Raw genomic sequence first — 72,089 nt, 5'->3', positions numbered from 1 at the left:
GAATAGAGTAAAATTAATTTACATCAAATAAATATAACCATATCATTTTAAAATTTTATCTCATTTTATTGTGTATTGATGACAATCTCCTCAGGATGTAACATTTGGCAAGTTAGAAGCTGGTTACTAGTAGGCTAGAGTATGTGCAGGTTAATATAACTGTGGAATCCTGATATTTGATTGCTAAGCAGGACCGAGTGGCTGGTAGCTAGCTGAAGGACTCTAGCTCTGGCAGTGATGCAGTAGAAACCTCTGAAAACAGTACCTGGATTATGGAGTTGTGATCCAAGAGTACCCCGGATGGCAACTGCTGTGGAAAACAGGTGTTTACCTACAGAAGAAGTGACTTGGGAACCTGGAAGCCATACTAAGTGCACAAAGGGCTTTCATGCTCAGTAATCCTTGTTTGTGCTAGAAGGCAGGACAACGTCTATTTATGGAAGTACTCACTGACCCTCTTCAGATTAGTACACACAAAAACTCCTGGGGAGGACTGGATTCTTTTATGGTGCCTTAGATCAAGCACAGGGCTCCTGTGTGCTGAGTAGGCTTTCTAGAATGGAACTGTATTCCAGCCCCAAGTCAATTTCTTTAACTTTTAAAAAATTATGGTGTGTGTATGGGTGTCTTGCCCACATGTATGCCTACATACTATGTGTGTGTGTTTTTTCTGTGGTGACCAGAAGAGCACATTGAATATCTTGGAACTGGAGATAGATAGACAGCAGTAAGCCACCATGGAGGTTCTGGAGTAAGAATCTGGATCCTCTAGAAGAGCAGCTAGTACTCATAACAACTTGGGCACCTCCTCAGACTTCACACTAATCTTTTTACTCATTTGTATTTATATATGAGTACATGTATTTATATGCATGGTATGTTTCACAACTTTTTCTAAAAACTTTTTTTAATCAAGTGAACAATCTTCAGGAGGAAACAACAACAAAACAAAACAAACAAACAAACAAACAAAAAACCTCTCCCAGTGCCATCTCCATTTAGGCTGTCCATCTTATCAAGCTTGACTAGACCATGTGTCCGAACAAACAGACAGCTAAATGAAACATTAGCATCTCTTGCAACATGTATCCTTTCTTTCTTTGCCTGTTCTCTAATTTTTTTTTATGTGTACTAGGCTCTTAATTTTGGTAAGTTTCCATGACTCTGATATTATACAGAAAAGAGTTTTATTTTGCTCTTGAAAATGTGTAAAACTGTGAAGGATGGTAACAATAAGGCCTCTGTAGATTGATAACCATTACAGTCATAACAGGCAACTTCTTAAGAATTCAGGGTCCCTAGACAAAGATATTTTCATATTATAAATATATACCATTGACACATATGCCACTTTTAACCAATGCTTGAGTTTATAAAACTGTCAAATGAGCAAAAGTGTATGCTTTAAAACAAACATATTAATAAAAAGTTAAATCTATATACATATACAAATAGACATATGCACACACTCAGACGTTATTCTCGGAACTTTCAAATTATAAAGAGGAGTCCTATGCCCAATATAAAAATGTACCCATAAGATTTGTTGTTTCTCTCCTTTCCCCCTTTTCATCATTTCTTGACATAGTTTACAATATTGTGGTTATAAAGTGTAGGCATTTTATTTTATCTGAGATTTTTGTTTTCAATGTTAAGAACACTAGCAGTGTGTGCTCTGTGTTAGACAGTTTATTGTCTCTGTGATTTACTCCTAACGGAAATCTCTCATGGGAGGAAAGATTGATTTGGGTCCTGATTTCAGTCCATCCTGAAAATGAGGTTGTGGCAGAGTAGCTCATTTCATTGTAGGCAGGCAGCAGTAAACAGAAGGGGCCAGAGCAAGACAGAGCCATCAAGCACGCACTTCTGTGGTCCAGCCAGGCACCACCTTCCAGAATTCTGCTACCTCTAAACAGTTTATTCAGACTCAGAATTTGTTGATGCATCAACATGTTTATTATGTTACAGCCCTCATCATCTGATTCTCTATAGAATGCTCTCACTGACACAATCAGAGATATGCTTAACTAACTTGTTAGTGGTTTCTAATCTAATCAAGTTTACAGTAAAGACTCATATATGTCCTAACATACATCTTATAGTATACTATACGCTTTGTGTTAAAAAAAATGCTTGGTTATTTTGGGATATTTTGTATAGCGGACATTCTGCATACTGTGTTGGAAGCATTCCCTTTAATAATTCCTCTATTTCCTGAGAACTATTATCTGTGAAACAGAGACTTTGTGGGTCAAATGCAGAAAGTTCTTATCACTTTCCAAATACGTGGAAGGTAGAGGGAGTGATAGGAATCTTATGTATGGTCTCTTTTCTTCCTGATTTACTGACTCTTTCTGGGTTGCAATCCCACAGCTGGAAAAAGCCATCACTTATGAGAAACTGAAGGAGTGGACAAGTGCAAACATGATGGACACATACGAAGTAGAGCTGTACCTCCCCAAGTTCAAGATGCAGGAGAGTTATGACCTCAAGTCAGCCCTGCACAGTATGGGGATGACTGATGCTTTCAGCCAGAGCAAAGCTGATTTCTCAAACATGTCTTCTGGGAGAAACCTATTTTTGTCCAATGTTTTCCACAAGACTTTCTTGGAAATAAATGAAGAAGGCACAGAGGCTACCACTGGCACTGGAAGTGAAGTCACGCATCGAATTAAGGCACCTTCCATTGAATTCAATGCAGATCACCCATTCCTGTTTTTCATCAGGCACAACAAAACCAGTATCATCCTCTTTTATGGAAGATTCTGCTCCCCCTAAACTCTTCTCTCATTTAATGTAAACACACTATCCTACAAAACAAACAAACAAATAAAACCCATACAGTGAGATGGAAAACCATTCATCACAAAATCAGCCAGTAGTCTATACACATTTCATTCTTGCATATTAATAAATAAACCTTGAGAGAATGTGTTCTGGTGATCCTGTCATGTCTATATACAGAGAATAGCATTAATTTGTTTTTACCATATACACAATATTTTGTCTTAGTGATACTTTTACTTATGTTTCACAAATGTTGTTTATAAGTGCTAGGGTCTCCTGGTATGGTAGATGCGAATAAAAACCAGGCTGGGTTGAAGGGGTTTCAGCAAGACTGAGGCTGAAACAAGTCATTGAAAACCATCAGACTTTTTCTACCCTTATCAGAAATGGAATAATGGTGGTTACCAGGAAGAATACAGTTATAATTGTCAGGATACAATGACATTTGTAAGCTATACAGGGCACACAAGACTAATGTCTAAAACTAATTGTTCTGACAAACTTCTATGCGATTCACTGACTTTTAGGGAGTGCAGAGATACACAAGAGGCCAGAGTGTTCCATTGTCTAAAGGAGTGCCTCAATTTCTCAGGACCTGTGGACTCTAAGCTGAGAAACTTAGGGCACATGCCTCACATGGTAGCTAGATGATGCCAACTCCATGACTTTCTGCAGCTCTCCCTGTTTTGCTTTTTAATTTCAGGGCATGGAAGTCATTCTTCAAAGTAGAGGTGGAGCAGCAAATCGATAGAAGGCTATAATGCTTCCCAGTATAACCAATAACAAAATTCCCAGAAACAGTCCTATGGTCCACAGTTTAGAAGTCCAATTAGAGACAAAGTAATGAGAAAAAAAGCTTTGCTAGGTTTTTCACAGAATTAGAGAAGGGTAATTCATCTTACTTTGAATGCATATGTATAATTTTATCTATATTTATAAAAGTTTATTTATATTTTTATATTTATATTTTATCATGCAAGACCTGAACACCAATATTCAAATTCTCATTTGACCATCTTTGCCCTGGGAATAATATGTTCAGCAGTGAGGACATCCAAGATCTGAGAATTATTAACATAGGAGGAATGTTATTCTTCGCAGTTAACAGATGCATTCACCTGAGAAAATGTAGTGAGAAACAGCAGTTCTACAGTCACAGATTTCCCTTGAGATTTTCCCAACTTTTTTTTTTTTTTTTTTTTTTTAAATCTCAATCACTAGTTTCTTCGTCTGAATCATTCTCAGTAGGCAGACTCTATTCTTGGCTTTATGACTCTGTCTCACCATTCTCTTCCTTTTCTTCAGGTGAAGACTCCAAGACTCTTTGAAACCTCCTTGTCCATCTTCCCCAGCTTGGGTCAGTTTTTCAGGTATCCACAACAATTTTTATCAGCACCCTGAGGATAAAACACAAACACACCTTGGCTCCAGTGAATTACTAGATCCTGTCCAGGCATAACATCCTTCCAAAGAACCATGACCTTGAATTATTTTGGAGGGGCCCAAAGATATCTCAAGGCAGTAAGGCCATTCTTACCCAAGTTTAAAAAAAAATTAAAGTATATAAAATAGAAGATAAAATATTATGAGGAGCAGCCATATTGCCTTTCTCCCCCTCCTTTATTTTTAAATACCATTTAGGTTGCCCATTAAATCTTTCCACAAAAGATTGACCCTGAGGGTTATAGGGAATGCCTGCCATGTGGGTTACAACATATTGTTGGCAAAGTTCCTGAAAAGACTTGGCAAGAAGAATATTTTTAATATTTTAATATTCTACAAGGCCCTATAATAGCAAAAGCTCTGAGTAAAAAGGTGAGAACATCTTTCCTGTTTCTACTGATAGGGAAATAGTGAAAATGAGTAATGAATAGGTGTCCACAATGACATGATTATATTTAAAAGTCCCAAACTGGGGACATGAATATCATCCATATCCTGAATATGATTTAGAAATCCGCGGAGTTACAGCATAAGAAGAAAAAGGCAGGATATTAATTTTATGGGTGAATGGCATTCTTTAACTATCAAAGAAGCATGCTTGTTAGTGTGTTTCAATGTAAAGCGTTTTGAAGAAAGTATGTGTTAGATTTTCAGTTCTCTTTTATGTTGTTAATTTGTAGGAAAAGAGACAATGTTAAAAAGGAATTTGTTTTTGCATTTCCCCCAGATAAAGTTTGGAATGTGACATAATATAAATAAAATAAACTGGATTTTTCCAGTCTCTGTAATTTTTGTTAAATTAATGGAAATACATAATGAATAGAGATGCCTCATGAAATGACCCCAACAGTATCTAGAGGGTGCACTGTAAAGACTGTGCACTGTGAGTCAGAATATAAGTTTTGAGGTTGAGGGTAATGTTATAAAGCAATGTAAATCATGTATAATCCCATCTGTTGTACAGAATCACTTGGGTAAGTAAATGTCTGCGGAGCATCTCTTGAAAACAGGGCACCTGACCATCTTCTGTCGTATCTATAAATACTACATGTGGAGAGGGTATTGGCTGAAGCCTGGTGTGCTTTCAGGAAATAAAATAGCATGTTTTGACACAAAATCGATGTTTATTGGATGCAAATTTATTATTAATTTGAAAGGGATGCATAGGAAAAAAAAAGTGTTAAGTTATCAGAAGCTGTCAACAAAAATTCCCACTGTTTTTTATCATACAGAATACAAATTTTTACTGGCTCTTATTTGAATAATTGCTTTGTGTGATAACTTCTTAGAATTACTGATTCAGCAACCATAAGCCAATGTGGAGTGATAACCCCCTTTTGGACTGACAGAGAGATATAGTCATTCTCCTTGCCCCAGGATTAGAGTGCAATCTTGTGGAGATGTTGGAAAAATGGATAATTAACAGTGTAGGAACAGCACAGAGACTTGAAATCCACAAAAGCTGAATGTTTCTAAGTGGATAGTCCACCTGCTGGAGCGCAATGCCTGCAGGCTCAGTCCGTTCTCCAAGAGATGAGACATCGCCATACAACTGGAACACATCAACTAAAGGTTGCAATTGGGGTATAGAAATTTTTAACATAAGTCTAATCTAATCTATGCCCCTTAGCAGTTTTTTAAAAATCAGAGTTTTTAAAGTGTTCTTCCTAATTTCCACTGCTTGAGAAATGATTGTAAAGGACTTAATCAAGTTTTCTAAATATCAGATTGGAATGATATGTTGAATTTTCTCAGGGGCTGTAATAAATCCAGAATGGGTCAATCTAATTTTTACTTCAGCAAAGAGATCTTCCAGCATTCTCTTATCTTCAGCAGAAAGCAGAATATAATCCATATAATATACAATAAAAGCAAGAGGAAACCGGTCTCTAGCCTTCCCTAACACGCTAGCACCAACTTTTTTACGTAGCTGAGGTGCTCCTTGCCCTTAGAGGGCCACATCCAGAGGATGTCCCTCAATAAATGAAGGCCCTTTATTAGGACAGAAGGGGCAGATATAATCATTAATAGCTCATTTCTTTTGAAAGGGATGGATGACCCTTTGGTATACAACATTAGTATTCTCATATGCCAGCTGTTTGACAATAGGCAATTACTGCTTCTCCATGAACCACAGGTGACTGACTGCCTGCAAAAGACCTGATGCTGATATGGTCCATCGGGCCCCTGTCTGCAGACTTAAATTTTTCAAACACCTACTTTATTTGATGTTCTTAAATGTCTCTACCTCCCTTCCACACCCTGACGTTAGGTAGGAGATGGTAGGGAAAGGGGCTATAGACCTCTCTTAGCTGCTTACTGAGGATTCAGGTCATTGGGTTCTTTGGGGCTGTACTGCTCTCAGTCTTCAGGATACCAGCAGTCCAGTCAAAGAGCAAAGCAACAAAGCACAGCAGCAGCAGCAGCAGCAGCAGCAGCAAGCAAGAGCAACAGAGGGTACCACTCAGCAAAAACAACAAGACTCTTCCCAAGAGGACAAGTAGGCAGAAGTGGAAAAACTCCACCAAAGCAGCACGAAAAGTTCTCTGGGGCATTTCTTTCTGTGAAAAATGAGCTAAGCAATTTGAACTGTATCAAAGCATAGAGATGCAAAAAGTGCTGTCTCACTGTCTGTGGGCTTCTATTTATGCCTTCTCAGAGTTCACACAAGGATGTTTTCCAGCTGGGGAAAACCACACTCATTGAACAAGGTAATTTCTAGCTGACAAACATGATCCACCTTTTCACAGGGGTGGTTTTCCTCTGGGGAAAAACATTCCCACATCCTACACTTGGAACCAAAACAAACAAACAAACATGTTCACATAACACAACTTGAGTTAAACAAACAAAACAAAAAACCCAGAAACTTCCACTTCACCTGTCTAATTTTAGAAAGTTCGTCTCTTCTTTCCAGAATCTTGTCTCTATGTTATTAGGACCTGCACTGGAAGAACAGGGGTTAGAAATGTAGGAATTTGGACCAGGGTGTGGAGTGCAAAATCATCACAAAGAGGAGAAAGACAGTCAACTTCATCACAGAGAGAGAGATACTGGATAATACATCTTTAGGTTCTAATTATTCTTCTATTTCCAGTGTGAGTTCTGCTTTTTACTGATTGCTTTTATTTTTACTTTAAATTATCTAACTTTTTATCAATTTACTGTTTTTATTTCTTTACAAAGCAGAAAAGAATAACTAGGAATTTTCTCTATCCTGTTGCATCTAATTCTCCCTGAGTTGTTCTTTCTAACATGGACCAAGTTATGTCAGAGATCTCTCTTCAGGGAAAGAAGAAAGTATCATAATAATCCTGGTCAATCCTGGTCAATACCATGTTCTTCAATGACAGCAGATATGAGAGGCAACATGTAAATTTTACTATCCTTTTTTTTTCCCCCAAAGCTGAAGATTTTTTTGGAACGATTGGATCTTTTCAGACAAATCAAGGCATCTTGCTGTGATAAATTTAACTCATTTAAGATGGCAAAGATGCCAACCATGCAAACTATTTTCTGCAATTCACTTTTATCACTGAAAACTGTTTCGAATGACGGTTTTGCTTTCTGATTAAAGACCTTTTTGAGTTTATCGTGAAGCTCAAAAACACATTTAAAACTTCTCTCGATGATAACCATCTTGTGAAATAGCAGAGCTTTGTTCAGCACAAACTTGTTCTACAGTTTCAAAAGGAGTTGGGTGTTTAACGTGCTTGCCATTACAACACTGACAGAACTTATAACGCTTTGTAACTCCTGTGGCAGTGGCTTCATCGCTAATATTTGCTGATGAATCAGTTAGTGAGTTCCAGTGATGTTTGGTGACTCATTCAGCACCAAACAGTTAAATCCAGATTGATATCTGAGCATAGCTATAGCACCATCTGTTCAAACATAACAAATGCTTTCCTTAGGAGATCTTAGGAGCTTTCAGAAATGAACCAACTGTGTCAAATACATCATGTGCAGTAGTAGTTGTTTCAAGAGGTTTGCAAAAAAGAAACCTATCTTTAAAGTCACCGTCATTAGGGCATCTCACATAAACCAGTAACTGTGAGCAGCTTGCAGCTTCTGTGGATTCATCAAGCTGAATACTAAATATTGGAATTCAAGCAGATTTAATTTTCTGTGTTACCTGATCAAGAATATCAGCAGACATTCCATCTTCTGTAGACAGTGTCCTTAGATAAGAAAATTGCACTTAGTTGCATAACAAATTTGTCACTGATCACAACTCAAACAAGGTCTTTGGCCACTGTCAACAGTAAATCTTCAGCAATGGTGTGAGATTTCATAGCTCTGACGATTCTGAGTGCCACCAAATATGAAGCTTCAATAGCTGCTACGCTTTGTAGTACCTGCCAACCAGTGTCAAGTCTGGCTTTCTTGAGTGCATGAGATTTGGATCTAAAGTAGTTGGTATCCTTGCCAGCAAAGCTCAGATGCTACTATCAAAATGAAGTTTGAGTTTGTTTGGCTTCATAGATTCGGCTGATAGAACTTCACCACTAAAAATACCTTGCAGTTCGGTTTCTCAATTTCTGCTGTAATTATTGAGGTAAAACCATACAGTAAAAGATCGTCACTTTATTTCCATTTCTAAGCTTTCTTTTCTACATGATCATCTCCATGAATGGTTTTCTAATGGAAATAATATATAACAATAGCTTTAATAATACAAAACCTTACACATGGCATAATTTGGTCAATATAGTTATTAAATTTTCCTATGATTTAGCATTCTGTTTTTTTTTTTTAATCATTCCTGTTACTATCACAAGAGGGCAGTATTCACATCAACCACAGTGGAATTAAAACAAACAAACAAACAAACAAACAAACCAATCAGAACCCAGATTAAGTTCTCTTGGTCTATATCTATCTATCTATCTATCTATCTATCTATCTATCTATCTATCTATCTATCTCACATATATACATATATATGTATGCACATAAATATAGTAGTTGATTTTACATTTACTCAGTAATCAGTAGTAGTAATTCACAAAGTGTTTTACTTCCAGTATTGAGGCTTTCAACACAGTAGCTGTTTTTTACACGCGTGTTACTGGTCCACCCAAGTACATTATTACACCAACCCTGTCACATAAACCTGTATTTTTTTTCTGGGTGTATGTGATGGTGTTGGTGTGATGCTATCTTCATGCCCTCTACTCCTGTGTTGGCATATCTGCATGACGGTGGATGGTCTGGAGACAAATACCGGAGTGACAACATCAGAAATATGTGTTTCTAATGGTCTTAGGAGATCCCTGTGAAAGGGTCGATCAACCCCAAAAGGGGGTTGAGAAACACTGAGATCTTTTTGTGCTTGTTGTTTTGTTATTGTTGTAAATTTTTTATTTATTCATCTCTCATATAATACATCCCAACTACAGTTTCTCCTCCCTCCATTCTTCTAAGTCCACCCCACAATTCCTCTCTCCCTCCAGATCCACTTCACAACTGCTTCGCTGTCTCGCCTCGACCCCCAGGAAAGAGCAGGGCACCCAAAGACATCAGCCGAACACAGCACAAAAAGATGCAGTGACACTAGGTACACACAAGGCTGGGGGAGTCAACAGAGTAGGAGGAAAAGGGTCCCAAGAACAGGCAAAAGGATCACAAACAACCCATACCCATCGCCAGGATTCCCCCAAAACACCGAGCCAACAACCGTAACATCCATGCAGAGGACTTAGTACAGACCCATGAAGGCTTCGCGATTGCTGCACTAGTCTTGAGGAGAGGAACTACACAAAGACCAAATATATCTGGGCACAGGGGTCTTTTCTGAGACTGACACTCCACCAAGGACCATGCATGGATATAACCTAGAACCTCTGCTCAGATGTAACCTGTGGTAGTTCAGTAACCAATTGGTTTCCCATAGTAAGGGGAAAAGGGACTATTTCTGACAGGAACTCAATGGCTAGCTCTTTGACCTCCCCACCCCCCAAGGGAGGAGCAGCCCTGCTAGGCCACAGAGGAGGGCTTTGCAGCCAGTCCTGAAGATACCTGATAAAACAGGGTCAGATGAAAGTGGAGGAGGTCCCCCCCTATCAGTGGACTTGGAAAGGGGCAGGGAGGAGTTGAGGGAAGAAGGGTGGGATTGGGAGAGAATGAAGGAGCAGGATACAGCTGGGTTACAGAGTTAATAAAATGTAACTAATAATAAAAATTAAAAATAAATAAAAATAAAAAAATTTCAAACAAAACAAAAACAAAAACAAAACCTAGGGTTTGGATGCCATCTGGTGGCATAAGGAAGCACTGACTCTGAGTTAAGAATTCATTATTTAAAAAACAAACAAACAAACATAAAGAAGCTAGAAGGCAATGACTTGGGTAACTATCAAACTGTTCAGTACAAAAGCACAGACAGAACACTCAGGAATTAAGAGCAAATAGAGAACAGTGTAATCATCAGATGGAACAAAGATGTCGGTGACTGGTGCAATGTGGCAGGAATTTCAGATGCAATACTCTAAACAGCTGTCATGAAGAAACTGAGTCAACTCTAAGATAATGCCAACACACAACTCAGAAATTTATCAGAGAAATTTAACAGGTTAAAATGACATCTACAAATCTCAAACAGAACTTATAGAGGAGGAAACCAGGAATGAGCATTTGGAGATCCATAACTCAAAGTAAAAGAACTGATCGCACTCAACATGACAGAAGCCACACTTGGTACTGGAAACCTAGCCAACAACACAGAGGAGTATGGTGATTTGAAAGATAATAGCCCCATGGACTCAAAGGGAGTGGCAAATGGGGAGGTCTGGCCTCGTTGGAGTTGGTGTGGCATTGTTGGAGGAAGTGTATGTCGATTCACATCCTGCTGCCTGCCAGTCTGGATGTACAGCTCTCAGCTCCTCCAGCACTATGTCTGACTGCATGCCACCATGTTTCCCACCATGATGATAAAGGACAAAACCTATGAAACTGTGAACCAACTTCAAGTTAATATTTGCCTTTTAAGAGTTTCTGTGTTTTTAATAGCTGAGTAGTATTCCATTATGTAAATTACCATAATTCCTGTATACATTCTTTGGTTGAAGGACATCTATGTTGTTTCCAGATTCTGGCTGTTATGAATACAGCTACTATGAATGTAGTTGAGCAAATGTTCTTCTTGTATGGTGGAGTATGCCCAGGAGTGGCATAGCTAGGTCTTGAGGTAGCACAATTCCTAATTGTCTGAGAAAGTGCCAGATTGATTTCCAAAGTGATTGTACAAGTTTACATTCCCACCAGCAATGGAGAAGGGTTCCCCTTTCTCCACATCCTCTCCAGCATCTGCTCTCACTTGAGTATTCTGATCTTAGCCATTCTGATGGGTATAAGATTGAGTCTCAGAGTTGTTTTTATTTGCATTTCTCTTATAACTAAGGATTTTGAACATTTCTTTAAATGTTTCTCTACCATTCAATATTCCTGTGTTGAGAATTCTCTGTTTATTTCTGTACCCCATTTTTATTTGTATTATTTTGTTTGTTGGAGTTTAATTTATTAAGTTTTTTATACATTTTGCATATTAGCCCTGTGTCAGATATAGGGTTGATGAAGATCTTTGCTCAGTCTGTAGACTGTCATTTTGTTCTGTTGAAAGTGTCCTTTTTTTTTTTTTTTTTACAGAAGCTTTTCAGTTTCAGGAAGTCCAATTTATTATTTGTTGATCTTAAAGCCTGGGCTCTTGGTGTTCTGCTCAGGAAGTTGTCTCCTGTGCCAATGAGTTCAAGGTTCTTTCCCAACTTTTTCTGTTTTGTAGATTTAGCGTGTGTGTTTTTATGTTGAGGTCTTTGATCCACTTGGACTTAAGTTTAGTGCAGGATGATAAATAAGGATCTATTTGAATTTTTCTACATTTAGAAATCCAATAGATCAGCACTATTTGTTGAAGATGCTATCTTTTTTCTACTGTTTGATTTTGGCTCCTTTGTCAAAAATCAAGTGTCTGCAGTTGTGTGGATTTATTTCTGGGTCTTTGATTTAATTCTATTGATCTACCAGTCTGTTTCTACACCAAGGAGTCATGAAATTTGCAGGCAAATGGATGGAACTAGAAAAGGTTGTCCCGAGTAAGGTAATCTAGACCCAGAAAGACACACATGGTCTATATTCACTTATAAGCAGATACCGACCATATAATACTGAATAACCATACAACAATTCACAAACCTAAAGAAGCTAAATCGCAAGGAGGACCCTAGGGAAGAGGCTTAACCCTCATTCAGAAGGGCAAATAGAATAGACACCAAAAGCAGTTGAGGAGAGGGAACAGGATGGGAACCTACCATAGATGTTCTCTGAAAGACTCCATTTAGCAGGGGATCAAGGCATATGCTAAGACTCACAGCCAAACTTTGGGCAGAGAACAGGGAGTCTTGGAAGAGTGGGAGAATAGAAGGACCTGAAGGGACAGGAACTCCATAAGAAGACCAACAGAGCCAACAAATATGGGCTCAGGGGGCCCTGTAGAGACTGATGCATCAAGCAAAGACCATACGTGGAGAGGACCTTGATACCATACTCAGATATAGCCCATAGGTATCTCAGTCTTCATATGGGTTCCTTATTGAGGGAAGCAGGAGCTGTATTTGACATGGACTCTGTTGCCAGCTCTTTGATCACTTCCCCCTGGTGCGGGCCCCTTGCCAGGCCACAGAGGAAGAGAATGCAGGTACTGATAATGAGACTTGATAGGCTGGGGTCAGATGGTAGGGAGCAGAGCTCCCTCTTTCTGAGGATTAAGGGAGGAAAATAGGGGAAATAAAAAGGGAGGGTGGGACTGGAATGAGACAAAGGAGGGGACTCCAATTGGTTTGTAACATGAATAAATTATAAAAATATAATTTAAATTAAAAAAGACTAGTTCCACATCCCCCTTAATACTAAAAAAAGTATGTCCATTGGGAGGAAAAAGAGAGAGAGAGAGAGAGAGAGAGAGAGAGAGAGAGAGAGAGAGTTGCTGTGCCCATGGTGTATCTTCACAGCAATAAAACCCTAAGACACATGGCTAGTGAGGTCATTTATCTTGGAGCAGAACTACAGCTACCACTTTACCAAAGCCATATAATTCCTAACTACATTGTACATATATGTCCTTCTACTGATAACTGTAGTCCTCACTTCTCATTGAGAAAACGTCTCCATGTAACAGCCACAGACCATTCCAGAAAGCCAAACTCAACAAAAATCCAGAATTGTGGAACCCAGTCCCAAAGCAACTCCTGTATTCTGGGAACATTTCAGAAAAAGGGGTGGAAATATGAGGTAGAGATTCACAGAGTTTGATGTGAGTCTGTTCTCCAAATAATGTCAGAAGCTATACCCATAAATTTTCATCAAAGTTGGGGGTTAGTCTGGCGCTATGTATTTATTAATTACTGCCCCCCAAGATCTAGTTACACCCCAGATGAGTACATTTTCACATATACCAAGCGATGTTATGTAATTGTTCCCCAACTATCCCTGATTGGTTAAGAAAGTTGCTAATAAACTGGCTGGGCAAAAGTAGGAGGAGTTTAGGTTCAAGGGCTTGGGGTCAGAGAAGGACCATAAGGCTGGAGAAGAAGGATAGAAGGAAAGAAAAAGATGGAGAAAAAGGATATGGCCTGATGGAGCAGATCTAGCCCAGACATGACAACTTATTAACAAGTAACTCAGAGTGTGCAGTTGGAATAGCTTAATAACTTAGAAGTTTGATAGCTACTGTTAGTATTTATTTAAAAATGATGTCACACAGACAACAGAGTTGACAGCCCTGCCCAGCAGCAAATAGGGACTGAGGAATGCTAGGAGAACCTGGAGTAGTTGGTTCTGAGCTTGAAGCACATCATCTAGTACTTTAAAGCTTATAAAATAAATTATAGTCTTTCTGTGTCAATTATTTTGGGAGTTAAAAAGGTTAAAGGAAAACTGTTGTTTTATTAATTATACGTTACACACCAATATTACTGTCTAAACATGAGCTGAACAAACAATGATAGACATGCCAAAGTAAAAGAGAGAAAGATCACGAAACCTTCATCCTAAGCAAAGAAGTATAAGCAACTAAGGAATGCTTAGGTTGGTCTTCTCCAGGAATGAGTACACCAAATAATTATCCAATTACCAAATAACATAATTATCCAATAGGGTCAGCACTGAAAACTTACAAAGTATTAATAGTACACACATTGGAAGGTTATACATAGGAGTATGTATGCATGCATGTGTGTGTGTGTATATATATATATATATATATATATACATATATATACAATTAATACATATTGATAACAATTAATGAAAAAAGAGTCACGAATTCAAAAGAAAAAAAAAGAAGGGGTGAAAGTAAAGGGAGAAATTATGTAATCATACTTTAATCTCAAAATTTAAAAAGAGAAAATCTGTGGCTTGATAAAAACAAGTTATTTAGAAATATAGTTAAAAGAGAAAAAATAAAAAGAAATGAGAACATAATGTGAATATTTGAAGCAACAGCAAATAATTTACGAAACGACTATAACACAAGCAACAAAATTATAGTAGTAAGTCCTCACTCATGACTGCTAGTCTTGAATATTAAAAAGATTAAATTCCCTAATTAAAATACAAGATCCAATTATATGCTGCCCTCAAGAAACAAATTACATCATATGTATACATTACAAATGAAAAGGTGGAAAAATATATTCTATGCAGTAGAAACTAAAACAAGAGCAGGAATAGTTACAGTTTCATTTGACAAAATAGGCTTTATATTAAAAATCCATTGCTCTGGTTTGAATGAGAATGGCCCCTATACATTCATATATTTTATTGCTTGGTCCCCAGTTAGTGGAACTGTTTGGGAAGCTTGAGGAGGTGTGGCTTTGTTAGAGGAGATATGTCACTAAGGTTGTGCTTTTAGGTTTTACAAGCCCCAAACCAGGCCCAGTCTGACTCTTTCTGCCATATGCTTGTGTGTCAGATGCGATCTCTCAGCTACTGCTCCATAGCCAAGCCTGCCTGCTGCCATCTCCCTGCCATAGTGATTGTGGAATAACCCTCTGAAAATGGAAGCAAGGACCCAAATAGATGCTTTTTTTTCATCAACTGTCATGGTCATAGTGTCTTCACAACAATATAACAGTAACCAAGAAACCATAATGAAGCACATCATATAATGAAGAGGGCTAACAGCTGTGTGATATGCGCCTAACACTGGAATATCTAAACTTACAAGGTAAATATAAAATGAAAGGGAAAATGGATGAATGCTGCATGTGTTCTCTATGTGGATCTTAGCTTTTAAGCTTCAGGAATGCGTGTTCCATTTGGATGACCCACATAGATGAGGTAACTAGCACAGTTCCATGGGGCAGAAAGAATCTTTCAAGGAGGAACATGTGGAATACAGTGTTATAAAGGGATAAAAGGGGAAAATGGATCAGGAAGAATTAATTGGGGTTGGGAATGGGAGGCCTTTTGGAAAAGCCATATAAAAAGCCATATATATATATATATATATATATATATATATATATATATATATAACTAGAAAGCTTCTACAGTAGTTGATTAAAACAAAAACATTTATTTATTTATTTATAATTAATATATGTTTACACACTCACATATATATATACAAAAATACACACACATATATCTATTCTATATATATATATTCCATAATATTATATTCTATAATATATATATTCTATAATGGAGGGAAATATCCCAGCTGGACACCAAACACTTTGAAATAAACCCCAATACCATGAATGGTTTACCGTTGTTGAAATTTTGGCCCACAGACGAAAAATTTAGTTCCCACAGATCCTTCCAAACATTACAGTGATTTTCAATATTCTTGGTTACCCTCCAGACTTGTCAATAAGACCCTACTGCTGAAGATAATACATATGTGAGTCAAAGAACCTGGAGACATCTACTTGGTACTCAACTGCAAACTTCATCCATACTGGCTAGTATGCATAGTGCTGGAGAGTGCACTACCAGAATAGAGGATTAAGCATAGTGATGTGTCAGCATACATAAGACCTACACAGGCTAAAGCCAGACAAAACACCAGCATGGATAAGGAAAGGTAGATACAAAACTCCACCAGGAACAAAGAAGCTTTTAGAATTTGATATCTGGGGAAGGAAAAATCAGTTTTCTCCAATGCTGAGATATGTGGTACATTGACCACATTTCAGAACAGACCCCATGCCCAAGAGTGTTGACCAACATTAAGTGTACTTGATGAATAGGGAGAGAAAGATGCAGTGGGTGGGGGTTGGATGGGTATGGAGGTAGAAGAGGATCTGGGAGGAGTTGGAGAAGAAAGATGAATGTAATACATAGATGGCATCCCTGCCCCCAGTGGCTTTTGGATGGAGAGCTGAGGGTTTTCCCAGTCTGCCCTAGTCTCCTGAATTTGACATTTAACTCCACTTTTGAGATCTTCCAGTTGGAAAAGGTAATTCCAAAATCGTATGACCATCCTGCTATTCGCAAAATCACAGCAAACAATTTCAAGACTTGCTACACATGGGCTTGGAGAAGGTGGTGACATTTCGGGAATATCTGGATTGGGTTATTAGATAAATTGGCATTAGGCTCATGTCTTCTCTCTACGCATTAAAACGCAGTTTTCTAAAACAAAACTTGTGAGAAATCGGTATTTTGATACTTGAAAGCTGAGTCAAGTGTTTGTATTGTTGTTACTGAGACTGGGCTGTGTCTGCAGACAAAAGTGTGGCTCAGAAGCATCTGCCCCGATGCTAACCAAGGCAAGGAGTTCAGCATAAATTAATATGTGAGGGCTACTGTTGCTATGCAGCCAGTGCTCAGGTTCTTTCCCAGAGGACCCACTCACCCATCTCCAAGGCCTGCTCTGCTTTCTCTGTTCATGGGTTTTTGAGCTAACAGGCTTGTACTTTTTCACTGTTCACTCACTGAGATTATTCCATGACTTTCCTTCCAGAGTAGCCAGGAGAAGAGGGATCGTTGGTGAGTTTGGACATTTTACTTCAAAGGTCAAAGGTTCTCAATAAATAGAGTTAGAAATTTAGGACAGTTATCTCCCAAATTGCTCTCTCTCTCTCTCTCTCTCTTTCTTTCTCTCTCTCTCTCTTTCTTTGTGTATGTGTGTGTGATTGTGTGTGTCCTTGTGTACATCATTTATGTGGATGCCAAGAGACCAACCTCAGACATCTTTTGCCTTTGGCTCGAAGCAGGGTCTCTCACTGGCTGGCTAGAATGTTCACCAAGTAAGTCAGTTATCTGCCTGGATCTACCTCTCATGCACTCACTTGCCACTGTATCTGTTTGTTTGGTTGTTTGTTTGTTTTTAATCAGCTCTGGGATCAGAACTTAGTTTTTATGGCTGTAAGGCAAACACTTCACCAGCTAAACCGGCTCCTCAGCCTATGGCAGTCATTTGTAAAAACATGCTCCCTCCTCAGTGTCTTCATTCCTACTGGCATCAAGACACCACCATCTCTTTCCATCCCGGGGGGTTTAGTTGTATTATTTACCTAGATTCTGCTTGGGCAACCAGGTTTACTGTCAAATGGCCATCATGGCAGGGTCTGTTGAGACACGTGAGCCCTCTGATCTTTAAAGATTTGTAATCTAAGTAGAACAATTCATGGACCATGTCCACTGCTCTAAATAGTGTTCCTCCAAACTCATGTTTACACAGGTTTTTAGATACCCACAAGAAGCTAGGATCATCCCTCAAAATTTCAAGAAGGAACAAATCTTGTTAATATTCTGGTTCTTATGTCTAGTTTCCTGAACTGTGGAAATTTTTTTTTTTTGAAACAGGGTTTCTTTGTTCCTGAAGCTCACTTTGTAGACCAGGTTGGTCTCTGTCCTGGAACTGACTTTGCATAGGAGGTTGGTCTCCAACTTAGAGACCCATCTGCCTCTGCCTCTGCCTCTGCCTCTGCCTCTGCCTCTGCCTCTGCCTCTGCCTCTGCCTCTGCCTCTGCCTCTGCCTCTGCCTCTGCCTCTGCCTCTGCCTCTGCCTCTGCCTCTGCCTCTGCCTCTGCCTCTGCCTCTGCCTCTGCCTCCCAAGAGGTGGGATTAAAGGTATGTACAACCACACCTGACCTAAGAAATCTATTTTTAATTTTAATTTTTATTAATTACACTTTATTCACTTTGTATCCCCCCATAAACCCCTTCCTCCTCCCCTCCCAATCCCACCTTCTCTCCCTATTCTCCTTGCATGCTCCTCCCCAAGTCCACTGATAGGGGAGGTCCTCCTCTCCTTCTTTCTGATCTTAGTCTATCAGTTCACATCAGGAGTGGCTGCATTGTCTTCTTCTGTGGCCTGGTAAGGCTGCTCCCCCTTCAGGGGGAGGTGATCAAAGAGCAGGCCAATCAGTTCATGTCAGAAATCAATTTTTTTTAACCCATTCATTTAGTGATTTTTTTTTCATGGCCACCTTGAAATGAATATAAAATATTGGATGTAATACATACAGTTTTATGCTAGTTTCTCATGTCTGTGACAAATACCTGCAAGAAACCATGGGAAAGCAAGATGAATATATTTGGAATGGATGGATTGCAGAGTTTTCAGTCCATCATGGCAGGGAGAGTATGATAGGGTACAGCAGTTAGCATTATACAGGCAGAAAGGAGAGAGGGAGGGGAGGAGGGAGATATGGAGAAAGACAGAGGGGACATGGAGGGAGAGAAAGAGAGACAAGAGAGAGGGGGAGAGAGAAAGACAAAGAGAGGGAGGTAAGGAAGGGGGAGGGAGAGAGAAAGACAGAGAGAAGGAGGGTGGAAGAGAGAGGGATGGATAAAAGGAGGGAGGGAGAGAAGGAAAGGGAGGGAGAAGGAAAGGGAGGGAGGGGACACAGAGGAAGAGAGCTAATATGACACTAAGACACCTGACTTCTTCCCATTCTGACCACCTCCCTTTTCCCATTCTTTTTTTTTCCAAATTAATTTATTTAATCAATTTACATTCCCATCGTAGCCCTCTCCTTCCTCTCCTCTGTGTCCCACCCTCCTGCCCTCTTCCCCATCTCCCATCCTCTGTTCCTCAGATAAGGGGAGCCCCTATCCAGCCAGACACCCCAGCTCGTTAAGTTGCATCAGGACTGAGCACATCCTCTTCCCCTGTGGCCTGGTGATGTGGCCCCACCACGGGGAAGTGGTGAGAAAGCAGGAAACAGACTCAAAGTCAGAGACACCCTCTGCTCCCCTCACTAGGGAACCTACGTGAAGCCAGAGCTGCCTGTCTGCCACATCTGTATAGGAGGCCTAGGTTCACTCTAAGTATGGTACTTGGTTAGTGCTTCAGTCTCCACAGGCCTTTTTGTGCCATGATTAGCATCTCTAGAAACAGATGCTGAGGGTCACAGCCAAGCAGTGGGTAAGGCATAGGGTGTCTTATGGAACAGTGTGAGGAAGGACAGAAGGATTTGGAGGTGACAGGAGCTCCACAAGAAGACCCATTCCCATTCTTAACTCATCTGCGCTCTAATCCTGGAATAATAGCAGGTTTTCCCTTCTTAAATAACCATCTTTAGAAATTCCCTTAGACACACTTAGAGGTGAGCTTTACTAATCCAACGGGGGATTGCCATCTCAATAAAGCTGATAGTCCACATGAACTAACACACCGTCTGAGAGTGTCTTAGACTGTTTCAGCCCTGACAAGGAGGAAGTCTGGGCATGAGAGAAACAGAAGAACACATTCTGAGTTTGTATATAGCTGCTTGGTTAGGTTTTCTTGAGGGAGAATGGAAGCTCTCATGTTAACTGTAAATCTTTTATATGTCTTTCTAGGATGTGATTAACTATGCTTATGGTAACAGTTTATGTTTTCAAGATCATAAAATTCTTTAATTCTTTTGCTTAATCATTGTGATTTAATTTATCACACCAGATTGTTTCCAAATTATAAAATAATGAGTGCAAATTTATGTCAAAAGCAAATAATACAGTGAAATAAAAACTAATATTTCATTCTGATTCCACTCTAAAGGTCCTATTCCCTTTGTTTAAAAAATGAATTATGTCATAAACAGTATTATTTTTTCCAGTCTTAGTATTAAAAACATGACATATAAATTTCAGGTTTCAGGAAAGAAACACGAAAAATTTCATGTGTATTTATTTATTCAGTGAACAAAAATATCAACACGACTATTAAAAGTCAGAACAAAATTTCAGTGGGAATGTAAACCTATATTTACATAATATTTTCTTAAAATGCATGGTTTCGGGTTCACCATCGTGGATGTTCTGTCAAAAGTAAATCATACTTTGCTTTGGAGGCTTTGAAAAAGCTGGGTGAGGACAAATCAGAAACAGATTTTCTTCACCTCAAGCATCTTCTCTGCAATGGCAATGGTCCTCAAGCAGGTGAAAGAAAACACAATTTCCAGATGTTCCAGATAACTAGAGATATTTCTAAACAATCAATGCTGCTGTGAATTATTTATTAAGACAATCTTTCACATTCCTCCGAGGGACTTGCACATTTGCTAGTATCAGAGTGCTTAGGATGGGGAGTGGGCAAGATAGAGCACGGTACCGTTGCTTGGCATCCTCGGTGGCCAGGAGCTCACCCGTGTGGTTGGTGAAGCTGGGATGTGAGGTCCAGGAAATCCTAAGTTCTGGCTCACAGAGCTGGTTTCGGCCCTACAACAGGGATCAAAAAAGCATTTCCATTCCACTATGTGTCCTTTCTATGTGTCCTTTCCTAGGAAAGCTTGCAATTCCATATGCTTTGCTCATTGAATTGTGTCATGGAAAGTGGAAACTCTTCTTTTTGTATGAACTATGTGCATGTAAGTGTCACTTCTGTATCTTATGCTCAGGAAGAAACCCAGTCTTGATATTGGGAGCATCATGGATCCCGGCTAGGGTTTCTATTGCTGTCATAAAACACCACGAGCAAGAAGGAAAGGGTTTATTTCAGCTTACAACTCTCAGGTTGTATTCAAGTATTTTCATTTTTTATGTATTGAAGAATTTAATTACAGTCCAGAGGTTCATTTGAGTCGTTGACATGATGGCACAGTGCTAGAGCAGTAGCTAAGAGTTGATATCTAATCCATAGCAGACAGCAGACAGAGATTAGTTTGGGTGTGGGCCTTTGCAACCTCAAAATCAGTCTCCAGTTACTCCAGTTACTCCAGTTACCTCTTCAATCAAGCCATGCCTCCTAACATTTCTTAAAACACTTCCACCAACTAGGAACCAAGCATTCAAATATATGAGTCTAAGGGGGTCATTCTCACTCTACCATATTCCATTCACTGGCCACCACAGGCTGACAGCCATATCATAATGAAAAATACACTTAGTCCAACTTAAAAACTCCCTGTAGTCTTTCACAGTTGCAACATGGTGTAAAAGTCAAAAGTCCAAGTTCCTTCTGAGACTCAAGACAATCTCTTAACTGTAACACCCCGTAAAATAAAGAGTATATACTTCCAACATACAATGGCACAGAATATACATTACCATTCCAGAAGGGAGGAAAGGGGGAATAGTAAAGAAATACTTGACCAATCAAAATCCAGCAGGGAAAACTCCAAAATCTTGTAGCTTTATACATGATGCCAAAGGGTTTAGATGGCTCTTCAGATTTTGCACTTCTAGCTTGGCTTGTACACCTCTCTCCTCAGCAGACTCTGGCTCTGGCATCTTCAACATCTTGGGATTTACAACACATTCCAGGCTTCATACAGATCTACACAGTGGCCTCTCCTGGCCTCCCATACAGGGATTTCCCTGCCACTTGGCACTAGCCTTGGCAGCAAAGTTTCTACAACTCCAGTAATCGTGAGCTAGCCTTCATGATTCTGAAGCAGGAAAACAAGAGGCTGAAGCTGCCAAGTTCAGCTTGCTTGGACTGGAATCTAGCCTTTTATGCAAATGTAATCTAGAATTACATTTGCATAAAATTTCATTTGATTTGCTCTTTAGGAAAAGATAATTCCTAAGGCCTTTTCTTTTCACACTTTTCAGGATTAGCTAGATTTTGTTTTTCATCAGGCCTTTCTTTAAAATTCTTTTCTAAAAATATTTTACATTTATTTTTATTTTTATTAATTATAGTTTATTCACTCACTTTGTATCCCCCTTGTAGCTCCCTCTCTCCTCCCCTTCCAACCCCACCATCCTTCCCTCTTCCCTACCCGTGCCCCTCCCCCAGTCCACTGATAAGGGAGGAACTCCTCCCCTTCCCTCTGATCCTAGTCTATCAGGATTCATCAGGAGTGGCTGCATTGTCTTCCTCTATGGCCTGGTAAGGCTGCTCCCCACTCAGGGGGAGGTGATCAAAGAGCAGGCCAATCGGGGATTGTGTCAGAGGCAGTCCCTGTGCCCATTACTGTGGAACCCACTTGGACACTGAACTGTCAGGCTGCTTTTTTATACAAGGCTGGACCACTGCCTGGAAGTGGTGCCAAGCATGTTATTGGTTGAACCAGGCCATATCAATCATTAATTAAGAAAATGCCCCACAGTCTTCCCTGCAGGGCATTATAGTTGAGGCATTTAATAAATTGGTGTTCTCCTTCCAAAATGACTTAAGATTGTGTCAATTTACCAAAACACTAGCCAGCACATAATGTATAAGAAGGCATGAGAGTTATAGTTGAGAGACATGTCTTCAGGTAAAGTTTTACTAACAACAATCATTGATAACCCAAGTTGTTTACTCTGGGGTGACAAAGTCAGTCTCATTTTTGCTACTATTAACAGAATTTTGGTTGTTTTTTTTGGGGGGGAGGGGACAATTGCAGGAAACCCTTGGGAGATTTCTGAGATGGGAGCTGGGGTGGCCCTTCCAAAATTTTGATGGTGCCAATCTTAATGGCACCAGTGTTATTAAAAATTATCATGCTAAAAAAGGTTCTCCTTCGTGTCTGGACATAACAGGCTGCTGAAGTTTATGGAGGTTCCATTTGCTTATCGCTGACATGAGCAGAAAGGAAATGCAGTACTTGTTTAGAATTGCTTAAAACCTCTTTGGAGAAAAGTCTTATGACTTTCTCTCTGCTACTCAGATTTGTTTTTCACTACAGAATCATTGAAAGCAATGTGGATTGGGAGCTGAGGTCAGAAAGGGTAGATTGGGATGTGGGGGAGGGGAGAAAGCATAGCCAAAATGCATTCTGGGAATTTTTTTTAAGAAGTGGCTACAAGATATGCAGGGATAAAGATACAGCAGATATTGGGGGAATGTCCAACCAATGCCTGGCCCAACCTGAGACCCACCCCACGTGAGACAGCCAACTCCTGACAGTGTTAACATTACTCTATTATGCTCACAGACAGGAGCCTAGCATAGCTATCCTCTGAGAAACTCCACCCAGTAGTGGATTGAAACAGATAAAGAGACTCACAGCTAAACATTGGGTGGAGCACAGGGAGCCTTGAAGAAAAGTGGGAGGGGGAATAAAAGGAACTGGAGGTGGCAGGAGCTCCATCCACGAGCCCAACATAGCCAAATAACCAGGGCCCAGAGGGGTTTGTGGAGACTGAAGTACCCAACCAAAAGCCTTACATGGACTGGACCTAGGTCTCTTACACAGATGTAGCAGATGGGAAACTCAGGCTTCATGTGGGTTTCCTAATAATGGGAGCAGGGGCTGTCTCTGGCATGGACTCTATTGCCTGCTTTCTGATCGGTGCCCCGTGGTGGAGCTGCCTCACCAGGCCACATGGGAAGAGGATGTGTCAGTTCTGATTCTACTTAAGCAGTTGGGATTAGTGGATGGGTCTCCCCTTTTCTGAGGAATAGTGGAGGGGGAATGAGGGAAGAGGAAGGAAGTGTAGGACTTGGAGGAGAACAGGTTTATCGTGGCTCCCACTGTGAAAGGGTACCTCCTAGCACAGGCTTTTTCTTTGTATCTCCATGGGTCAGGGAACAGAAGGACAGGGGCTGGTTGTAGGACTGGGCTGTCACTCTCAAAATCTGCTCCTTAAGGACCCATACCCTCCGGGTACATAGATCCTACTTCCTGACAGTCCCATAATAACAGAAATTCCTGTCTGAAGTACCCATGTCCCTGTATAATTGATGTGACAGAAGACCTTTGCATGAGAGGGCCTGTCTAAGCAGGCTCAATGTGAGTGGTCACAGCCTCTAAGAGCATTGGCTGTGTGTCTACCGTGTCTACAGGGGATGGAACTGTTCTGCCCTTTACCCTCTTCCTTTCATTGATTTCTGGTTGAATTGTATTGTGGTCTGAAAGTGGACATCAGATAATATATATTAATTTAATTTGATAATGTGTTTTGTGATACAGAATATAATCTATCTGGTGAATGTGCATACAAACTTGGGAAGAATGGTAGCTATTTTCTGAGCTTAAAGTTGTCTACAGATGTCAATTGCAGTCACTAAATTGGGAATACTTTTATTTATTTTGGTTTTACTCTCTCTCCTTTCCTCTCTCGTCCACTTTCATGCTCTCTTTCCCTCTCTGCTTATTATATTGCCTGTATGGCGGTCAGAGGTTAGTTATATCTTCCCACCATTTTGGTTCTGCAGATTGAACTCGGGTTGTCAGGCTTGGCCAAAAAAAAAAAAAAAAAAAAATCTTACTAAGAGCATTGGCTACTCTTCCAGAAGACCTAGGTTCGATTCTCAGCTCCTACATTAACAGTTCACAATCATCTCTAACTCTAGTCCCAGGATATCTGACACACTTTCCTGGCCTCCCAGGCACCAGGCACCACAAGTGCACAGACATACACTCAGGCAGAGCATCTACACACTTAAAATAAATGTTAACTAAAATATAAAATAAATCATACAGTCTTGACTTGAATGTACATGGTCCTTGACAATTAAACAGTTAGATTTCTCTTCAAACCTCTGGGCCTTTCTATTGTCCTTTTTGGAGACAGGGTTTCTCTGTGTGACCCCAGTTGTCCTGTACTCTCTTTTACACTGGGCTTACCTCTCTGAGTGTTGGAATTACAGTCATGCTTCATTGTGCCCTGCCTGAGCGACATTTTTATAACAGATTTGTCCACAGGTTCCTTTATATTGTTGTGTAGCCAGTGGAACAGAATTCCGAAAGTCGAAGACAGTTTGGAAAATACCTGTATTATTGACTTGGGTTGAGAATAAACATTCTAGTTTATAATTTTAGTAATTTTAGTCTCTCAGCCCATTTTGTCTTATAAAAAGTAATTATGGTGCCTACATGTATTCCAGCACTGAGGTAAAATCCTAGAAACAATAACTTATTTCTAAGGAAGATTTTGTTGGGGTCACAGTTTCAAAGGATTCAGCCATAGTGAAGTTGAACATCACAGCAGAAACCATCTAGTAGAAAAACTTGATTATATAAGGTGGCCTGGAAGGAGAGAACGAGTTGCTGGAATGTATACTGTACAAGGGAAGGGGCCCCTGAAGCTACTGTTGTCAGATAGGTCCTAACTCTTAGAACTCTATTATCTCCAAATAATATCATGAAATTACAAATCTATCAGGGTTTTAGACATTGATGAAGTCAGAGAGTTCACTGTCCAATCGTCTTCTAATAGCCGACACTAGCTTGTATTCCTCTAGCACATGGTCTTTGTGAAACATTTTATGTTTACACCAAAACATCTTTGGGATTAAAAGAAGTGACATGAGTGAGGTTTCCTGTCACTGGATACTACTACTCCCAGCCTGCCTCCGAGCCTCCCGGACCACATCTTTAGTTTATGAGTAGCGATTTTACTTGCTCTGCTGCATGTCTGGAGATGCCCTGAAAAATGTGGAGACCCCCCGGGGCTTCAGGGATGGCAGCTTGGAAAGCAAGCCAGCCAAACAAATAAACAAAACCAACCCACCCTAAGAGAGATGAGGCTGCTGGAGAGGGTGAGGAAGGAGTGGTTCGTGGTCGGGATAGTGGTGGGGATCCGCACCGCTAAGCTGGAGCTGTGGTTCAGAGTGAACAGGGACCACTGAAGCCAGAGGTAACTGTGTCCTACATCGCCGTTGCTACGATATTCTTAAACAGTGGACTGTCATTAGAAACAGAGGGGCTGACCAGCACATTGGTGCATTTGAAACTGCACCTTTTCATCCAGATGTTCGCGCTTGCCTTCTTCCCTGCAACAATATGGCTCTTTCTTCAGCTCTTGTCAGTCACATCCATCAATGAGAGGCTTTTAAAAGGTTTGCAGACAGTAGGTTGCATGATTCCCCGTGTCTTCTGCCGTGATTTTAACCAAGGCAGTTGGTGGAAGTATGATTTGCGTGATTAAATATGAAATAGAATTACAACCGATGGATAATCAGATACGGAAGGATAATGTTTGGAAAGCTGTCCTGAAGACATGAGACTCAGTTATTGTAGCCTGGGGATTTTGCCTGGGGAAAAATTATATTGTGCCTCAACAGCTGAAGGTCTATTTAGAAGGAAACAAAGCAAGATGGCACCTGTTTCAACATGTAATTTTGATATTTCATACATAATTTTATCCTTGGCAGAAACATCAACATATACTAGCTGTTTCCCATCTCTGAAGATGTGTCTACACCAAATTGAACTGGGTGGGTAAAGTTCTTGAGAGTCAGATCACTTGTATGGGAAGAGGAGGCACCTTTCGAAGCAATTCTCCTGAGAGTCCAAACTCTGGTAAAATCAAATAAAGGTACTGTATTTCCAGGAGAGAAGGCACAGCTTAAACACTGCTGGGGTGGTGCAGAAGTTTAAATTGCTATACTCTACTTAAATACAAAAAAGACTTCTTTCACAAGATTTCCTAGTGATATTTAGGCCTACTCAAAATTTAAATAACATGTTTATGTTCAGTATGTGTTCTAAAAGTTTTTAAGCTCATCAAAGGTTGAACTGCCAAATCTAGGAACAACCATGAATCATACTCCTATTACTTTCTCTGCCACTGTTTTAGAGGCCAGATTCTTCTAGTTATTGCATAAATTGTTATTTACATTAAAATTCACTTCCTACTAAAAAAAAGAAGTGACATATTAAATGCATTTATTTCAATTTACAAAGTAATTTTGTAGTCTTCTAAAACTTTCTAATTTTGACTTTTCAGAATAAAATTACATGGATCAGTACTCCATGTATAACCTGGCCAATGACTACCATATTTCATAGTGTAGGTATATCCTGTAATGGGCTTATAGATATGCACAGGCTTCATTTCAACTGAGATCTGTGCTTGCTGCTGAGCCAGTGACAAAGTCACTGCCCTCAACTCTAAGTCTACACCTGTGGTGCTCTCCATGATACTAGGCATGAACCCTGGATGTGCTACTTAATCATGCAGTGCAGCTTTGTCATTACGGACAGTCAAAAAGATGCTGCAAGGTGCAAGCATAAGGAAAGTACTTCCTGTCAATCATTCAGTTCGGTTATTAAAGCCACATTCTCAGGCTCTGCATTATCCACACATGGCCATCTCTGCAGTTGTTTATGATGAAAATTTACCATTATCAGACAGTTTGCTTCTACAGGCCAGCTCCAACCTCTCCAGCAACATTTAAAAATTTGTTTTCTCTGGTTTCAAAAGATGGATCAGTGGTTAAGGGCACTGACTGCATTTCCAGAGGACTTGGACTCAATCCAATCACCTGCCTGGCAGCTCACAACTGTCTGTCACTCCAGTTTCAAGGAATCCAACCAACTTTTGGCCTCCAAGAGCATCCTAGCAGTGCCAGAAATACATGCAGGGAAAACACTCATACTGGTATTTTAATTAAATTTTATTGTTGAGTATTTCCTATATGCAAACAACAGAATAAAATTATATCACCCATTTCTCCCCTCCAACTCTCACTATATCCCCCAAACATCCTCTTCCCAACTTCATTTCTTTTGTCTCATTTCTTGATAACCCACTGAGTTGTTTGTGCTGTCCATACGTGCATAGACGCGTGGCCATTCAATGGAGCATCAGAATTCCACTGGTGGCTACATTCTCATGAAAGAATCATTTCCCCTTTCCCCAGCACTCCTCAGTTGTCGTAGCTCCTTAGTAAGGGTTGGGGCCTCAATGTCATCTACCCCACCTCCACCTGACATTTTTGGCTGGCTTGATCTTGTGCAAGTGACCACAGCTAACCTAAGACCATGATGTGCTGGACATGCTTTTCACAGCAGTTGTCTCCTCTGGTTCTTACAGTCTTCTAGCCTCTTCTTCCAAGATGTTTCCTGAGCCTTGGAGATTGATATCCCATTTAGAGATGATCACCCGTGTTTTATTCTCAGCACTTTAGCCAGTTACATATCTGCTCACCCTGGCAGCTTTCTTTATACGGTCTTTGGCTCTCTGAAGACTACAAGTACCTGCAGCAGCCACACCTTCAAAGACCTCTGAAGCTCAGCAGTGGAGCATTCATTCATCTTCAGTCATTGGGATTGTTGCTGGGGTTTCTGTAACAAAGCATCAGACCATGTGGTTTACATGCAACTTGAGAGGCAGGGAATCCTCAGACCAATGTGCAGCAGACTCGGTTTCTGACAATGATCCCTTTCTAGTTTCCAAAAAGCTAGAATATGATCACCAGGAGACCCTTAAAAAGTAATTATATTGTTTTCTCCTTCAGGAGATTCGGATGGGATTATTTGGGGGTACAGACAGGACACAAAGACTTTTAAAAGCCAAAGTATGACTTGGAGATAGCAGGAAAGGTTCTGATGGATGATTTTTTAGCTAAATTTTGGGAGACAAATTAGCATGCCATACACTCCACACAGATATGTAGAGGACATGGAGGAACTTCAGATATTTGCCATGGCCCCAGAGAAATAAACCAAGACACTGAAATGCCCAAATTCTTTGTCCCATAGTTTGTAACTTATCTTTGGGGATATATAAATGACATGAAACCTATAAGCTGGGGTCTGGGATAAGATATTTCAAATTAGGATGTTTAGTGGGATAGGCAAACATGAAGATGACAGAAATGATGGGCTTTTGATCACCTGGTTAGTGTGGAAGCATTCTCACACTGGGAATAGGTACAGCTTAAGAGAAAAGCCAGATATCATCAGAATGAGTGCAGTGTAGCAGTTTGGTGAAATCCTTATGTCATTCAGAGAAGCTCATTACGCACTGGATGTTTATACGGAGGTAAAGTGAATGTTGTTCTATAAGGAGATGAAACTTTCTATCCTGCATGGAAGCTCATTAAGATCAGGAAGTCCCTGAAACTGACCATATTCACTAGGCTTCCCCCTTCTTCCCCACATAAAACAATAAGGACTGCTGAAAGACCTCTCAGACAAGCCAAGCTGCTAGGAAGACTTTCAGGCAACTCAGTTGCCTGAGACCAGTTGAGTTGTTTACAACAGGTTCTACCAACCGGGCCACCTGGAAAGGATACTGTTGAATGTTGAGTTGCCTAAAAGTAGAACAGAGTCGAAAGTTTAAAGTTTCCAGTTTCATGAGCTTTTACCAACACTGGTTCAGCTTTGGTGAAGCAGCTGTCTTCGATTCATTTCTGCTCCTGTAAAGAACCTCTCACCGACTCTCCTAGTCAGGTTTAAACACCAAGACCAAAAGCATGTTGGAGAAGAAAGGGTTGATTTGGTTTACAGATCCACATTTTAGTCCATGACTAAAGGAAGTGAGAGCAGAAACTCAAGCAGGGCTGGAATCTGGAGGCAGGAGCTAATAAAATGGACATAGAGGGCTGCTGCTTACTGGCTTGCTACCAATGGCTTCCTCAGCCTGCTCTTTTATAGAATACAGAGCAACTAGCCCAGTGGTGGTCCCAATGACCTTGCAACTGAATGGGTTGAGTCCTCCAACATCAAGCACTAATTAAGAAATTGTCCTACAATCTTGCCTCTACCCTGATCTTATGGAGACGTTTTCTTGAGGCTCCCTCACTCCAACTCTAGCTTGTGTCATGTTGACATTAAACTAGCCAGCACTCCAATATTTCTGTATGTACCTCCAATAAAACTCATTGGTCCAGTAAGTTGGTCTTTGCTATTATCTTTGCTTTGGTTTGTCAGTAGTTTCCTTCCTGGGGCAAGGAAATGTTTGTTCATATCTCCCCACAACAACTAAATCAACAAAAAAAAAAATTGAAACTTGAACTTTTGTGTTGTAGGACATTTGATCACACTTTGAATGCCAAAACTGTGTACTGGAAAAACGTATTTCTAGTTGTGGCTTGGCTCAGCCCTAGCACAACCTTTAATTCATGACTCTTCTGTAAATAGGATTAAATGAAGTCAACCATAAGTTAAGAGGCAGGGCAAACAACCAGTTGACAGGGAGTGAACATAGGAAAAAAAACATAGAGTGAGAGGAAGACCAGAGTATGGATAGAAAGACACACATGAAGTAGACAGGAGGGTCACTCAGTTTGAAGCGTTTCTAAAACAGCATGGAGAAGGAGAAGGGGCTTTTTTCCTTTTAGGACATTGGCCGAGTAGGAAGCCAGCTGGGTGGTTTCTCTGCCTCTCTGAGCTAGTAGGATTTCAGCCCAGCATTTGGCTCCTGAGTCTTTATTGGCAAAACTGAACATTGGGGATTTTGTTTAAAAATAACACTTTTGAATACAGTTAAGCTAACATCATCGTTGTATGAATCAAAACACTTCAAATGAAAGAAAAGGAACCTGGAGATAAAGCCAAGAAAGGAGTAGATTCCAAGAACAAAAACAAAGGGCCCAGAGCCATATCTTTCAGCTGTGGTAGTTAGAAGAACTTGGAGGCCTCAGCAGGGATGCTTTCAGCAAAGACTGGCATAGAAGTCAAACTTCAGGGAACTGTGAAGCAAAGGTGGGAAAGGGCAATGGTCAATGCCTACTTTCCAAGTGTTAGAAACTTGACTATAAGCACTGCAACACTCTTCTGTATGACGATTTAGAGTTGCGGTCTAAGGTACAAGGAAAGAAGTGTGGTTGCTTTAATAGGGGAAACTCTATTATGTTTCAGGTAAGACTCCCAAGGATAAAAGATACAGGCCTGAAGGATTCATGGTTGGAAATACAACTCCATTGATGGTTTGCTGGCCTAGCTGGCAGGAAGCTCTGGGTTCTGTTCATAGTACAGCGTAAAATGCAATGATATGACGCATGCCAGCAATCTCAGCTCTCAGCACTCAGGAGACAGAGGTAGGAGGATCAGAAGTTCCTGGTTATCCTCAGCTACATTGGGAGCTTAAGTCTAGATGAAACACTGTCTCAAAACAAAACAACTGCAAAATTCAACAAACAAAGAGGAACAAATGAAGGAAGGAAAGAAAGAAGAAAAGAAAAGAAAAGAAGGAAAGAGGTAATGATATAGTGAGACAAGGGGAGGGCACAGCTGGCCATAACTCCATAAAGAAGAAGAGTTAAGTCTAGATAAGCATGCTTGAGGGTAAGGTCTTCCTGGCACAACCACCCACGTTGGGACCATCTGTTCTATCCAGGCTTAAAGGCAAGTAAGGTATGTATAATGCATACATACACACACACATATATGTATAACCTGATTGGCAAGGATTGAATTTCAAAGTGATTGTGACATGCCCAACCTTAACATCTGTGTCTATGTTTAATGCATATTTAGGCTTTCTGGTTTCTCTCTAGAAGCAGCGCACAGCCACGAAGACTTTAGAATTAGAAGACACATTTTTTTCTTTTTCATGGTAACTTAGCTGGAGTCTCTGCACTGTCACAGGGGGAGCAGCACTGTTTTATGACGAATAGGGTTGAGAGGAGCAGCTTCTCTGTCCTCTCAGAGAGGCACTGCAAGAGATGACCGAGACTGGGTGTTAGTGTTGTGACTCAAAGGCAATGATTACGAATGATTATGTGTTGTATAAATAGCTCAACAGCTACCAACCTATTCTGGTAAACATCAAAGCTCCTAAGAGTGTTTTTAAAAAGAAATTAATCACATACTTACACATTTAAATTTTTTCTGAGATATTAAATAATTTCTCCCTAACCCTTCTTTCATCCACCCTAACCCTCCTATACAGTTCTCTTTGCTCTCTTTCAGATTCATGGCCTTCCCCCCCCCCATTTATTGCTATCATGTGCACATGCATATACATATATGTTCCTAAATAAGTGAGTACAACCTGCTCAGTCTGTATGTTACTCATATGTATGTTTTCGGGACTGGCCATCTGTTATTGAAAAATCAGTTACTGTGTTTTTCCCCAGAGAAGAGTATTTTTCCCATTCTCAGCATTCATTAGTTCTCTGTACTTCTTTATGTAGGGTTGAGGATTTCCTCTGTCTAAACTGGCATGTCCTTTGTTATTACCCTTGTTCATCCTTGTTTTTTAAGAGCCACCATTCTAAGTATGCTGAACTTCTCTGTTGGTAAGTGCCTCCAAGAATATTTAGAGAATATTTCTGTAAAAAAGTACAGTGGATCCCCCAGCAGATAAAGGCTCTCTCATTCAGTCAATGAGAGATGAACTCTTCTTTGAAACTGTAGTGGCCATCCTGAGAATGACTTACCCTGCCTTCGTGTGATCATGTGCTTTGATGGCTAGAAAAAAAATAAGCCTCAGAGGCTAGCAAACGAACTTTCTAACCCTCTGACCCTCATAATGGTCTTCCGAACAGAAGTGCGGTGCACTTCAAAGTATTACAACTTTGAGTGTTTTATACCAAAACAGCTGAGCTAGCATTCAAGTTAAAAACCGAGAGTAAAGGTTTAGTAAAAAAAAAAAGTTTGTATTACATTTTAATCAGCTCAACTCCTTTAGGATAGCCAATCAGTAATAACTCAAAATTAAACCAGGTCTTCAAATCACTGTCAAAGCATCAAACTAAACACACACACACACACACACACACACACACACACACTGTCGCCTGGCTCTTCAGAAAAGTGTAGATGAATTTTTTGCAGTACAAACAAGTTTTAATTTTAAAGCCTTTTCTTGTTTTTTAAAAATTTGTTTGTATTTTCTATGGCATTTGTATGGGTTTAACATTTAGCATACAATCATGTGATCAACTTTGGGGATGCATGCCAAATGCTAGGTTGCTAAACAAAACAGTTGCGTATGTCCCGATAGCAGGGTTTGTCTTTGGTTAATTTTCAAAGTCAAATCCCAACTGCCAAACTACTCTTGCTTACTTGGTTAATTTTCAAAGTTAAATCCCAACTGCCAAATTGCTCTTGCATACTTCGTTAATTTTTAAAGTTAGCTGCTCTTGTGTACACACAAAACACAAAGACAACACGTATGGACCTGGTAAGGAGTAAAGGTACCCACACTGTCCCGGGGTACCAAACCCTCCTAGCTCTGTCCTCAAACCCGCGTACAGGCGCCAGCGGACATTCTCAACCCAGCCCCACCCCCCAGGAGGCTGCCCGGCCAGGCTCCAGCTCCTCCCAGATCCCTCTGTGGTACTGTGAGTCACAGACTGTTCAAGTCTGTGCATTTCATTCTGAGTCACCTGACAGGAGCTTTGCCCAGGATCAAGACGGACTCAAGTGTCTACAAAGCAGGAATAGAAGGAACAGAAGCAGCAGCAACGCCAGGAATCTCCAAGATAGAAGCAGTAGGGAGACTCTCTAATCCCCAGAGCAGATACTGACTCTGAAGAGCACCGAGGGAGAGAGGCCAGAATCCCTGCAAAGCAGAGAGAAGAGCCCAGGCAGAAGACACCTGAGGTAAGGAGGGCCGAGGGGCGACATAGATCACGTGGGTCTCTGCCTGGGCCAGGACGTGCAGAGCGCAGGCGCTCCCTGAGTAGCAAGCCTGCTTCCGCGTGGGCGTGTTTACTGTGCTGATCCTGGATTCTAGTGATTTGCGCCGCTTGACACTGTTGCTACTCTAAGCCCTGGGCTTTGATGGCCAGGAGGGAGCGCTGGAGCTTTTCCACCGGAGGTTGGAAGAAACTCCAGGAGCAAAAAACAAAACAAAACAAAAAAGATAGAAGTGACCTGCAACTTGCAGGGAATTTAAGTGGAGCAGCAGGCTAGTTTGGAGTGCTGGGACCATCACCACGCTGGGCAGAAAAGCAATTCCCCTCTGCTGCACAGCTTGCTGCCTGTTCTTTTCCGTTCTCCTTCCTCTCTCCCATCTACCTTTTCACTCCACAGGCTCTTCCCGTTTTCTTTCCTTTCGTTTACATTTTGTTCATTGGGTGCTTCTTGTCAACTTGAAACAAAACTTCTTCACCTATGTCCCTTCACCCTGGGTCGTGGTTGTTCTTCATCCAGGTTCCTCGCTTTCCATATATTTTTCAGTTCTCAGGCACCTGCCCCACAATTGTGCACCTCAGGCCCTGACTGCCTCACAGGAGGAATATTTGTCCCCTGTCATGGCCTCCTAATCTAGGTTGTGTGTCCACCTATGCTGTGGTCCATGGACCACACACATACCCTTTGGGTTCTCCCAGTAAGTCCTTGATCCCTAAGGTAATGATTTTTTTTTTTAATTTTGGTCTTTCTCTCTTCCATCCTTCGGATACTGAACATCCCATAAAATGAAGTAGGTTTCTCTGAGTGCCTCCATCATCCACAGGATCTGAACAAGTAGATCTGTTAACATAGGCTGTCCTGGAGATAGGATCCCAGGGCCCCAATACCTGCTCTGGAATTTCTGCTCACCTCTTTCTTGCCCTACCTTTATTTTCAAACTGCAATGGCTGTCATCTTACAGCCCCGAGTAAGATGACCTGGTATGCCTCCACACATCTTACACGGAACACATCACCTTCCTCATTCCCAGCTAGTTCTTCATAGGAACTTCCTAGGACTCTTGACTCACCCTGAGTGTGCATTTAGCAGGGAGCTTTACATCGATCCTTACTTCCTCCCTCCTTCCAACTTTGCAGTAATAACTTTGCCTGGCAGTTCCTACTTCTGCAGTCAGGGTCTCATTTGCATCAACAGTCACTGGTCCATGATAGTGGCCTGTCAATAGACTCCCCAGGCCTCTTCCACACCAAATAGTGAGCTGTGTCATTTCCCGAAAGCCTGACACCTACATATAACATGTTTGTTAGAAAGCTATGTATGGATTCCAAACCGCCTGTCATGTTTAGACTCATAATTCAGCAAAAGGTGCTCAGCTTATCTCCCCCTGGTGTCTCACAGGATCCCACAGACCACACCCCTGAACACCATACAAACACGATCTGCTGCTGCTTTTTTTTTTTTTTTTTGTACCTGCCAATCTCTCTGTCTGAATTCCCCCTTTGTACCACCTTCTGAATTCCTGCTCACGTTGTCAGAGCTCTCTTTAAGAAAACTACATGGGATTCTGTTAAGAATCTGTTCTAATATTTTGGTGGGGTTCCTGGGCACAGAATCCTTGGCAGATTATCTGCAACAGAGAACCAGGCATTTCAGATTGGTTCCATAGCTATGCTCTTACATCCAACAAGAATAAACATATCTTATAAACTGAATGAAAAGGTTTAACCCAGAAGACACAGAATCGTTTCTGAGTACAATCCAGGGAACAAATGCACTGAAGGCAAAAGGCCCTCTACAAGTTTTCCTGGAGCCTCTCTCACAGTTCACCATGACAGTGTTCACCATGCATCATTCTTTTGACCTTGTTCTGACAAACATGAAAAGAGAGTGTAGCACAAATGCTCTTAGGATGCTTTCGTTTGGCAGATGTGTGGGGGAAAGCAGGGTTCTATGCTCCCATCAGAATGGTATCACACACTCGGAGCAGAAGGCTTGGTTTTCAGAGTGTCGCTTTTCCTGTAAATCCTCTGGACAGTATTTAATTGTCATTGTGCTTATTTCTTCACTAGTGTGATCACATGGTCAGTATGTGGTGGATAGGCTATGATATGCTACTGTTTACCCAACTGTCAGTTGGGTGTTAAAAGGAAAGAGGTCAAAGAAGTGAGATAAAGGAAGAAGAGACATGAAAGAAACCAGAATTAGAAATTTGCATTTCTTTTTTTTTTTAAATTTTTCATCAATTACACTTTATTCATTCTGCATCCCCCCATAAGCCCCTCCCTCCTCCCATCCCAATCCCACCCTCCCTCCTCCCTCTGCTTGCATGCCACTCCCCAAGTCCACTAATAGGGGAGGTTCTCCTCTCCTTTCTGATCTTAGTCTGTCAGTTCACATCAAAAGTGGCTGTATTGTCCTCTACTGTGGCCTGGTAAGGCTGCTCCCCCCCCCCCCCCAGAGGGAGGTGATCAAAGAGCAGGCCAATCAGAGTATGTCAGAGGCAGTCCCTCTTCACATTACTATGTAACCCAATTGGACTCTGAACTGCCCTGGGCTACATCTGTGCAGGGGTTCTAGGTTATCTCCATGAATAGTCCTTGGTTGGAGTATGAGTCTCTGGGAAGTTCCCTATGTTCAAATTTTCTTGTTCTGTTGCTCTCCTTGTGGAGACCCTGTCCTCTCCAGCTCTTACTATTTCCCAGAAGAAGAAAACAGGAAACAACCTAGGAACCTACCACAGAGGGCCTCTGAAAGCCTCTGCCCTTCAGACTATCAAAGCAGATGCTGAGCCTGATGGGCAACTGTTGGGCAGAGTGAACGGAATTTTAGAAATTTGCATTTCTTTAAGTGTTTCTCTGCCATTCTATATTCCTCTACAGAGAATTCTCTGTTTAACTCCGTACCCATTTTTAATTTGGATTACTTGGTTTATTGCTTTTTAACTTCTTTAATTCTTTATATATGCTGGATATCAGCCTCTGTCTGATTGGTTGGTGAAGATCCTTTCCCAATCTGTAAGCTGTTGTTTTGTTCTGAGGACAGTGTCTTTTGCTTTACAGAAGCTTTTCAGTTTCATGAGGTCCCATTTATTGATTGTTGCTCTTAGAGCCTGTGCTGTTGGTGTTCTGTTCAGGAAGTTGTCTCCTGTACCAATGAGATCTAGGGTTTTCCCCACTTTTTCTTCTAACCAATTTAGAGTATCTGGTTTTATGTTGAGGTCTTTGATCCACTTGGACTTTAGTTTTGTGTGTATCAAAGCAGATACTAAGACTCATAACCAAACCTTCGGCAGAGTGCAGGGAATCATATGAAAGAAGGGGGAGTGTATGACATGGAAAGGATAGGAGCTCCACAAGGACAAAATATATCTGAGCACAAGGGTCTTTTCTGAGACTGACACTCCACCAAGGACCATGTATGGATGTAACCTAGAACCTCTGCTCAGATGAAGCCCGAGGTAGCTCAGTAACCAATTGCTTTCTCATAGTAAGGGGAACAGGGACTATTTCTGACAGGAACTCAATGGCAGGCTCTTTGACCTCCCCACCCTTCCAAGGGAGGAGCAGTCCTGCTAGGCCACAGAGGAAGACTTTGCAGCCAGTCCTGAAGTTACCTGATAAAACAGGGTCAGATGAAAGGGGAGGAGGTCTTCCCCCATCAGTGGACTTGGAAAGGGGCAGGGAGGAGATGAGGGAGGGAGGGAGGGTATGGGAGAGAATGAGGGAGTGGGATACAGCTACGATATAGAGTTAATAAAATATAACTAATAAAAAAAAGAAATTTGCAATTGGGAGCAATCACATGTAAAATTGTACTTCACGCACTAGTTTAGTTCATTCTTTTGACCTGTTCAGACAAAGTAGCAACACCCACCCCCTGTCCTGACACACACACACACACACACACACACACACACACACACACACCCTAAGATTTTATCCTAAGGTAGGCTCAAATCTGAATTTAGTTATGTTTTGGTTACATGCTATTCTCTCTTTCTTTGGTGCCACCTTCTGGTTGATGAAGGTTGTGAAATTTATTTAGGCTCTTACTTCCTGAAATATCAGGTGAAAGTGGGGATACTTTTTGGCTGGAGACAAGTTAGATCTTGCTGTACTCAGGCTTGATCACAACAGAAAATGTTTCCTGATGCCTACATTCTTTGGGTCAAGTGCTGAAGAAGTTTCACGATGTGGGGTCAGGAAAGAACTTCACAGTTTGCTCTATAATAGATGCCTTCACTTAAAACTACCTTGGGTGGAAGTTCAAACAAAACAGCTAATAATAGAGAACTGCCTCCCACTCCCCACCCAGTCTGAGCCATTCATCCCCTCAATTTTTGTGGCATCTGAGAGATTCAGGTGACCCTCAAGTCTATGGACCCCAAAAATACAATTGCAAAGCTACCATACAAAGCTCTTTAAATTCACAATCTGTCTGTACACAGAAATGAATGTGTGCATGGCCACTCAGGTCTAGCTAAAGTTTCTACTGACTTATACATTTTGTATTTGCTAATTTTCCAAATTAGGACATAATCTTGTAGGGTTTAACAGTTCCTGTTAAAGTTATGTGTGCATAGCCACCAGGCATGGCCTTTAATCCCAGCTCTCAGGGAGGCAGAAGCAGGCAGGTCTTTGTGAGTTCAAGGACTCTACAAAGTCCAGGAGGGCCAAGGCTACACAGAGAAACCCTGGATCGAAAAATCAAAATAAAAAAATTATGTATGCATATGGTTGAAAAAGAACATATTTGAAAAATAGTTTATAGGGATTATAGGCAGTGACTAATTTGGTGAGCTTTAAGTATTGTAAAGATTAATAGTAAGAGTTCCTATAAATTTTAATAAAATGAAACATAAATAAATATAAAATTATTGCAGAAGACACAGTTTGCTAAGATTACAATATCTGATAACAACAACTACTAATGATCTTGACATTTTATAACAATTATAATGATTAATCAATAATGATGGGTGAATTGCAATGGTAATAATCCTGTAATGATTTTAACATTTGTAGTAAGTAATACTACTTTTCATCACTTGAAACAAGATTTCTGCCTTTGTTTTATTCTTGTTCATTTAGTTGTATTTATTTGTGGTGCTGGGTGTGCTGTGGGTTGAGGGCTGTGCCAATTTTTACTTACTATCTTGAGACAGCATCTCCCTAAATTGTCTCTGCTGGTATGAAACTTAGTCTGTAGCCCAGACTGTCTTTGACCTTGGGATCATTGTGCTTGCCTCAGTTTCCTGAGTATCTGAGACAACAGGACTGTGCTGCTTGGCTAGATCTAGACTGGGGCATTTCTATTTCCAGAACCAGGTTAATAGGCTCCAGTGGATAGAACTCCTGGGTTCTTGGGGGCAGGTCTGTAAAATTGGCAGGAGGCATTTAACTTAATTTACATTTCAAAGGGGCAAAAGGCCTAATTAACAATTATAGGTTTTCTAAATTGAACTCTTTAGAAAGAAGGAAGTCTGGGCACTAAGCAAGAGGAGCCCTGTTTTGTTTGTTTTTTTAGTTTTAGTTTAGCTTTATTACTGTTTAGTAAAGCTGAGGTGTCCTGTTCAAGGCAGATCCAAAACAGTGCTAGTCCAGTGCCAGTGATATTAGGCTTGGTTTTCTTGTGAAATAAACACAAGAACACCAACGCATGAACACACACACACATGCACATGCTCACACAAGCACACAAACACACACGCTCATGCATGCCCATGCGCAGCACAGGCACACAAGCAGGTGCCCACACTAGCCTCCGAGGATCTTGTGGAAGATGTTGCATCTTGGCATCACTCTGATTCATCTATTAACAGTTCACACTTCAGGTTAGACCACTATAAATACAACCTCCAAAACAGGTGAATTTTTGTCCTCCCAGTTTTCACGATGTGGTAATAGAAATGCACTTTGTATTCGTAGAAAAATTAAGATTATTAATGATTCTTAGAACATTCTTTATAATTATATTAGAAACATCAAACTGAAAGAGAAAATAGTAATATGCTAATGTTTGTGGAGGTGTTGTGTGTGTGACAGAGAGATGATCAGGAATGACTGGCTCTGGAATCTAGGATTTCCAGGCACTAATTACTCCATGGCGCTCTGGAAGGATCTTCGGAGCCCTGCCCAGCCTTCCAGTCCCTTCCTCCTTGAGGCAATGACTTCACTGACCTCAATGTGCCATTTATTAGGGTTAAAGAGCTGGTGCTGAGAACAGTGCCTGGGAATGTAGCCTATTTGCTACGTAATAGAAGGACTGACTGAGAGAGAGAAGGGTTAAACTACTGGCTATTTAATAGGGACTGACCATTTGAGGGCGGGATTAAACAGAGTTGAGGATGTCTAAGCTCCTGTTTCAGAGTCCTATGTTGATGGGCCACTGTTTGGTTACCTTTTTATATATGCAGGGAATATGTTTTATTTTGATTTCATAGTGGCTCTGTATTATTTTCGTTAGACAGGTATTGATAGAAGCAATATAGAAATGTGTGGAAGGTCAGCTTTGACAAATCAGGGGAGGCAGGGAAGGTATGGGTAGAGTTGGCAATTACTTTCTCAGCAGACTTTTAACTGAGGGTACTAAACTTAATTATCTGGGGCTGGTGCTCCTTGTGACTGGGAAGAGACTCTGAACTCTTTTTAGTCTTTGGAGAACAGTGAAAAAGAATGAAAAAAAGAAGAGAAGAAATAATCACACACACTCAGTGGACAGAACAAAGCAGGCTCCAGTGAACAAGTCCCAACAAGCTTCAATAACTTCATATGTACATACATACATATAATCAGACAGACAGACATAAACACATACATTCACACACATTTGGTGGGTGGAGAATGGAGTAAAGCTCCAACTCCAACAACAACCACGCAATGTATACACATACATACATACATACAGACAGACAGACATGCAGACATATATACATTTACACATTGTGTGGATGCAGCAAAGCTCCAACCACCTTACATATATACATACTGGGTGGGTGGAGCAAACTCCAATGGCTCCAACACTTTTTACTGTTGTCCTCAAGCTTTTATACCCCCTAAGAAAAAGTTCTGTTTGGAAGAAGAAAAAAAAAATTACCTCCTAGCCACAAAAGCAGTCATAACAAAAACAGATAAATTTGTTACACAACAGGGATTTCAGGATTATTGAGTACATGAGTTTTTTTTTTAATTAAAACTCATACCTGACTAAGCATTCTTCATCTACTTTTTAGCTCCACAAACTTATTGTAAATTCAATGCAATAGTTTTTTTTTTTTTTTTTAATGTCGTAGGTTAACAGGGGTTTTAGCCAAGGAACAGGTCATCTATCTTTCCTCTTATTTTCGATGTTTAGAATAATAAAATTAGCACTAAGCTCCTATTGAAGCTTTTATGCCATCCCACAGGGGGCTTAAAATTACTTGAATCAATTCAGGAATTCTATAAAATTATTATCAGGAATTGTAAAATAACCAATTCATCTAAACAGCATTATTTCATGAAAGCACACCTTCATGTTGACCTGAAGGAAATTTGCCCAACAAGTGGGCTAATAATACCCAGGAACAATCATACCAGACTGTAGACAGCGAGGATCTTCTCATGCTCAATCACACCACACCAGATACGTGAGGAATGCAGCAATGACAGCATGAGAAGGGACATCAGCAGCAAGAAAGCTCCCGGGGCCATGCCTCTCCGAGATACACCCATTGCAGCCATGCAAAATGGTGGGCCTTCTGGAAGCTCACTTGCCCTCTACAGTTCCTGCTCAATGGCATCTGCCAGAAATGAAGAGAAGAAGATGGACATCTCCAGGAACAGAATTGTTCTTTAATCAAAACAGCTGAAGGATCACAGTCTCTTGGGAGCACGTGAGACTGTGTGCACATGGCATGGGGTTTTTGGGGTTTTACAGGATAGAAAAGAGAAACAATGGGGATGGAAGATTTCATCTCAGGTCAGTTCTCCTGTAGCCTGGAGGTGGTAGATACCAGTGGGGTTGGTGTGTGGGTCTCCTCAGCAGACACTTCCACATATGCTGTCTGTCAAGTCAACTTTCCTGGCCGGAGCTTCTCAATCCAATGAGACTTTTAGATCATTAACCCTTCAAATATTCCACAGACTTTGTGACTATAAATCATGCAAACTCATTATCTCAAGGTTCTAGAGGTTCAAATCCACCATGATACCAAAGAGCCTGTTACTGGCTCTTACCAAGCCCTCAGGGGACAATCTTGGTTCTTTGCCTTTTCCAGCTTTTTGAGGTGGCCTCATGCACTCATGGCCTGGCATCGCTGGGATCTCAGCCTGCATCTCCTTTTCTTACTCTAAACTTCTTGCCTCTCTTTGTGAGTTCATTCGAGTTTTATTGATACTGTGGTTCAGTGTCTGTGTCTAAAATCCTTAATTAAATCACACGAGTAAGGTACTTACTGCTAAGTAAGATAATAAGATAACATACAGGGTTTAGGGGTTGGGACTGGTTGTCTTTTGAGGTACAGATATTCCACCTGATATAGCTACTGTCCTCTGATGGAGAGACTGATGCCCATGTGACTACAGAAGGCCTCTGTTGATGTGCCTCTGTGTTGTGCCTTCACTCTAGACCCTCTCAGATGGATGAGCTCTGTGAAGCCAATGGCTCTTTTGCCATCAGCCTATTAAAAATGTTGGGTGAAAAAGACAAGTTACGGAACGTGTTTTTCTGCCCCCTGAGTTTGAGTTCTGCCCTGGCCATGGTCTACCTCGGAGCCAAAGGAAACACCGCTGCCCAGATGTCCCAGGTATGCTGGCTGGAAGTTGCAGGGAGAAGTAGATGGGAGAATAGCAGCAGGTTAGTTTTGGCACACTGTAGCAAAGGGTTCCTTTTGTTATCAGCTAGTTAGTGAAAGTCAGTGTGGCTGGTGGGTGGGAGGAGAGACACTGTGGTGATCCTGACATGGACCAAGATAGGATGAAGCAATCATGTGGGGCAAGTCACCTCTTTTACAGTTTACCGGGAACACTGAGTGTTAAATTATTTTATCATCAAACATTCTGGTAAATTCACATCTTGTAGAAAAATGGTAAATAAGAGTCTTACCCCCCACAAAAGAACAGAGTACAACCCAGCTTTTCTATCTTTTCAGCTTTTGTAGGATTAAAATGCAACTATGTAAGTAAGCTTTTGTGGAATGGGTGATTTCTCAGGTGTGATTATACATAAGTTGAAGAAAATGAGCATAAATGTGGAATTAGTTCTTTGTAGATCATTTAGAGGGAACATATAATCTGCTGGAGCTCAAATAGTTGTGCATACCCTTATCTACAAGAGACATAATAGTGATACCTTGGGGACTCGTTTTTAACCATACGCGAAAGCATCACACAAATGGCCCTGTGGATAACACTTTGCCACTAGCAGAAGGGTGTGTGTAGATGATCTTATGCAATGCATCCAGGGGCCAGAGCTGAGGTCTTCTCACTGACCTCACTGGGGAAGAAACCTTGGGGATGAGACTTGGTCAGAGACATAACTCTCACATGTTCTGGAAAAAAGAAATCTTGCTGTTTTATACTTGCATTCCCTGGTTATTAGATTCATTTCCAGTATCTAGTTTTTATGTTACCCAGCCATCCTGACTTATCTCATGATGCTTTTCTGGGATGGGTGATTCCTGCAGGCCAGTGGCTCTCATTCGAGGGGAGCATTTTGCTTCCTCAGGGACCCTTGGTAAGGGCTCAGCCATTTAGTTCTCCTAGCAGAGAGGTGCTACTGACACCTAGTGGCTAGAGGCCCCAAATGCTGCCAGTGTCCCCCTCTAGGCAGCCCTGCCTCAGTGAGAGTTCTGGCTTGCAACCTTGTTAAGACAGGCAAACCTTTTACTAAAGAGCCATCTCAGACTTTCATCACTTAGCCGTGTCTGTGCATACGTAGGAGGGGAGATAATGGTCATGTTTAAAACAGGTTATTTATTTATTCTATCCCTAGGTGCTTGGTTTGAGTGAAGATGAAGATGTTCACCAACATTTCCAGACACTCCTCACCGAAGTTAACAAAACTGGCACTCAGTACTTGTTAAAAAGTGCTTGCCAACTCTTTGGAGAAGAATCATGTGATTTCCTTTCGGTATGTGTTAAGAAGAGTATCCACTTGGGACCCAGAATGCACCCCCCCGCCCTCCCCCCAAAAATAAGACCAAGTTCTCAACACAGCACAAAATTTAATTGGGGCAGGACAAAGACAGGAGACAGAGGAAGAGGGAGAAGGGGAAGGGAACAAAGAAGAGAGGAGAAAAGGGGGCAAGGAAGAGGGGTAAGTGGTGTTTGTCCTAAAGTGGAGAGGAGCCAAACACAGCCCCTAGGAAAATGGCAGTTTACAAGGAAGAAGCGAAAACCCAGTGTTAGGATGAGGTGATTAATATTAGTTGAGCAGGTTAATTAGTGTGTCAAGGGGGGCTTTGGATTGCTGGACTTTAGCACTTTGATAGCTAGACCTTGCTACTGAGCCTCGGGAGGAGGAAGTGGCCACTTAGGGAATAGGCTTTAATGGCTAGCATTAGGAATGTAATCTAAAAGTTTTTTTAGTAAGGCAGAGGGAAGGGGAGAGAAGGGCCAAGCCAGCCAGAGCCGTGCTTACCACGTTCAAGTTGGGCAGAATCCCTCCATTCCTACATTTTTGTTGTGTCATTGGGTGTTGGGTAAGCGGCTGGCATTTTTTTTTTTTCTGGGTGCTTCCTGCTGACATTGGGGTGTTGTGGTTAGGGGACTGGAGGAAGCTGGGTTGTTGCTCAAGGCCCAGAGAAGCAAGCTATGACAGCTGACGACGTCTAGGTTCTGCTGGATCATCTGAGACTAGGGAAGTGTAGTCTGTGAGGCTGGACCAGGCAGTAGATTCCACGGAAACAACTGCGGCTGACTGTGGAGCTACTGGATCAGTCTGTAGTTGATTTGAAATCTGTTGGGGCAGATAGACTAGGGACAGAGGATAAGTTAGGGAGTTTAGAAATTTATTTATTTATTTATTTTTGATGTACGTTTGCAACTTTTAGGTTCATGCTGGTAGTTGGGAAGAGGAGTCCCAAGACCAGGGAAAAGGGGAGAGAAGCAGGAAAATGGAAAGATTTCTCCAAGAAGTGGGGAACCCAAGAAAAGGGAGAGAGATCCCATTTTTAGGAATAGGCTATAGGCAGGAAAACTTGGGCTGTTGCTTGCTTGATGTCTGTTTGAGAGCTCTTGAGAGGAGCCAGGAAAATTTAGATTAGCCATATAAGGTTAACTGGGGAACATCTATTGTCTGAAAACAGGGTGTGGTTGTGTGAGAGAATATAATTTGAGAGGCTCTTGTCACATTGGAATAGTTTTTCCTGGGGTGTTCAGGTGGGTTCTGAAATTGGAGTATTTTAGGAACATGTATGATCTGGGAGGCTCTAGGCAAACAGTACAAGGTACAGTCTGTAACAGGTTTTTGGGGTTGGTGTGGAAAGGTTGAAAGAACTTGGCTTTGGTTCCTAAAAGGGGAACTTGGATGGTGAAAGGGATACTCAATCAGTAGTGGGGGTGGGACATTGGCCCCTGTGGTGAGAAGGACTCCAACTAAGGAGGCCACTTCTTGATAAAAGCCCTCCCTGAGGTAAAGCCAATATGTTATTCTCTTGCACCCAGACAGACATCCTCCCCCTTTCCTCTTTACCCATGAGTGGCCATATAATCTACCATCTTATAGAGAGCCCCTCATAACTCCTACCTCTGCTTTGGGGGATGAGTCTTACTGAGAACCTCTCAGGGTCTCTTACATTTGCTCTGTCTTCTGAATCACCACTGTTGGATGAGTGCCTGCTGGGTGGGGAAACAGCAAAGTCAGAGTCAACCCAGCCTGTTTGGAAGAGACCTTTCCATGCTTTGTGGGTGGATAACTACAGTCCTAACCTTTGTAAGTGTCTTTGTGCACAAGGCATTTTTCTTAACAGGCTGTGGGGCGCCCAGTCAGGTGCACATTTTCACCTGGCATCCAGCATCTCCCTCAGGGCAGTGTAGGAAGCCCACACAGTTGTGAGGATCACATGCAACTTGAAATACAGCATCATCCTCACAGACATTTAGACTAGGGAAAATGTTAAGAGAAAATACTTGTTACCACAGTTTGCAAGAACCTTTGCTGAATAGTGCCCAACCTCTGTTTGTGTCTGTAGACCTTCAAGGAATCCTGCCAGAAGTTCTATCAGGCAGGGCTGGAAGAGCTGTCCTTTGTTAAAGACACGGAAGGGTGCAGGAAGCACATCAATGACTGGGTGGTGGAAAAGACTGAAGGTAGGGGGTTTTAATTTATATGGACTTTAGAGTTTGAGGAGCAGGAGAGCTGTGGTGGGGTTGGGCTGGGTCCTCCATGGTTTTCCTCCTACAACCCAGTTCTCAGTGATGTGATGGGGTGTTTGCTGGGCATCAGGAAACACTGCAAACTAATTTAAAAAGAAACCTAATGTCTCTAGCCTGCTTCCATAATTCCTTTTCTCCATTTTTTTTTTTTTGTTAATCATCCTTCCTTTCCCTATTGCAGGTCTATATTTCTGATCTTTAGGAAGCCTCTGCTTATATAAATCTGATTTGAAGATTAGTACTAAGCAGTGATTCTTAAACAGGATTTTTTTTTCCTTTCAAAATGTCACGTCATAGTGGCTGAGAATATTTTTAACTATTGAAATTTAAGAAAATCACTAGCTAAATACCTTATCATGCACAGTAGAGACTTACCTCAGCCAAGAATTAATTCCAAGTTAAATGTTCAAAACAGTGTAATTGAGATTTATAGTGCTAAGGCCAAGAGATCATTGTTAGAATCAACATATTTATTTGTATGTTTGTTTGTTTGTTTGTTTTAGTGTAGAAAACTGCTACCTTTTTAAACTTGGCAGAAGTTCAAAGAAATGCTCAAAGGATAAGCCATAGCACCTCCACCTGCTTTAAAACTTCTGTTCACTCATGGCATGTAGGTACATACCTGCCACATCAGCCCTAGTGAGAATGATCAAGGTGGAGACTGCAAGGATGCCTCTGCCCCATAGCAAGGTTGAGGCCAGCCTGTGTTATGCAAAAGACTGTTTTATGAAGAAAAGAATAAAACAGGTTATTGTTTAAGGACAAATGATGCATATGATTATAAGAGGATGCTTATTTTTCTCTTTTCCCTAAATCACTATAGACTTCTCTTACATCGTCTTTCTTCTTTTCCTTCCTTTTCATTTTAAATCTTTTTATGTTTTCTGTAGGTAAAATTTCTGAAATCCTGAGTCCTGGAGCGGTCTGCCCACTGACTAAGCTGGTTCTTGTGAATGCCATGTATTTCAAAGGGAAGTGGAAGGCTCAGTTTGACAGGAAGTACACAAGGGGCATGGCCTTCAAGACTAACCAGGTAGGACAGTGTTTCTAACATATTGTTATTTTCTTAAAGTAGCAAGCAGAAAAAGATGATGATGATGGATGGGAAAAGGAACAGCTTATTTTATACTATTTTGATTCTTATTCTGTTTCTGAATGAAACTAATGCCCCCTTTATATCTTTAATTAGAGTTAGAATGGGAAACTAGAATAATGTGTATACTGATAGATATTTTTTTTCCTTTCTGTTCTCATCTTTGGTCAATTGCATCTTACCTCTCCAGTCAAACGACTGTTGTTGCAGTAAGATCCTGCCTAAGCCTTGTCACTGTGTCACTATCATGTCATCATTGTAGTTGCTTAGATATCTTATGCCACCTCAATGGTAGATATGCTGACCTATTGCTTCAGAGTTTAGCATTACAGGATCTTTAATGAAAAATAAAAACATGTTATCAGATGTAAGTGTAATTTTAAATAAGGTTTTCTACATTCCCTCTAAATATGAAGTGGAATTTGACTTACGTTATTTTATAAATACACCAAGATATGATTGTAAAATGTATTGGTATAGCTTTAAAACTACCTGACTGTAGACTTCATGTCATTGTCCCCTCCCAAGGAAAGCAAAGATATAAAACCAACTCTGCAACTGGGCAATGCTTCAGAACACAAGTGTATTATTATTATTATTATTATTATTATTATTATTATTATTTGGTTTGGACTTTGTAAACAGGCCCTTTTAGCCCGATGGTTGAGTGGCAGTGAATTCCCTCTTAATTAGGAGAAATAATGCTGAACTGTAAACCCATGGAAGTGCTTCGCTATGAGTTTTCTCAGGAACAATCACTATTTCTCCAAACGCAATGTCATTTTAAGTCCTGTTCCATTATCAAACTGTCCTTTTTTTCTTTTTTCTTTACTTAGTAATACCTCATCAGAAGAACAACAGTCCATTCAACTCGATACTGCAATGTACGAGTAAAGATTTTGCATTTAACAGACTAAGTGCATAGAAATGATGATCATGTTATGCTTTTCTGACCCTCAAGGATTGGATATAGCTTGGTGTTAGTAAATTATATTTATTGTTTTGGAAATCTCACTTTCGTTTTGTTTTTGTTAGGAGAGAAAAACAGTGCAGATGATGTTCAAGCATGCGAAATTTAAGATGGGGCGTGTGGATGAGGTGAACATGGATGTCCTGTCTCTGCCCTACGCAGACGAGGACCTGAGCATGTTAATTCTGCTCCCTGATGAAAACACTGATCTCGCTGTGGTGAGTCCTGGGCAATAAATGTCTGTGGATGCCAGCTGAGCTCCTTTTCCTAAGTCCATCCCAGTAAACATTTGCAGTAGACTTTCTAACTTAGGTCATTCCAGGTGTGCCTTTTAGTGAACATGTGTATGCATTTTTTAAGTGTTTAGGAGTAGACAAGTTTTGATAAAGCTAGGATGAGAGAGTTACCAAAATACAACAGCATTTTTTAATTCAGGAAGGCAGGATTGGTTGATAGCCAAATAACTCTTTAACAGAGACCCTGGAAGAAGGATAACATTGAGTAATGGTGATGTTTCTTAGGTATCACCGTGATGATGAGCTCCATGGGAAATATTTTAAGAAATGCAGGTTCTAATCTAGCAGATAATGGCTTGAGGTTTTGATTTCTAACAAGATTTCAGATGAAGCAAGTGCAGTAGACCCATGGACCACACTTTGGGTGTGAGGTAGAGGTATGTTTGGGAGTGGTTATTACCTTTGATTCTCCTCATGGTAGGAAAGGAACAAAGTCCAGGGATTTACAGAGTAGGAGGTGTATGACCAACAGTGTTCAGTTAAGGCAGCTCTTGGTTGGGAAGGCCTGAGCACAGCTGACTGTAGGTGACCCCGTGCTTCCAGTCAATATGAACCAGCTGTAGCACTGGTGCACAGCATCAACAGTGAGACCACTGCATTTTACTGGTTTACCTATGTAATCAGAAAGCTGTTTTCATAAGTCAAGAATGAGAACTGTCATGGCCGTCTGAGAAGAAGTTTGGTAAAGTCTAGGACTAGAAGCAAAGTCACGCAGCTGCCGTTGGGTGAGAGCACTCGTCTCTAGGTAAAGGGATGAGGAAATGCAAGTGCACTAGCCTACTGCCCTCCTGATTTTAAAATTCGATCCTTTGTTATTCCAGGTGGAAAAAGCACTCACATACGAGAAGTTCCGAGCCTGGACAAACCCAGAAAACATGACAGAAAGCAAAGTTCAGGTTTTTTTCCCCAGATTAAAGCTGGAGGAGAGTTACGACCTGGAGTCTTCTCTTCAGAGTCTGGGAATGATAGATGCCTTTGAGGAAACCAAGGCAGACTTTTCTGGAATGACAACTAAGAAGAATGTGCCTGTGTCCAAGGTCTCCCACAAGTGCTTTGTAGAGGTCAACGAGGAAGGCACTGAGGCAGCTGCGACCACTGCAGTTATCAGGAATGCCCGGTGCTGTCGAGTAGAACCGAGGTTCTGTGCAGACCGCCCATTCCTCTTCTTCATCTTGCACCACAAAACGAGCAGCATCTTGTTCTGTGGCAGGTTCTCTTCTCCATAAAGCCAGTAAGAGGCTGAGGCTTGGGCTCAGTTTGTAGAGTGTCTGTGCAGCATGCATGAGGACCTGAATTCAGCCCTAAGCACCCTTTAAAACTAGGCGTGGTGGTGCCTGCCAGCCATTCTAGCATTTGGGAGGTACAGGGCAAGGTCATTCTCAGCTACATATAAAACTTGAAGCGAGTCTGCTATGCAGAAGATCTTGTCTCAAAAATTAAAACAAAAACAAAAATAGAAAAAACAATCCACCAAACCCAAAATAACAAAAACAAAACAAAACAAAACAAAAATACAAGAGAGTGTGATGTGTGATTGCCTTATACACCATTCTTCGCCATATGCCCAAATTAAAATTCCTCGTTACCAGGTTGGCAAGGTGATTTCAATGTAAAAATAGAAAAAAAATAATATGCTTAATAGTTGATGAACACCTTTGTTGACAGTTCCGATGCCCTGTGTGGGAGTTTGGAGCTGAGAAGACCATGCTTGGTTTGGAGTGTGAGAGGTGGTTCTCATTGTCTCGAGTTTTATTCACAACCCTCAGCTCCTAAGGTGCTGTACCACTCTGCTAACATCTTTGAGCTGTGGCCCCCCCCCCCCCCGACAGACTTACCAGGTCTCCCATTCACAAAGCCAAGGGTGAAAGCTATAGAATAACTGCTCTATCTGCCCTGTGTCTCCCAAGTAGCTGAGACAGTATCTCACTTCATCAGTGTTACCAAGAGTCTTCTATGTCCCATGGTTCAGTCAACTCTTCCCACAAGTTTCAAGAACAAGTTCAGGCACTCAGCAGCAAGCATCAAAGCAGAGTTGGGAGACAAGGCTCAAAAGTGTGGTCCTTATCTCCCCCTACTCTTTCCAATGCACGCAGCTCCAAAGAAAACTTCACTGAATGATTCTTATAAACAACTCTCTAGTTATCCACATGCTCAGATGTGAATCAAATGCTCCCCTGATGACCTAAATGCATATACATGCCAGTATCATTACTCATCAGGTTGTATTTATACAGGTATGTGTGTAACAATTACAGAAGTCATGAATATAACAGGGAATGAGGGGCCAGAGGAGGAGTTGGCTGAGAAGTGAGGGGTGGGAATGTAGAGTACTTATTTATGAGATTCTAAAAATAAAATTAAAAATTAAATAAAATGAAGACAATTACATTTTTTGGCTAGATATAATTTCTATATGGCAGAAAATGGGAAATTATAAGAAATGTACAAAGAAAATTTAAATCATCTGCAAGTCCTTTGCTCAGAAATTGCCACTAATACGGATATGCATTGTCTCTGTTATGTGTGTGCAAATACAAATTCATAATATTTTAGCACAGGATAATGATCATTTTGTAGCTTATTTTCACCCTTAGAGTAAGTCTTGCTCAAGACAATTATCATTCAGTGTCAATATCTTGAGGTGCATTAATTTTCAGGATGAGGAGGCATTTTTCTGTAACTGAACCTACTTAGACAGTTTGGAAAATTAAGCATGCATTGCAGACTACTGTGTTGAATATTCTCAATATTTGATCAAGCTGTTAATTTCTGAATCAATATTACTAAAATGATAATACTGTCAGCGTAGTGTTTAGCTATGTGTTAAGACATCCAAATTGATCTCCAAAAAGTTGAGCTGGCTTAGTCTCCCACTTCGGTTTTCATTACAGTACACTAACTATTGCGGGTCCTATTAATGTTTAACGAGGGAGACTAAGTAACGGTGACTCCTGACTCTGCTTTATTCTCAGTTGACAGAATCGTGCACAGTGTAATTCTTCATTAAATCTCACCAAGCTGTTCAGAAAGTGTCCTCAGGCCGCTGTCAGCTCAGGAGCTAGGCTTTCCAAAGCAGGTTTGGCTACAGCCCAACCAGAGGACTAGGGAGTATGACTGTGAACTTTGATCCGATTTCCATCTCTAATTTGGAATTACAGGTTTCATGAGGTATAGTTAGAATAGAAATAATTGAATGTGCAGTTCAGTAAGTTCTGAAACATGGGCCCCTGATGCCACCTGCACAGTTAGCATGCAGAACATGGCCATCACACCTGCAAATTTTCTCTGAAAACTTTGGGACATTTTTTTTAAAGACTTTAAAATTTTTTCATTAAAATATAACTTTGTCATTTTTTCCCCTTTCTTCACGTCCCTCCTACTGGTCCAAAGTCCACCCATAGTTTTTTTTTTTACATATTCATATAAGTGGATCAACATACAGATGCCAACTGCTGAACCCTGTTCAATGTGGTATGCGTGCATTTGTCTCTAGGTCTGACCACTCAGTTTGAGATAACCAGCCCTGGGGTACTTCCCCAGCGATGACTAATTCTTCTTCTCTCAGCAGATGCTAATTGTTTGCAGCTTTTCGTCTAAGGGTGTGGCCCTATGGAAACTTTCTATCGTTATGTCAGCTATTGCTGGAATTTGAAAGTTTTGTAGGTAGGCATGGTGTTGAGATTTCACTGTTTCACCTACCTGTTAGAGAGAGAAGGCACAATCTCACAATAGATTTCCTGGTCCTCTGGCTCTTACAGTCTTTCTGCCCCTCTTCTGTGATGTTCCTATGTACCCTTTCAATTCATCCCCTGTGTTCAGTTTCAGCCACTTACCCCCCCCTTCCCACTCTCAGGCAACCGCTTCCTAATTAATTTATGTTGTTAAATACTGTGTATTATTCTTATAATTTCCTGAAAATATTTTTAGATTTTCCTTCATTACATTATACTATACACATATATTACATTATTTATATATATATATGTGTGTATATATATATATATATATATACACATAAATAGTTTCTTTTGTTTCTACTTAATATGTCATTGTATAGACATAATACAATTTGTTTATCCATTCATAATTGTATGGATATTTGCAATGTTATCAAGGTTTGATTAGTGTAAATAAAGTTTTTAAGAACACTCATGTTCACGTATGTGTTTACTAATGTTTTCACTTCTTTTGACTGACTACATAGTATGGGAACGTCTTAGTTATATGGAGGGGGTGCACATATAACATTAAGAAACTGCCACGCCTCTTGTGGTGGCATTTGTTTAATCCTAGAACTCATAGAGGAGATGAAGGCATCTCTATTAAATAGTCTGTTAGAGCAGAGTGTCTGAGGCCAGCCTGGACTACACAGTAAATTGCAGGCCGGTAGGAGCTATTCAGGGAGACCCTGTGTCAGAGAGTGAGAGAGCAAGAGAGAGAGACAGAGAGAGACAGAGAGAGCTTCCAAACAGTTTGCCCAAGTCAGTTTTATTATTTAATATTTCCAACAAAGATGTAATTGCTGTACATGCTAAACAAAATGTGGTTGACCATCAATGTTCTTTTATATAAAGTGTCGCAAGTCATAATGGTTTTAGTTTGAATTTATCTTAAAAAATGATCATGTTCAGCATTTTTCCACCATGGGAAAATAACTTTTGAAATTTCTCACCCATATTATGCCTGCTTATATTATTTTATTGAGAAATAAAATGAAAGCAAATTATCAAATAATCCATGTTGTGGCCTTTTCTTCTCATAAAAATACTTTTTATTTATTTATTTTTATTATTACAGTTTATTTACTTTATATACCAGCTGTAGCAACCTCTCTCATCACCTCCCAATCGAACCTTCCCTCCCTCTTCTCCTCCCATCCCTCTCCCTCAGTCCACTGATAGCAGAGGTCCTCTTTCCCTTCCATCTGACCCTAGCCTATCATGTCTCATCAGGACTGGCTGCATTGTTTTCCTCTGTGGCCTGATACAGCTGCACTCCCACCAGAGGGAGGTGATCAAAGAGCCATTAAAGTTTCTCAATTTTAATGAAGTACTATGTATTATTTGGTTGATGGATGGTGTGTTTGCTATCAACCTAGGAACTTCATTCAACCCAATGTTTCAAGAACTAGCTATGTGTCTTTCAGAAATGTTAAGTGTTCAATTACAAATTTAGGCATAGGATCCATTTTGTGTTGTTGATATTGGAAATGTCCATTGTAATAACTGCATGCGTTTCTATGTTGAAAGTCAGCTGATCATGTTCAAGTGGTTCTACTTTTGAGTGACTGTACTTCATTGATCTGCCTGTCCATCTTGATGACAATAATACCACATTAACATAATTGTTATGCTTAATACTGAACTCTGAACACAGTTAAGTCTTCCATTATTATGCTTATGTTTTCAAAACTGTTTTTCTTATTTTGAGCCTTGTGAATTTCTCTAAGTGTGAGATTTATTTTGGCTACTTGTATAAAAGCTTGTTGGGACATTTATTAGGTTTGCCTTGCTATTAACAGAAATCTAGAGTCAGTAGACATATGTATCTTTCAATCTATGAACAAAGTACGTTTGTCTATATTTAAGGTTTTTATCTTTGCATTCTATTTATAGTTTTCAATATACACTTTTGTCACAATTACTGTTATATTTATTTTTCAGTATCTCTTATCCTATGCTATCATACTATTACATGTTTTTTTTTTTAATTTCTGGTTATTTGTTGCTGGTATATAAAATATATTTAGCACTTGAATTTCAATCTTGTTTTCTGCAGATGTGGTAAAAATCAGTTTTAGTAACTTACTACTTGTCTCATATCTTTGATGAATACTGACATAAGATTATATGACTTAGTAGACAAAATTTTTATTTAGGCTTAATTTAGGGAGGCCTTACCCCTTCACAGTGAGGAAGGCACAACTACCCTGTCATAATGAAGAAGACTTAGTGGGAGGAAGATGAAATATATCTTACATGGTATATTTGTTTAACTTTCAATAAATTTTCTTCAACATGGGGTTGGAATTCTGGGGAAAGTCCCAGTAGATAAAATGTTATGATGGTGGCTTGGGAAAGTACAGATAACAGGAAAATGCAGGGTGAGCAATTTATTTTATAACAATTGTCTTTTCAATGTACATTCTGCTTCCACATGGAATAACTTTTATAAATAATGCAGTCTATTTTTTTCTGTTACATAGAGGAATTTTACATTATTATCACTGGAATCTTTGGAAATCATTCTCAGGATATTTTTATCTGAATTATTTTGCTGCGACTTCATGGCTTTCCATTTTCTTAGGCTTTTATCTCTATAGGTTTCACTCTTTCTATTTCTCTCTCTTCATATACATCTATATGTATAATTTTCTTTAAAAATGAGTATACGTATCTATGTACATATATATACACTCATTTATGTATATGTATACACACACACACACACACACACACACACACATTTACTCATTTTTTTAAAGAAAATAATGAAATCAACATAGCTGGAAGGTAGATTGAGCTATATAGCTCCAAAGCCTTTGATACTTCCTAAAACATGACTGTTTAGATTTTCTCATTTATTGATTCATTCTGAGTATTTCTCACATTAATTGCCAACGCAAAAATTAGTTGGCTACCATAAAAAGCTAAAATGTTACTCTCAGGATGCAAGGCTAAGCACTGCACTCAGGGTCAGCCGCTTTGGACCCAGAGAAGAGCATGTCTGATTGCATGCGGGTTGATGCCCCAGGTCCCGCCTCTGAGAAAAAGGTATAGGACGGGTCTGATGCTCTTTGGGTGGATGACACCTAAATGAACATCGGTACAAAGTCCCAATTTATTTCTAATATCAGAGATCAGACCTCTACTCTTGCCTGATGCGTCTAAAACAAAAAGGGGGAACTGTAGAGAGCTGCGGAATGCTATGCCTTAAAGATGGAGCTGGTTTCTGCCTTCCACCTTCCCGATGGTGAGTGTTCTCTGTCACGAACAGTTCCACATTTGGCTAAGGCTGAGGATCTGGCTTGCTTCCATGTATATGGACCTATCTGCATTGCCCACGTGGCGCGCTGGGGTTGGCTACCCAGAGGCTATTTAAGCTGTAGGCTGGCTTTCCCCAGGGTCAGATGATTGTTCAAGGTTCCTGAATAAACTGCATTGAAAAAAAGGAAAAAAAAAAATCTCAACCTCAGCCCTCATCTTAAATGGAATAAGCGATAGTTTATTCTGGAGTCATCTTGAATGACTGTGACCATGGACCGGAATTAGGTTACTTCAAATTCCCTGAGCCAATGTTGAGAAAGTTTCATAAAGTTATATAGTTTTACAGAACAAAAAGTCATAAATCAAGGCAAGTTTAAAATACATTTGTTTCGGAGGTGGTTATAGCAAGATAGGAAAAGCTTTTCTATAGGCCTGATGTTATCTGATGATATTCTTAGCTTTTGGATTGGGAGAAGCCAGTAGACAGCCAAGTTAATAGATTTCAAAAGGTTCCTATCAATTAGTCAGAGGATGTTGCTTCTGAAACAGAGATAGGCAGAGAATATCTGTTCCCAAGGCTAAAGTTAGCTTAAGACAAGGTAAGTTAGACTATGTGGAGCTGTAACCTTCAAATGTCTCCATAGCATTGAACTTCAGATAAGTCAGTCAGTCTATGACTCATCTCTTTTCAGGAGTTCTTGTTCACACTATGTAGAATCTGAAAATTGTAAATATTTTACCTTTATGCTTTTATGTATAATTTTTCCTGTGGTATTCAATTTCTAGGGTGCACCAGGCCTTTTCCAGCTCTCTGGTCTTTTTGCTCTACTTTGGATACTACTTTGTTCTCTGTTCCTGTTGTCATAGGTCAGCCTACACTAACTTAAGAGGGCAATCATCTGCACAGTTGTGAGCATGGTAATGAGGCAGGTCTCTGCAAGTCACTGGTTCAGTGCTCATAACATGTTTCAAAGAAAGAAAGACAAATATTAGGTCATTGCATCTGGTGAACTTGAACTACAGTCCTGAGTAGGGTCTTTCAATAACTGAGCAATGGTGGATTTGCAGACAGAAGCCATCAGAGTCTGGCTTCTTCATCATCATCATCATCATATATATATATGTATATATATATATATATATGATCATATATATACTCATGCATATATACACATGCATATATATGCATATATATATTCATGCACACATATATTCATGTAGGCAGAAAAGACTGTGGCTGCTAACAATTCTTAAGTCAGTAACTAGTTACATGACCTTGAGCAAGTTAGGGAAAGTTCTTTGTGTCCAGTTTCTTCTTTGGAACATGAAAGGGTTTGCCCAGATGATCCCTAAGTGGCTTGAGCCTCTGACATTCACTAAAAAATGTGCAGCACTAGACTATTTTGGGACCATATACTTTACTTTCTGCATTGATATTTTTTTTTGCTGCTTTATAAGCTTTTGTTATTTCAAAGATGAATTTTGTCGTTAAAAATCTAAGTTGGCTCCAGTGTGCTGTTAAATCGACACCTTTTTCATTTCAGTTAAGGACTTTGATGATAGCTTCCAGCCAGAGCTTGCAAAATAAAACCATGTTTTCTGTTCTAACATTTGTTTCATCTTCATCTTTTGTCAGCAGAAATATTGCTATTTGTCATTTCAACATTTTCCAGCGACACCTCTTTCCTCATTTGGGGCCTTTGAAGTTTCTCTCATCAGAATGAAGACTTTTGCTAATAGATCTCCAGGGCTGCTCCTTGTGTCAGGGAAAGCCTCCTTCAGTGCTAAGCAAGGTCTCTAGCTGATCTGCTCTGCTTCCTAATTAGAAGAGTGACATTCAAATAGAGAAAGGAGCAAATTTAAAGAAAAAAAAACCTGCCACTGGGCTATGTGGCTTATTTTGCTTCACTGGTACAGTGCTGTTTGAAAATGTGCTCCTATAAGAATGCCCTCTGCCTCTTCCCCAGCAGAGTTCAGTGACCCAACAATCAGTTGCCCAGAAAAAAGCCCCTGGACTTGTGGCTGTGGAACATGGAGCTTTAACCTTTTCTGAGAAGCAAGTGGTGAGTGGAGATGCCCTACACTCCTTCATCCGGGAAAGGCTTAACTTCTCTGCTGGGTGACAGAGCTGTGCAGAGGACCAGTACAGAGAGGTTTCTAGCTCTCTCCACTGAGGTTACTCACATACATCCCATGCTATCCCCTGAATAATCCAGAGTTTGGGCACAATACAAAGGCAATTTTAGAGGTAAGGGTTTGGAATCAGGACTGTTCTATAAAACCCAGAGACTGATAATTTTACTATCAAGAAGAGGATAAAGTAAGTTTGATCCTTTTTCATTATGCAGACAAATAGTCGTGAGTGTGAACCAAACTCCTGAAAAGAAGTTGTGGCTGCAGAAACTGTTTGATTAGGGTATCAGTAATATATATTATATAATATATAATAAATAATTTATAATGTACAATATATTACTGAATGTATAATATATACATATTATATATTACTGAATATGAATATTATTCAGTGATATATATTATATATATTAATAATATATTCAGTAATATAATATACATCTATGGTTGCAATGTTGCAGTCCAGAGTCTAATTGTCTTACCTTGGTCAACTTCTTGCCTTCTGGAACATACATCTTTTTTCTACCTCTGGTCAAAACTAACATATTAAGACTTATAGAAACATTTGTAATCTATTAATTTAGGAGACTACCAGCTTCCACTAACCCAAAACCTAAAAATGTCACATATATCATCATAGGTTTATAGAAAGACTTCCATCAGCCTGTCTGATGTGCTCACCATTGTATTTTAAATTTGCCTTGATTCATGTTTTTCTTTGTACTGTAAAACTATACAACTTCAAAAAAACTATCTCCACCTTGGATCATGAAATTACGGGTAACCTAAATCTATATCCCCAGGCCATGGACACTCAAGTGACTTCAGAATGAACTATATTCCCTTTTAGATGAAATCTATTGTTTTTGTATCAATGTGAGGTAAAGTTATGCAAAATTCAATACTGCAAATAGAGATAAATTATTAAAAAGGATTTTACTGGAAAGTTACAGGAATGAATGTTTGTGTAGTAAGTGATTTAGGGGAGTAATCCAAATGCCACTTTTATGTTATAGAATCTAAGACTCAAGTTTGCATGGCTTGCCTGGCACCATAGCATATGTTCTCATTTATTAGAGAATTTTATTAAATATGTTTGGATTGTGTTTATTATAATCATTATTGCTAGTGGTAGACCTGAGCTATAGGTATTGAATGAATAGTATTAAACCTTCATTTAAAAGTTGATGAGAGGCTGATATATGATGGCATATTTACTGATATTTGATAACATATATCAGTTATCTTAACAATTTAGACTAATGCAAAAGTATGGTTTATTTGAAGTTATTCCAATCCTGTCCTCTGAAATACCTTGCAAGTATGAAAAGTTCTCCATTGAGACTCAGATAAAAATAAGACAAGAAATTTCAGCTATCTAAGTCTAGTAATAATAGACCCATTACCCAGTTTTGTATCCTTCTATAACTAGCTTGTCATCACAACTGGACTTTGTCCTTTACATCAGTGATATTTCCTGACCCAACTAAACCAATAGGTAAAGGGCAAAAGTCTTTTCACAGGCCAAATATTATTTAAACTAGGTTTCTCAATGGCATTACCCTCTTCATTTCTTTTTCACAAAAGTCATAAGATCAAAACAGCCTCAGCTGATAAGTGCTATTGATTATGATAGTGTATAATATTACTTTAATATTTCTTTCCCTGGTTTTTTTTTAATAAAATAAAAGCCTGGAGGCGTTTTACTTCTGTGGTCAAATCTCAGGGGACCACAGGGATTCTCACCCTCCAGGTGGGTATATAATGAAATAAAATATTTTTACCTTTTGTCTCTCTATTCACTGTGCCACGTGATTTTTTTTCCTTCCAGAGCTATCTCTTATGAAACATGGTACTCCAAAAGGAAGCCTCAGAAGTTGTCCTGACAAACAAGATATGTTCAACCTTTCCGGGATTTCTATCATCACCATTACCCAAGTATTTCCAAGTTGAAGGTCAGGGCTTATACCAAACCCCTTTCTACAGATTAAAAAAAAATCATGTATCAAGTTTTGATCCTTATGGCATTTAAAACCCATTCATTCAGACTTTTGAAATCTTCCCTTAAGTAATCTTTTTTAACCTTATTTACTATATGAATACTTTTGTTCAAAGATCAATGGCTGTATGCTGGTTGGTTTTATGTCAACTTGACACAGGCAAGAATCATCAGAGAGGAGGAGGCTTCAATCAGGAAAGTGCCTCCTTATCAGTTCTGCAGGATGCTTTCTTAATTAGGGGTTGATGGGGAGGGCCCAGCCGATTGTGGGTGGTGCCATCCCTGGGCTGGTGGTCCTGGTTCTATAAGAAAGCAAGCCAAGCAAGCCAAGATGAGCACTCTAGTAAGCAGCATCTCTCCATGGCTTCTGCTTCAGCTCCTGCCTCTAGGTTCTTGCACTGCTTGAATTTCTGTCTTGGCTTTTTTCTATGATAGACTACAATGTGGAAGTATGGGCCAAATAAACCTTTTCCTCCCAGGTTGCCATGGTCATGTTTGTTTTTGTTTATTTTTTTTTTTTTTTTTTTTTTTTTTTATTGCAGCAATAGAAACCCTAACTAAGACAGGCTGATTTAAAAAAATGTTACCTTTTTTGTGTCCTTGGAATTCCTTTCAGGCCGGAGCAATCCCTGTTTCTCTGAGAAGACAGTGGATTGTCAGAGATGCTACGTTATCAAACTGGAACTTTTGGTCCCATGTCTCAGATCTGGATACATTAATTAAAATGCAGGAACTGCTGTTTCCGTTGCATGCATTTGTACTCAGGTCACTTTTTCTCTCATAACGCTCCTCTCAGTCTTCCTTTCATTGCATGTGTCATTTCTCTTATGGCGCCTCTCCAGCTATAGGTGAAGTTTCTATGCAACCGTGCACTTATGCTTATATACATGTATCTTTAAATGACCCTTACCCTTTCATTTACACATGCACACCTGCTTTGAGCCACACATGCTGTCAAGCCCTGTCTACCTTTCCAGATCTATTTAATTTAAATGACCCACAAAGATACTCAATCTTTTTATTTTTCATAAAATCACAAGCAAATATCTTGAATTTGGGGTTCTAGCTTTAGTTCTACTATTCCAATAAGTCTGTGGATGGGCTTTATGGAACTCAGATCAAATGAAGTTACATTATTAATTTTATGAGTATTTTTCTGACAAGATGGAATGTTGTATCTGAAAAGTTGAATTAGATGTGTCTCAAGACACACCGATCTTAAGAATTTTGTACATAAGATTTATCTAAGTTCACATGTAATCATCTCCCTATTTTCTAGAATATTATCTGCTTTACAATATTGAATCTGAATTTTGAAATTCTCTGAATAAGGTATTTTTAAACTTCCATTAGTGCCTCATATTCTGAAATAGTATTCATTACTATTCAACCTCTTTGTCTCACTGGAGAATTTACTTTCTAATTCCATAAATAAGCTTTAAGAAAAGCAGAGGGAAAAGGGCATGTATGTCATGAAGTAGGGAAGAGCTAGTGTGAGCTCCCATGAGCCAAATGTACTAAGCCAGAACACACCCAAATATATTTATATACATTCCTAATTACATAATTCCTAAGTCCATGAATACAACCTCTCAGTCTGTATAATGTTATTTGCATATACAACCTTTAAGTGATAGCAACTTAGTATTAGATAAACAACTGGTGTGTTCCTCCTTGATTAAGATTATTTCTCTTAATCTCAGAATTCTTTAGGTCTTTGTATAGGATTGAGGCCTCAGGAATACCTCCTCCCCATTTATATTAACATGTCAGTTAGTATTGTCTTTGCTCAGCTCATGTTTAGGCTGTCATGCTGCTGAGGCTTGGTGGATGCAGCTTCTGACAATCCCAGGAGATACAATATTACAGCAAACTTCCTCATTCTCTGGTTCTTATAGTCCTTACACATCCTCTTCCACAATGATAGGTGATTTGTGCAGCAGTAGTATTTTAGATGTATTACTATTGGAACTGGCCTCAGTAACTATGCATTTTGTTTGGTTATGGCTGTCTGTAATGGTTTCTGTTGCAAAGAGAAGTTTCTTTGATGAGGGATGAGGACTGTACTTATCGTGGGTATATGGGCAAATGTAGTTAGGCATTATAGTGGTTTAGTAGATTGTCCTTCAAGATGCATGACTTCATTAGCTCTAGACAGTGCCTAGGTTTCCAGTACCAGCCATGATTTCCCTATTACTGAATGGATCTTAAATAAAATTAGAGAGCTGTTGATTACTGCCGCAATATTCATGCTATTACTATTCCCTGAGGGTTATTATGCCATTCTGGCCATTATTGGGGTTCATAGACATGAAAGCTGGGTAGGATTGTTGGTTGGTTGCTTTCTTCCTTTGGAAGCTTAAATTGTGTCTTCTGGTACCAAAAAAGCTAGTCCTCAGAGCGGAGGCTTTGAGGTCAGTTCCAGCTCCTGGGTCTCTGTGCCCTGTATGTGATGTACATGGTGTCTTCAGCAATAGGTACTTACATTCCGCCTCTTGGAAACAATCAAGGACAGTGAAAACGTCTATAATGTTTTGGGAGTCTCTTGGACAACCCTGACCAACAGTTCAATAGACAGTTTCTCATGCCTGATGATGGTATTTTTGTTAGATGGTGTATGGCTCTTGGAGAAAACATTATCATCCCAGCTGGGAACATTTCATTTAAACTATTTATGTGTTATGCACCGATTTAAGTGTATTATAGAAATTTTTAGGGAGAAAGTTAATTTTGTGCTCCTAATAAAAAAGAAAAGGAATTTTAACTTAGAAGTTAGAACATGATGAAGGATTGATGTGATCACCACGGGCAACCGATGTTTCTAGCTTTGGAAGTCATTCAGCCTCTTTCCAAAAACATAAGCAAAATTAATTACTTGCATTTACTGTTTTTATTTACACATTAATCACGGTTGTCCAAATAGAATATCTTATTTGGCTCTGGTCTGTGTTGGAGAGAAAACTCTCACTAATGAAGAATTAGTTGAAATTATACTTTAAGAATTATGTCTTATTTCAAGATAGATTATACACCATGCTGACCACAATCCACCAATGTACCGTGTTGTAATTACTTTCAGAATCTGCTTTAAAACATTTTCAACAAATACCACTTGGTGTCACTCTAAGTCCGTATGTAATGGACTAAGGCAAGTCCTATCGGCTAGACAAGTGACATTTCATTTTCTGAAATAACTGAGAATGGACTAAAGCTCACCCCACATTCTTGCTATTTGCTCTTTTCTTTGTAAACTTAACAGCGAACAACTTTGGGTTTATTTCAAAAGACAACTTTTTCCAAACAATTGTTTGTTTTTTTATTTTTGTTTATTAAAAATATAAAGACTCAGTTGCTTCATCTAGATCTCTTGATACACTGGGTGGAAACAAAGGGACCCGAATTCTCTTGGAGAATATTGTCAAGGTTAAATCAATCTAAAATGAATTAGTGTGTTTAGAATTGATCTTTTTGACAACTTGTAATTTGATTATTATTACAGACACAGTTTCATTCTTCAGAAGATATTAAAAATACTTCGATCTATTAAAGTGGGTATGAAATAATGCATATTGAATACTTACAGTGTGAAGGTGTGGTGTTACTCACTGTGACAATCATTACAATTGTCTGTTTATTTGCTTTTGTTTAATGTTTCAGAGCTAACTTTTATCTTAATGACTGATGGGAGAGATGAAAAATGTTAAAGAAACTTAGGAAAGTCAGTGGTGACAAAGGAAGCACAGGAGAAACGTCCGTGACACATACGCCCTATTGCTATGCTTCTGTAAGTGTCTCTGAGCTTACTAGCCACATCTGGAAGTTTAGCTGAACATCTTCCTTGTCCTCACCAAGCATCTGCCTACTTCATGGACTAAAATATACTTTAAAACAAGTAACGTCAAAGTGAAAAGAAATGAATTTCTTCAGCTCTTGTAGTTGTAAGGACTTTAACTTTCATTTAGGATCAAACAGCAGCTGGATGAAAAGCTGAGCAGTGTTGCTTTGACATCTTTAGGCTGGTACAGACTTTTCACCTGATGTCTAGACTCTGTGGAAGACCACCCAGCGCAGTCATCTTCCGGATGCTTTTTGAATTTCAAACTCAGCACACTTGCACATGAAGACATTTTCCAGCCCAAATCAGCTGCATCGGCCCCTGTCTGATTTGCCTCCTATGAGTCCAGTCTGAACAAATGGGGCCGTTTTTCACCCAGTTCCTTTCTCCAAGCAGACTGTAGTCAGCTGTCTTCTCCTTTCTCTTGATTTCTGCATTCATTCACCCCTGCAGCCCTGCCTGTGCTTTCTCTGTACATACAAAGCCTTCTCATCCTTTTCAACTCTTTATCCCCATGGTCAGTGACCTAGTTCAAGTCTTCACTATCTCTCTGAAAAGGGAAATCATTTCTGAACTCTTTTTGTTTTGTGTCTGAGATAGGACCTCTCTTATAGAGACTGACCCCCTTCCTCGGCTGCCCAGCTGCTGGGATTATGGGTATGTACCATCACACCAGGCTCATTTTGATCCTTTTGTTACCAAGTTTCCCTTTTTCCTTCCAGTTTGTTGCCACAACCAATCACAAAAATCTAATTGAGCAGAAAGCTTGCTCAGAATTCACTAGTGTAAAATGCTCTTTCCTGTTACAAAAGGACAACCTTCAGTGTGCCCTCCAAATTTAACATTACAGAAACTCGGTTGTCAGGCAAGTTCTTAGTATATTGGTTAAACCAATGAAAATAAGTGAGAGAACACAGTGGGATTAGGTGGTTGATAAGTTCCTACATCTATCAGCCCTCACCTGCATTGTCACCTCACCACTGATAATTTCTTCTTTGGTTACTAAAGTTTCTATTTAGTTCACAATTCTTTGAAGTTAGAGTATGAAAAGCCTTGAGAATCAGGAAGAAGTTGAGGAGGAGTGGGCATGATGAAAACATAAAACTCTCAACCAACACTTAAAAAAAAAAAAGCTGTGTGAAAATTAAGCTCTACTTGTTAATACGTGTTTTGTGTTAACCAGCTAATTAGCTGCTTTATGTCAAGACAGATTCTATGTTTGGAGTCCTGGGTATAGCTGGAGGATGCTGCTGATGACCTTTTTCTTCATGAAGCAGCTTGGAGTCATGCTGCAACGAACTTTGTTGTGTAATTCTGACTGCCACAGATCACCGGATAACCTTGGCTAAGTTATTCTACTCTAGTTTTCTCCTAAGCAAAGTTAAAGCGGCAACATCAACCTACCCCCAACAGGCATGTTAATAAGTATATTTTCCCCAAAGTGCAATGTACCAATTCTCATTCATCATAGCACTACAATAATAGTTAATTGTCCCTGGTTTTTCTTGTTATTTACTGCTCACTCAAGCAAACGATGTTACTGGAGGGACTGCAGGGTGAAAATTGCAAAATATGCTGATGTACCAAATTAGTTGCCAAGAAAACAATAATAAAAAAGTAATCAGAGTTGCAGGAGCCCTTCTGATTTCAAACCCATCTAATCTTTAGCGATTCTATTGCAAACTAATTTTCTTATTTCTTATCTCTTAGTCAGATCTTCTGCCAATACTTATGGGCTCAATTTATCATCCTCCACTACACAGGAGCCTGGCCTGCCAGTGTGCTTTAACTCTGGACCTACCCAACTGATTTACAGCAAAATCGATCCCTACTCACAGTCCTCATGCTTTCAATTTTCAGCACACATGCCTAAATGTGAAGTAACAGAAGATTAAACACCCTTACTACATGCGTGCAGCCTTCGCCTTCCCAATCATTTCTGTTGAGTGATTAATGCTATCTTTACAACCAACCAAATGTATTGTATCACATTTATTTCTCTCTTTCTTCAGAATACGAAGAGAAAAAGATAGGACAAAGAGAATTTTTATAAGAATTATCTTTAACATATGGTTTCTTGAGCTTTTTCTGCTTGTCACCCCTTTTACTCAAGAAACTAATATGACCCTAGGAACATAGACCTATAAAATTAATGGTATGAATAGAATATTTTACTGATAATAATTCAAAAACAAATTTATTTCAAAAATTCTTGATATACACATGATTTTACCACTTGTTAAGGATGAAAGTAAAACTGTATATAAAAAAGAAATGGATGTGCTTGTTTATTTTTACATAGCGTTGAATTTTGACTGAATATTTAATACAGTAGGGCACATAGCATCATCAACACTTTTCAAAGTTCATCAGTATTTTTATTTTATAATTGGCCACAGTGAAAATGTGATTTTATGTATTCTATAAACTAGCTCATTTTAGGTCAACTTGGCACAAGCTAGGGTCATCAGAAGGGAGGGAGCCTCAACTGAAAAAACGCCTACATAATAAGCCTGTAGGGCTTATTATGTTTTCTTAATTATTATGTTTTATTATGTTTTCTTAATTAGTGCTTGATGTGGGAGGGCCCAGCCTATGGTGGGCGGTGCCACCCTGGGCTGGTGGTCCTGGATTCTATAAGAAAGCAGGCTGAGCCAGCCATAGAGAGCAAGCCAGGAGGCAGCACCCTGCCATGGCTTTTGCCTCAGCATTTCCTTCCAGGTCCCCGCCCTGTTCCTGGTCCCAGTTTCATCAATGATGAACAGCGATGTAGAAGCATAAGCCAGACAAACCCTTTCCTCCCCAAGTTGCATTTGGTCATGGTGTTTCATCATAGCAGATAGTAACTCTTAACTAATATATTTCACATAAATATTACAGAATGGCAGAAATATGTGCATTGCACTTCAGAAATGGTGGAGGGATCCTTTTTAATATTAAGTCAAAATTTATTTTTTTTAAAAATTGAATTAAAGGTAACAACTTGAAAAGTAACATTTAAAATTTTTCACGCTGTGTGTGAGTGTGTATGCACAAAGGTATGTATTGGGTGTCTTTCCTCTATTGCTCCCAACTTAATTTTGTATGTTTTATTATTTTTTTAGTTTTTTCATTGCAACTAGTCCTGAAGATACCTGATAAGCTAGGGCCAGATGGAAGGGGAGGAGGACCTCCCCTATGAGTGGACTTGGAAAAGGGCAGGGAGGAGGTTGGGGAGGGAGGGTGGGATTGGAGGGAATGAGGAAGCAGGCTACAGCTGGGATACAAAGTTAATAAACTGTAAATAATATTAAAATAGTTTTTTCTTTTTTATTACAATTTATTCACTTTGTATCCCAGCTATAGCTGCTACCATCATCTCCTCCCAATCCAGCCCTTCCTCCTTCTTCTCCTCTCATGCCCCTCTCCCAGTCCACTGATAGGGGTGGTCCTCCTCCCCTTCCCTCTAAAGCTTGCTTATCAGTTCTTCTCAGGACTGGCTGCACTGTCTTCCTCTGTGGCCTGTTAAGACTCCTCCTCCCTCAGCAAGAGATGATCAAAGAGCCAGCCACTGAATTCATGTCAGAGACAGCCCTGCTCCCCTTTCTAGGAACCCAATTGGAGACTGAGCTGCCATGGGCTATATCTGTGCAGGAGTTCAAGGTTATCTCCATGTATAGCTCTTGGTTGGAGAATCGGTCTCAGAAAAGCCCTCACACTAGATATGAGTGTTACACTCATAAAGGTAACAACTTAAAAAGTAACATTTAAAAATTTTTATTCTGTGTATAAAATTTCTTCTAGCCATTTATTTTTATTTTCATTTTTTTTTATTTTAATATAAGGTACTTTCAAATTGCTCAGGATGGCACTGAACTCACTCTGTAACCCAGATGGCCTTTAAATTTATGTTTTTGTCTCCTCCTTCTTGAGTAGTTGAGAGATCAGGCCTGTGTTCTTGGCCTGATGATTTTTTTCTTTACCTTCTCAAAATATAAGTATTGATTATTATTGAGTAACTTTTGGGCCAGTAGCACATATGTCTCTCCCCCACCCCCACAGGCATGCAATCTTGAATTTTCATCTTTAGGTCAGTATCACCTCCGCAACATGTGGCTCTACCTTTTGACATCTTATTTACCAATATCATTTGCAATATCTTGATAATATTTCTTCTTTTTCCTTCCTTTGGTGTTAATTGATTGGAAGTTACATGGATATAGAATATCTATGATGTACACCTGGAAATGGGAGAGATAACATGAACAGTGATTTCTGTGAACAAAGGATGGGTGTGTTTGACCCTGGTCTCCTTAGGACATGAAGAGCTGTTGTTGATCCTTGGAGAAAATCCAAATTCTGTTGTGTATGTATAAGACCATTTGAGATTTAGTTTCTGTAGAATTGGGGAAGAGTTCAGTAGTTGAAGCATTTGTTGCATGAGTAATAAAACCTGAATTCAGATTGCTTCTACCCACATTAAAAATGCTGATTGAGACTGGAAGGCTATATTCCAAACCCTACAGCTTGGAGGCAGAGGTTGGAGGATCCTGGGAGCTTACTGGCCAGCTAGACCTGTACCATGCTGGAAGTGAACAGGGAACAGGAAGTGATTGTGCACACCTTTAATGCCATCGCCAGGAGGCAGAGGCAGGAGGATCTCTATCAATTTGAAGCCAGCCTTGTCAACAGTGAGCTGCAGGACTGAGAAGGCTACACAGTGAGATCCTGTTTCAAAACAAATCAAAACCAAGAACAATTAAAAGATGCCATTATACCTAGTCACCCCCTTCTTTAATGTCACATAATGTACACATGAATCTCCAGTTCACATTACCAAATCGAAAGTATGCACAACTCCAGAAAACCATAGCAAAAGTCCCCTTTGGAACTTCACAACTGTTCTGTTCGGGTTGTTCTCTCCATGAATGTCTTTTCTCACCATTCTAAGTTCTATACATGATTCTATTCTTATCTTAAATTCTGATATGCCATGAACATTCCTTGATGCTAGACTGAAGTAAGTATGTGACCTGATTTTGTTTGTTTTCTCTTTCAGAGTGATTCGATCTTTTTTTTTTTTTTAAACAATCAAGTGTAACTTTCGACCCCTCTAAAATACACATTTTTGAGCAGAGAAATGTTTTACGTATCATTGGATTTTTGGATCTACTATAGTAGATACTACTATATACTACTATAGTAGAATAGAACAATAAATATTTCTCACATGATCTTTGTGTGTGTTTGTGTGTGCTCTCATGCATGCATGTATGAACATACGAATGTGTACATACAAGATGGTGTGACCTAACCATCTTGATGAGAATCACTAGTGCATGTAGCATGTCAGAATTTGTGAATGTGGCATGGCTCAAGAAATCTAATATTTACCATCATCTAACTGAGATATAGACATACAATGATACAAAAATGTCCAAGATAGTGGATTAGCGGACCAAGGTGGCCTCAATACTTTTCATTTTTGTTTGTTCTGGTAGAGAAAACTTTTTTTTCTTTCAGCTGTCTGGAAGTGAGATGAAAGCTAATAGCCATCTTGAATATAAAAGTGATCTCCATAACTCTCAGCATCTGCAGGGTAAACTCTTTCAGGGTCAGCTTTGTGACAGGTTACTGTCCTGTTCCCTGTTTTCACCCTCTTCTGATGTCCATCCTCTTTGCCTTTCTGAATGGGGATTGAACATCTTAGCCAGAGTCCTCCTTCTTGATTAGTTTCTTTAGGTGTACAGATTTTAGTATGTTTATCTTATATCCTATATCTAATATCCACTTCTGAGTGAGTAGCAAATTTCATGATTTCTTTTTTTTTATTGCTGAATAATATTCCATTGTGTAGGTGTACCACAATTTCAGTATCTATTCTTCAGTTGAGGGGCATCTGGGTTGTTTCCAGCTTCAGACTATTACAAATAAAGCTGCTACAAACATGACTGAGCAAATGTCCTTGTTGTATACTTGAGCACATTTTGGATATATGCCTAGGAGTGGTATAGCTGGATCTTGAGGAAGTGCTGCTATTCCTAATTGTCTGAGAAAGTGCCAGATTGATTTCCAGATTCCAAGACTTATAGCCAACCTTTGGGAAGAGTGCAGGGAATCTTATGAAAGAAGTGGGAAATAGTAAGAGCTGGAGAGGACAGGAACTCCACAAGGAGAATAACAGCTCCAAAAACATCTGGGCACAGGGGTCTTTTATGAGACTGATACTCCAGCCAAGGACCATTCATGAAGATGAATGTTATCTCCATAACATCACATGCACAGATATAGCTCATGGCAGTTCAGTGTTCACGTGGGTTCCATAGTAATGGGAACAGGGACTGTCTCTGACATGAACTGATTGGCCTGCTCTTTGATCACCTCCCCCTGAGGGGGGAGCAGCCTTATCAGGCCACAGAGGAAGATAATGCAGCCCATCCTGATGAGACCTGATAGACTAGGAACAGAAGGAAAGGGAGGAAGACCTCCCCTATCAGTGGACTGGGGGAGGGGCATGGGTGGAGAAGGGAGAGGGAGGGTAGGATTGGGAGGAAAGAAAGGAGGGAGCTACGGGGGAGATACAAAGTGAATAAATTGTAATTAATAAAAATAAAAAGAAAAAAATTAAATTGGAAAAAATAGAAAAAATAAAAATGACCTCCAAAACTGCAGTTTAATATTACACAAGGTGGATCTCTCTAAATCCCTTTATTCCCTGTGTTTAATTTTTCTTCCAAAGAATGTGACATAGGCCACTGGCTATCTCAAGCAACATGAGAGTAGTTTCACCACATCCTGATTTCTCTATGGCCTGTAGTGTGTACATGCAGACCAGTCTTGCACCAGATTGAGGACAGGGCACCTCTCTATAGGTCCTGTGCATCTCTCTTGTGAATAATTTATTAGGTTTGCAACTGGCTTGGAACATCCTTCTTCTACTGATCACTGCCTTTTATCCACTCATTTATCTTCATTAACGATTTTGTTTCCCTTCAAACACTTGTCTCCAATTCTCCCATTTAAGGCAGTTTTCCCCTGGCTTCGAGATTTTAGATAGACCATTTTTCTACCTACTCTAATACTAGTCACAATTCCCAGTGCAATGAAAGCTTAAATCCTAAAATTACTCTAGCTGTTGAGATATAATCAAGGGTTGCAAGCTCGGTCTTGACATCAATAGAAGGGCATGGACAAAAGGAAATTACCCTTCTGGTCCATGACTGTGATCCTTCATCACAGGCTCATTTTATATGAGGATAATTACCAGTCTTCCCTTGCCAAAAATTAAGTTTAATTTGCATAGCTTAGCTTCTAAACCAATGGGTTACAATTGATCAGAGTGTGAAATGGTTGAGTGTCCACATCTTTAAATTATATATATATATATATCCTATATTCACAGTGAGAAATCAGTTTTCATAATTTTTTTATATATCTGATGTTTGTTATGTGTGCTTTATTTTTCAAAATGTGTTCATGATTATTGTGATGCTTTTGTCACTTTTGGTCACGCACCAAGTGTCTAACCTTATAAATTTAATGATTAGTATGATTAGTGGGAGAATCACCAGCTGGTGAGAGCTGAGCTCATTCTTGCTGATCCTCTTTTGAATATATGTACCATGCTGCAGATACTCAATCTGCTATAACAGTTCTGAAAAATAATGCCAAGTTAATTGAGTTTCTTGATTAATTTCTTTAATTGCCTATAGCATTTGTCATTTAGACCTATTTTTTAATATATGATCACATTTCCCAAACATTTTCTCACTTATTCATTGTAAATAGCAATTTTTACAAAATCTTCATTAGTTCTTAATTGTCCAAATTTATCTTCTTCATTATACCTAAGGACCAATTTTAAAACGAGTTCATTTTCTTTGCTACTTTAGAGTTGCTATTGTATCTCATCTATTTGTTTATTACAAGATTTAGTTTATCCTAGTATTTTTTGCTTTTAGTTTGGGAAACAGCTTAAAATATCCTTTGTATTTGTTTAGCATATTCTCTACTAACTAAACATAAAGCATTTTAAGAATGAAAGTTGTGGGATTTTTTCTTCTGCTCTTTAGAAGTGTTTTGCTGAAAGGGTTCACCCACAGGTTGTTACACAGGGATTGCGCTGACTAAGCTTGTCTGCTAAAGCCTGTGATCCAATAAGGTTTTCTGGTAAACATATCTTACCACTGTGAAAGTGAGTGTGAAAATCCTCAGTACCCCACTCAAAGAAAAGTCAGTCCTCACGGAATCTCAAGTCTTTAAAAAGCCAATTAGTCACTGTTGATATTGATAGAAAGTCTTTGATGTTTTATATTTTAGAATTTTTTTTCTGTAAATTTTATCTGTAAGTTTTACCTTGTTGACACGTAAAATTGGACGTATTTAGAGTATGGTCGTTCATATGGTAGTTCAATACATGTAAAACATTGTGTAACCTTCAAATCAGGTAAAATGTATCTATCTGCTTGAACATTTATCATTCCTTTGTCCCGAAACCATTGAAAAGTCCTCTCTTCTAGTTTCTTTGAAGTGGCTGTTCTGCTGTGCAGTAATACATTATACCTTACTTGTGCTTGTATTTCTTCATT

The 72,089-nt window shown here is 39.8% G+C and overlaps 2 protein-coding genes and 1 pseudogene across 3 annotated transcripts in view; all 3 read left to right on the top strand.

The window, feature by feature from the left end:
• Window positions 1-2,949, top strand: part of Serpinb10 (serpin family B member 10) — a 23,154-nt gene extending 20,205 nt beyond the window's left edge. The window contains exon 8 of one of the 2 annotated variants that reach the window (XM_021638760.2): window positions 2,374-2,949. In XM_021638760.2, coding sequence (XP_021494435.1) covers window positions 2,374-2,778 — 405 coding nt within the window. In that variant the 3' untranslated portion in view covers window positions 2,779-2,949. The remainder of the gene's footprint in view (window positions 1-2,373) is intronic. The other variant, XM_021638761.2, reaches the window with a different exon arrangement.
• A 23,110-nt stretch (window positions 2,950-26,059) lies between these two features.
• Window positions 26,060-26,542, top strand: LOC110549528 (sodium/bile acid cotransporter 7-like; annotated as a pseudogene).
• A 6,887-nt stretch (window positions 26,543-33,429) lies between these two features.
• LOC110549530 (serpin B8) lies at window positions 33,430-53,300 on the top strand. Its single transcript, XM_021638755.2, has 7 exons — window positions 33,430-33,818; window positions 42,459-42,636; window positions 43,824-43,961; window positions 46,024-46,141; window positions 47,098-47,240; window positions 48,336-48,488; window positions 49,388-53,300. Exons 2-7 carry the CDS (start codon window positions 42,469-42,471, stop codon window positions 49,790-49,792), a joined length of 1,125 nt encoding a protein of 374 aa, XP_021494430.1. The 5' UTR covers window positions 33,430-33,818; window positions 42,459-42,468; the 3' UTR covers window positions 49,793-53,300.
• Window positions 53,301-72,089: the final 18,789 nt, after the last annotated feature.

This window comes from Meriones unguiculatus, chromosome 18 (assembly GCF_030254825.1).
Source record: "Meriones unguiculatus strain TT.TT164.6M chromosome 18, Bangor_MerUng_6.1, whole genome shotgun sequence".
In the NCBI taxonomy this organism is placed as follows: Eukaryota; Metazoa; Chordata; class Mammalia; order Rodentia; family Muridae; genus Meriones; species Meriones unguiculatus.
This window is presented reverse-complemented; position numbering and strand designations above follow the sequence as displayed.

Coding starts and splice junctions, on each gene's coding strand:
- LOC110549530 (XM_021638755.2), top strand. CDS start 42,469: ATGGATGAGCTCTGTGAAGCCAATGGCTCTTTTGCCATCAGCCTATTA. Junction 42,637..43,823: donor CCGCTGCCCAGATGTCCCAG/GTATGCTGGCTG, acceptor TTCTATCCCTAG/GTGCTTGGTTTGAGTGAAGA. Junction 46,142..47,097: donor GGTGGTGGAAAAGACTGAAG/GTAGGGGGTTTT, acceptor TGTTTTCTGTAG/GTAAAATTTCTGAAATCCTG.